General features: G+C 52.4%; 2 protein-coding genes and 2 non-coding genes across 9 annotated transcripts; 2 read left to right on the forward strand and 2 right to left on the reverse strand.

Annotated features, from left to right (window-relative positions):
• Positions 1 to 25,557: 25,557 nt before the first annotated feature.
• On the reverse strand, positions 25,558 to 29,255 carry LOC140120817 (alpha-1,6-mannosyl-glycoprotein 2-beta-N-acetylglucosaminyltransferase-like). The gene has a single exon (XM_072139769.1). The coding sequence runs from the start codon at positions 27,858 to 27,860 to the stop codon at positions 26,598 to 26,600; it is 1,263 nt and encodes a 420-aa protein (XP_071995870.1). The 5' UTR covers positions 27,861 to 29,255; the 3' UTR covers positions 25,558 to 26,597.
• Positions 29,256 to 31,983: 2,728 nt separating this feature from the next.
• On the reverse strand, positions 31,984 to 53,828 carry RNF8 (ring finger protein 8). Of its 6 annotated transcripts, none has more exons than XM_072139773.1 (9): positions 53,566 to 53,827; positions 46,896 to 47,024; positions 44,056 to 44,520; positions 43,714 to 43,983; positions 43,505 to 43,555; positions 39,835 to 39,924; positions 39,652 to 39,759; positions 39,375 to 39,579; positions 31,984 to 32,442 (listed from the first exon to the last, which is right to left on the reverse strand). In XM_072139773.1, the coding sequence occupies exons 1-9, from the start codon at positions 53,680 to 53,682 to the stop codon at positions 32,210 to 32,212; spliced, it is 1,668 nt and encodes a 555-aa protein (XP_071995874.1). In that variant the 5' UTR covers positions 53,683 to 53,827; the 3' UTR covers positions 31,984 to 32,209. The 6 variants fall into 6 exon arrangements, with proteins under 6 accessions (XP_071995874.1, XP_071995872.1, XP_071995875.1 ...); XM_072139771.1 differs by having other exon boundaries at positions 44,014 to 44,520; XM_072139774.1 differs by having other exon boundaries at positions 43,714 to 44,067; positions 44,158 to 44,520; positions 53,566 to 53,826.
• An 11,773-nt stretch (positions 53,829 to 65,601) lies between these two features.
• Positions 65,602 to 65,663, forward strand: LOC140123281 (U7 small nuclear RNA). Its single transcript, XR_011854611.1, has one exon. It is a non-coding gene; the product is annotated as a U7 small nuclear RNA (small nuclear RNA).
• A 3,339-nt stretch (positions 65,664 to 69,002) lies between these two features.
• LOC140123280 (U7 small nuclear RNA) lies at positions 69,003 to 69,064 on the forward strand. Its single transcript, XR_011854610.1, has one exon. It is a non-coding gene; the product is annotated as a U7 small nuclear RNA (small nuclear RNA).
• Positions 69,065 to 72,089: the final 3,025 nt, after the last annotated feature.

The raw sequence follows: 72,089 nt of genomic DNA on the forward strand, positions 1-72,089 counted from the left end.
ATAGAGGAGTGTACAGTATACAGGGGGATACAGGGTATATAGAGGAGTGTACAGTATACAGGGGGGATACAGGGTATATAGAGGGGTGTACAGTATACAGGGGGATACAGGGTATATAGAGGGGTGTACAGTATACAGGGGGATACAGGGTATACAGAGGAGTGTACAGTATACAGGGGGATACAGGGTATATAGAGGGGTGTACAGTATACAGGGGGATACAGGGTATATAGAGGAGTGTACAGTATACAGGGGGGATACAGGGTATATAGAGGGGTGTACAGTATACAGGGGGATACAGGGTATATAGAGGAGTGTACAGTATACAGGGGGGATACAGGGTATATAGAGGGGTGTACAGTATACAGGGGGATACAGGGTATATAGAGGAGTGTACAGTATACAGGGGGATACAGGGTATATAGAGGAGTGTACAGTATACAGGGGGGGATACAGGGTATATAGAGGGGTGTACAGTATACAGGGGGATACAGGGTATATAGAGGAGTGTACAGTATACAGGGGGATACAGGGTATATAGAGGGGTGTACAGTATACAGGGGGATACAGGGTATATAGAGGGGTGTACAGTATACAGGGTATATAGAGGAGTGTACAGTATACAGGGGGGATACAGGGTATATAGAGGGGTGTACAGTATACAGGGGGATACAGGGTATATAGAGGGGTGTACAGTATACAGGGGGATACAGGGTATATAGAGGGGTGTACAGTATACAGGGGGATACAGGGTATATAGAGGGGTGTACAGTATACAGGGGGATACAGGGTATATAGAGGGGTGTACAGTATACAGGGGGATACAGGGTATATAGAGGAGTGTACAGTATACAGGGGGGGATACAGGGTATATAGAGGAGTGTACAGTATACAGGGGGATACAGGGTATATAGAGGAGTGTACAGTATACAGGGGGATACAGGGTATATAGAGGAGTGTACAGTATACAGGGGGATACAGGGTATACAGAGGAGTGTACAGTATACAGGGGGATACAGGGTATATAGAGGAGTGTACAGTATACAGGGGGATACAGGGTATACAGAGGAGTGTACAGTATACAGGGGGATACAGGGTATATAGAGGAGTGTACAGTATACAGGGGGATACAGGGTATATAGAGGAGTGTACAGTATACAGGGGGATACAGGGTATATATAGGGGTGTACAGGATACAGGGTATATAGAGGAGTGTACAGTATACAGGGGGATACAGGGTATATAGAGGAGTGTACAGTATACAGGGGGATACAGGGTATATAGAGGGGTGTACAGTATACAGGGGGATACAGGGTATATAGAGGGGTGTACAGTATACAGGTGGGATACAGGGTATATAGAGGAGTGTACAGTATACAGGGGGGATACAGGGTATATAGAGGAGTGTACAGTATACAGGGTATATAGAGGGGTGTACAGTATACAGGGGGCAGTATACAGGGGGGGATACAGGGTATATAGAGGAGTGTACAGTATACAGGGGGGGATACAGGGTATATAGAGGAGTGTACAGTATACAGGGGGATACAGGGTATATAGAGGAGTGTACAGTATACAGGGGGATACAGGGTATACAGAGGAGTGTACAGTATACAGGGGGATACAGGGTATACAGAGGAGTGTACAGTATACAGGGGGATACAGGGTATATAGAGGAGTGTACAGTATACAGGGGGGATACAGGGTATATAGAGGAGTGTACAGTATACAGGGGGATACAGGGTTTATAGAGGGGTGTACAGTATACAGGGGGCAGTATACAGGGGGGGATACAGGGTATATAGAGGAGTGTACAGTATACAGGGGGATACAGGGTATATATAGGGGTGTACAGGATACAGGGTATATAGAGGAGTGTACAGTATACAGGGGGATACAGGGTATATAGAGGAGTGTACAGTATACAGGGGGATACAGGGTATATAGAGGGGTGTACAGTATACAGGGGGATACAGGGTATATAGAGGGGTGTACAGTATACAGGTGGGATACAGGGTATATAGAGGAGTGTACAGTATACAGGGGGGATACAGGGTATATAGAGGAGTGTACAGTATACAGGGTATATAGAGGGGTGTACAGTATACAGGGGGCAGTATACAGGGGGGGATACAGGGTATATAGAGGAGTGTACAGTATACAGGGGGGGATACAGGGTATATAGAGGAGTGTACAGTATACAGGGGGATACAGGGTATATAGAGGAGTGTACAGTATACAGGGGGATACAGGGTATACAGAGGAGTGTACAGTATACAGGGGGATACAGGGTATACAGAGGAGTGTACAGTATACAGGGGGATACAGGGTATATAGAGGAGTGTACAGTATACAGGGGGGATACAGGGTATATAGAGGAGTGTACAGTATACAGGGGGATACAGGGTTTATAGAGGGGTGTACAGTATACAGGGGGCAGTATACAGGGGGGGATACAGGGTATATAGAGGAGTGTACAGTATACAGGGGGATACAGGGTATATAGAGGGGTGTACAGTATACAGGGGGATACAGGGTATATAGAGGAGTGTACAGTATACAGGGGGGGATACAGGGTATATAGAGGGGTGTACAGTATACAGGGGGATACAGGGTATATAGAGGAGTGTACAGTATACAGGGGGATACAGGGTATATAGAGGAGTGTACAGTATACAGGGGGATACAGGGTATATAGAGGAGTGTACAGTATACAGGGGGATACAGGGTATATAGAGGAGTGTACAGTATACAGGGGGATACAGGGTATATAGATGAGTGTACAGTATACAGGGGGGATACAGGGTATATAGAGGAGTGTACAGTATACAGGGGGATACAGGGTATATAGAGGGGTGTACAGTATACAGGGGGATACAGGGTATATAGAGGAGTGTACAGTATACAGGGGGATACAGGGTATATAGAGGAGTGTACAGTATACAGGGGGATACAGGGTATATAGAGGGGTGTACAGTATACAGGGGGATACAGGGTATACAGAGGAGTGTACAGTATACAGGGGGATACAGGGTATATAGAGGAGTGTACAGTATACAGGGGGATACAGGGTATATAGAGGAGTGTACAGTATACAGGGGGATACAGGGTATATAGAGGGGTGTACAGTATACAGGGGGATACAGGGTATATAGAGGAGTGTACAGTATACAGGGGGGATACAGGGTATATAGAGGGGTGTACAGTATACAGGGGGATACAGGGTATATAGAGGAGTGTACAGTATACAGGGGGATACAGGGTATATAGAGGAGTGTACAGTATACAGGGGGGGATACAGGGTATATAGAGGAGTGTACAGTATACAGGGGGGGATACAGGGTATATAGAGGAGTGTACAGTATACAGGGGGGGATACAGGGTATATAGAGGAGTGTACAGTATACAGGGGGATACAGGGTATATAGAGGAGTGTACAGTATACAGGGGGGGATACAGGGTATATAGAGGAGTGTACAGTATACAGGGGGGGATACAGGGTATATAGAGGAGTGTACAGTATACAGGGGGGGATACAGGGTATATAGAGGAGTGTACAGTATACAGGGGGGGATACAGGGTATATAGAGGGGTGTACAGTATACAGGGGGATACAGGGTATATAGAGGGGTGTACAGTATACAGGGGGATACAGGGTATATAGAGGAGTGTACAGTATACAGGGGGATACAGGGTATACAGAGGAGTGTACAGTATACAGGGGGGATACAGGGTATATAGAGGAGTGTACAGTATACAGGTGGGGATACAGGGTATATAGAGGAGTGTACAGTATACAGGGGGGATACAGGGTATATAGAGGGGTGTACAGTATACAGGGGGATACAGGGTATATAGAGGAGTGTACAGTATACAGGGGGATACAGGGTATATAGAGGGGTGTACAGTATACAGGGGGGGATACAGGGTATATAGAGGAGTGTACAGTATACAGGGGGATACAGGGTATATAGAGGGGTGTACAGTATACAGGGGGATACAGGGTATATAGAGGAGTGTACAGTATACAGGGGGGATACAGGGTATATAGAGGAGTGTACAGTATACAGGGGGATACAGGGTATATAGAGGAGTGTACCGTATACAGGGGGATACAGGGTATATAGAGGAATGTGTACAGTATACAGGGGGATACAGGGTATATAGAGGAGTGTACAGTATACAGGGGGATACAGGGTATATAGAGGGGTGTACAGTATACAGGGGGATACAGGGTATATAGAGGAGTGTACAGTATACAGGGGGATACAGGGTATATAGAGGAGTGTACAGTATACAGGGGGATACAGGGTATATAGAGGGGTGTACAGTATACAGGGGGATACAGGGTATATAGAGGAGTGTACAGTATACAGGAGGGTACAGGGTATATAGAGGAGTGTACAGTATACAGGGGGATACAGGGTATATAGAGGAGTGTACAGTATACAGGGGGATACAGGGTATATAGAGGGGTGTACAGTATACAGGGGGATACAGGGTATATAGAGGAGTGTACAGTATACAGGGGGGATACAGGGTATATAGAGGAGTGTACAGTATACAGGGGGATACAGGGTATATAGAGGAGTGTACAGTATACAGGGGGGGATACAGGGTATATAGAGGAGTGTACCGTATACAGGGGGATACAGGGTATATAGAGGGGTGTACAGTATACAGGGGGATACAGGGTATATAGAGGGGTGTACAGTATACAGGGGGATACAGGGTATATAGAGGAGTGTACAGTATACAGGGGGGATACAGGGTATATAGAGGAGTGTACAGTATACAGGGGGATACAGGGTATATAGAGGAGTGTACAGTATACAGGGGGATACAGGGTATATAGAGGGGTGTACAGTATACAGGGGATACAGGGTATATAGAGGAGTGTACAGTATACAGGGGGATACAGGGTATATAGAGGGGTGTACAGTATACAGGGGGATACAGGGTATATAGAGGAGTGTACAGTATACAGGGGGATACAGGGTATATAGAGGAGTGTACAGTATACAGGTGGGGATACAGGGTATATAGAGGAGTGTACAGTATACAGGGGGGATACAGGGTATATAGAGGGGTGTACAGTATACAGGGGGATACAGGGTATATAGAGGAGTGTACAGTATACAGGGGGATACAGGGTATATAGAGGGGTGTACAGTATACAGGGGGATACAGGGTATATAGAGGGGTGTACAGTATACAGGGGGATACAGGGTATATAGAGGGGTGTACAGTATACAGGGGGATACAGGGTATATAGAGGGGTGTACAGTATACAGGGGGATACAGGGTATATAGAGGAGTGTACAGTATACAGGGGGATACAGGGTATATAGAGGAGTGTACAGTATACAGGGGGATACAGGGTATATAGAGGAGTGTACAGTATACAGGGGGATACAGGGTATACAGAGGAGTGTACAGTATACAGGGGGATACAGGGTATACAGAGGAGTGTACAGTATACAGGGGGATACAGGGTATATAGAGGGGTGTACAGTATACAGGGGATACAGGGTATATAGAGGAGTGTACAGTATACAGGGGGATACAGGGTATATAGAGGGGTGTACAGTATACAGGGGGATACAGGGTATATAGAGGAGTGTACAGTATACAGGGGGATACAGGGTATATAGAGGAGTGTACAGTATACAGGGGGATACAGGGTATATAGAGGGGTGTACAGTATACAGGGGGGGATACAGGGTATATAGAGGGGTGTACAGTATACAGGGGGATACAGGGTATATAGAGGAGTGTACAGTATACAGGGGGATACAGGGTATATAGAGGAGTGTACAGTATACAGGTGGGGATACAGGGTATATAGAGGAGTGTACAGTATACAGGGGGGATACAGGGTATATAGAGGGGTGTACAGTATACAGGGGGATACAGGGTATATAGAGGAGTGTACAGTATACAGGGGGGATACAGGGTATATAGAGGAGTGTACAGTATACAGGGGGATACAGGGTATATAGAGGAGTGTACAGTATACAGGGGGATACAGGGTATATAGAGGAGTGTACAGTATACAGGGGGATACAGGGTATATAGAGGAGTGTACAGTATACAGGGGGATACAGGGTATATAGAGGAGTGTACAGTATACAGGGGGATACAGGGTATATAGAGGAGTGTACAGTATACAGGGGGATACAGGGTATATAGAGGAGTGTACAGTATAAAGGGGGATACAGGGTATATAGAGGAGTGTACAGTATACAGGGGGATACAGGGTATACAGAGGAGTGTACAGTATACAGGGGGATACAGGGTATATAGAGGGGTGTACAGTATACAGGGGGATACAGGGTATATAGAGGAGTGTACAGTATACAGGGGGATACAGTGTATATAGAGGAGTGTACAGTATACAGGGGGATACAGGGTATATAGAGGGGTGTACAGTATACAGGGGGATACAGGGTATATAGAGGGGTGTACAGTATACAGGGTATATAGAGGAGTGTACAGTATACAGGGGGATACAGGGTGTATAGAGGGGTGTACAGTATACAGGGGGGGATACAGGGTATATAGAGGGGTGTACAGTGTACAGTATACAGGGGGGGATACAGGGTATATAGAGGGGTGTACAGTATACAGGGGGGGATACAGGGTATATAAAGGAGTGTACAGTATACAGGGGGATACAGGGTGTATAGAGGGGTGTACAGTATACAGGGGGATACAGTGTATATAGAGGAGTGTACAGTATACAGGGGGATACAGGGTATATAGAGGGGTGTACCGTATACAGGGGGATACAGGGTATATAGGGGAGTGTACAGTATACAGGGGGATACAGGGTATATAGAGGGGTGTACAGTATACAGGGGGATACAGGGTATATAGAGGGGTGTACAGTATACAGGGGGATACAGGGTATATAGAGGAGTGTACAGTATACAGGGGGGATACAGGGTATATAGAGGAGTGTACAGTATACAGGGGGATACAGGGTATATAGAGGAGTGTACAGTATACAGGGGGGATACAGGGTATATAGAGGAGTGTACAGTATACAGTAGGATACAGGGTATATAGAGGAGTGTACAGTATACAGGGGGATACAGGGTATATAGAGGAGTGTACAGTATACAGGGGGATACAGGGTATATAGAGGAGTGTACAGTATACAGGGGGATACAGGGTATACAGAGGAGTGTACAGTATACAGGGGGATACAGGGTATATAGAGGGGTGTACAGTATACAGGGGGATACAGGGTATATAGAGGAGTGTACAGTATACAGGGGGATACAGTGTATATAGAGGAGTGTACAGTATACAGGGGGATACAGGGTATATAGAGGGGTGTACAGTATACAGGGGGATACAGGGTATATAGAGGGGTGTACAGTATACAGGGGGATACAGGGTATATAGAGGGGTGTACAGTAAACAGGGGGATACAGGGTATATAGAGGAGTGTACCGTATACAGGGGGATACAGGGTATATAGAGGAATGTGTACAGTATACAGGGGGATACAGGGTATATAGAGGGGTGTACAGTATACAGGGGGATACAGGGTATACAGAGGAGTGTACAGTATACAGGGGGGATACAGGGTATATAGAGGAGTGTACAGTATACAGGGGGGATACAGGGTATATAGAGGGGTGTACAGTATACAGGGGGATACAGGGTATATAGAGGAGTGTACAGTATACAGGGGGATACAGGGTATATAGAGGGGTGTACAGTAAACAGGGGGATACAGGGTATATAGAGGAGTGTACCGTATACAGGGGGATACAGGGTATATAGAGGAGTGTACAGTATACAGGTGGGGATACAGGGTATATAGAGGAGTGTACAGTATACAGGGGGGATACAGGGTATATAGAGGGGTGTACAGTATACAGGGGGATACAGGGTATATAGAGGAGTGTACAGTATACAGGGGGATACAGGGTATATAGAGGGGTGTACAGTAAACAGGGGGATACAGGGTATATAGAGGAGTGTACCGTATACAGGGGGATACAGGGTATATAGAGGAGTGTACAGTATACAGGGGGATACAGGGTATATAGAGGAGTGTACAGTATACAGGGGGATACAGGGTATATAGAGGAGTGTACAGTATACAGGGGGGATACAGGGTATATAGAGGAGTGTACAGTATACAGGGTATATAGAGGAGTGTACAGTATACAGGGGGATACAGGGTATATATAGGGGTGTACAGGATACAGGGTATATAGAGGAGTGTACAGTATACAGGGGGATACAGGGTATATAGAGGGGTGTACAGTATACAGGGGGATACAGGGTATATAGAGGAGTGTACAGTATACAGGGGGATACAGGGTATATAGAGGGGTGTACAGTATACAGGGGGATACAGGGTATATAGAGGGGTGTACAGTATACAGGGGGATACAGGGTATATAGAGGGGTGTACAGTATACAGGGGGATACAGGGTATATAGCAGGAGCTGGTATATACAGACAGATGACATGGTGTTATATAAGAAGAGGTTATGAAATATTACACTGTACACAGCTGCGGCTCTTGGACGCAGATCACACGCTCAGGAATCGGTGCGTCTTCTTCTTCTCTCAGGTTTCGTTTCAGGCTGTTTACTCCTCAGATCCGGGTCCTTCCCGCCTCCCGGCATGGAGCAGTGACGTCACCCACCCGCGGGCCCGCCCCCGGCGCACAGCGATGACGTCAGAAGCTGCCTCACGCGCATGCGCCATATGAAGAGGGTGATAGAGAGAGGACGGTGTACAGAGGGGACGTCACTATATACAGGGAGAGAGCAATAGAGAGATGACGTCACTATATACAGGGAGAGGGCGATAGAGAGGGGACGTCACTATATACAGGGAGAGGGTGATAGAGAGAGGACGTCACTATATACAGGGAGAGGGTGATAGAGAGGACGTCACTATATACAGGGAGAGGGTGATAGAGAGGACGTCACTATATACAGGGAGAGGGCGATAGAGAGAGGACGTCACTATATACAGGGAGAGGGTGATAGAGAGAGGACGTCACTATATACAGGGAGAGGGTGATAGAGAGGACGTCACTATATACAGGGAGAGGGTGATAGACAGAGGACGTCACTATATACAGGGAGAGGGTGATAGAGAGAGGACGTCACTATATACAGGGAGAGGGTGATGGAGAGAGGACGTCACTATATACAGGGAGAGAGCAATAGAGAGAGGACGTCACTATGTACAGGGAGAGGGCGATAGAGAGATGACGTCACTATATACAGGGAGAGGGCGATAGAGAGAGGTCGTCACTATATACAGGGAGAGGGTGATAGAGAGAGGACGTCACTATATACAGGGAGAGGGTGATAGAGAGAGGACGTCACTATATACAGGGAGAGAGCAATAGAGAGAGGACGTCACTATGTACAGGGAGAGGGCGATAGAGAGATGACGTCACTATATACAGGGAGAGGGCGATAGAGAGAGGTCGTCACTATATACAGGGAGAGGGCGATAGTGAGAGGACGTCACTATATACAGGGAGAGGGCGATAGAGAGAGGACGTCACTATATACAGGGAGAGGGCGATAGAGAGATGACGTCACTATATACAGGGAGAGGGCGATAGAGAGAGGACGTCACTATATACAGGGAGAGGGCGATAGAGAGAGGACGTCACTATATACAGGGAGAGGGTGATAGTGAGAGGACGTCACTATATACAGGGAGAGGGTGATAGAGAGAGGACGTCACTATATACAGGGAGAGGGTGATAGAGAGAGGACGTCACTATATACAGGGAGAGGGCGATAGAGAGAGGACGTCACTATATATAGGGAGAGGGTGATAGTGAGAGGACGTCACTATATACAGGGAGAGGGTGATAGAGAGAGGACGTCACTATATACAGGGAGAGGGTGATAGAGAGAGGACGTCACTTTATACAGGGAGAGGGTGATAGAGAGAGGACGTCACTTTATACAGGGAGAGGGTGATAGAGAGAAGACGTCACTATATACAGGGAGAGGGTGATACAGAGAGGACACCACTATATACAGGGAGAGGGTGATAGACAGAGGACGTCACTATATACAGGGAGAGGGTGATAGAGGACGTCACTATATACAGAGAGAGGGTGATAGAGAGGGGACGGTGTACAGAGGGGACGTCACTATATACAGGGAGAGGGTGATAGAGAGGGGACGGTGTACAGAGGGGACGTCACTATATACAGGGAGAGAGCAATAGAGAGAGGACGTCACTATATACAGGGAGAGGGTGATAGAGAGAGGACGTCACTATATACAGGGAGAGGGTGATAGAGAGAGGACGTCACTATATACAGGGAGAGGGTGATAGAGAGGGGACGGTGTACAGAGGGGACGTCACTTTATACAAGGAGAGGGCGATAGAGGACAGTGTACAGAGGGGACGTCACTATATACGGGGAGAGGACTGTGTACAGAGGGGACGTCACTATATACGGGGAGAGGGGGATAGAGAGATGAGAGTGTACAGAGAGGACGTCACTATATGCAGGGAGAGGGTGATAATATAGGATTGCAGCTGGTTAGACAGTCTAATCTCCTCCTCCTGACTACGCTCCTGTCTGATCCCTGGCTCCTGACTACACTCCTGTCTGATCCCTTACTCCTGACTACACTCCTGTCTGATCCCCTGCTCCTGACTACACTCCTGTCTGATCCCCTGCTCCTGACTACACTCCTGTCTGATCCCCTGCTCCTGACTACACTCCTGTCTGATCCCTTGCTCCTGACTACACTCCTGTCTAATCCCCTACTCCTGACTACGCTCCTGTCTGATCCCCTGCTCCTGACTACACTCCTGTCTGATCCCCTTCTCCTGACTACACTCCTGTCTGATCCCCTTCTCCTGACTACACTCCTGTCTGATCCCCTGCTCCTGACTACACTCCTGTCTGATCCCCTGCTCCTGACTACACTCCTGTCTGATACCTTGCTCCTGACTACACTCCTGTCTGATCCCCTGCTCCTGACTACACTCCTGTCTGATCCCCTGCTCCTGACTACACTCCTGTCTGATCCCTTGCTCCTGACTACACTCCTGTCTGATCCCTTGCTCCTGACTACACTCCTGTCTGATCCCTTGCTCCTGACTACACTCCTGTCTGATCCCTTGCTCCTGACTACACTCCTGTCCGATCCCTTGCTCCTGACTACACTCCTGTCCGATCCCTTGCTCCTGACTACACTCCTGGCTGATCCCTTGCTCCTGACTGCGCTCCTGTCTGATCCCTTGCTCCTGACTACACTCCTGTCTGATTCTCTGCTCCTGACTACACTCCTGTCTGATTCTCTGCTCCTGACTACGCTCCTGTCTGATCCCCTTCTCCTGACTATGTTCCTGTCTGATCCCTTGCTCCTGACTACGCTCCTGTCTGCTCCTGACTATGTTCCTGTCTGATCCCTTGCTCCTGACTACTCTTCTGTCTGATCCCCTTCTCCTGACTATGCTCCAGTCTGATCCCCTGCTCCTGACTACACTCCTGTCTGATCCCTTGCTCCTGACTACACTCCTGTCTAATCCCCTACTCCTGACTACGCTCCTGTCTGATCCCCTGCTCCTGACTACACTCCTGTCTGATCCCCTGCTCCTGACTACACTCCTGTCTGATCCCTTGCTCCTGACTACACTCCTGTCTGATCCCTTGCTCCTGACTACACTCCTGTCTGATCCCTTGCTCCTGACTACACTCCTGTCTGATCTCTTGCTCCTGACTACACTCCTGTCTGATCCCTTGCTCCTGACTACACTCCTGTCTGATCCCTTGCTCCTGACTACACTCCTGTCTGATCCCGTGCTCCTGACTACACTCCTGTCTGATCCCCTGCTCCTGACTACACTCCTGTCTGATCCCTTGCTCCTGACTACACTCCTGGCTCATCCCTTGCTCCTGACTGCGCTCCTGTCTGATCCCTTGCTCCTGACTGCGCTCCTGTCTGATCCCCTAATCCTAACTATACTCCTGTCTGATCCCCTGCTCCTGACTACACTCCTGTCTGATCCCCTGCTCCTGACTACACTCCTGTCTGATCCCTTGCTCCTGACTACGCTCCTGTCTGATCCCCTGCTCCTGACTACACTCCTGTCTGATCCCTGGCTCCTGACTACACTCCTGTCTGATCCCCTGCTCCTGACTACACTCCTGTCTGATCCCCTGCTCCTGACTACACTCCTGTCTGATCCCCTTCTCCTGAGTACACTCCTGTCTGATCCCGTGCTCCTGACTACGCTCCTGTCTGATCCCGTGCTCCTGACTACGCTCCTGTCTGATCCCCTGCTCCTGACTACGCTCCTGTCTGATCCCTTGCTCCTGACTACACTCCTGTCTTATCCCTTGCTCCTGACTACACTCCTGTCTGATCCCTGGCTCCTGACTACACTCCTGTCTGATCCCTTGCTCCTGACTACACTCCTGTCTGATCCCCTAATCCTGACTATACTCCTGTCTGATCCCCTGCTCCTGACTACACTCCTGTCTGATCCCCTGCTCCTGACTACACTCCTGTCTGGTCCCCTGCTCCTGACTACACTCCTGTCTGATCCCTTGCTCCTGACTACACTCCTGTCTTATCCCTTGCTCCTGACTACACTCCTGTCTGATCCCTGGCTCCTGACTACACTCCTGTCTGATCCCTTGCTCCTGACTACACTCCTGTCTGATCCCCTAATCCTGACTATACTCCTGTCTGATCCGCTGCTCCTGACTACACTCCTGTCTGATCCCCTGCTCCTGACTACACTCCTGTCTGATACCCTGCTCCTGACTACACTCCTGTCTGATCCCTTGCTCCTGACTACACTCCTGTCTGATCCCCTGCTCCTGACTACGCTCCTGTCTGATCCCCTGCTCCTGACTACACTCCTGTCTGATCCCATGCTCCTGACTACACTCCTGTCTGATCCCCTTCTCCTGAGTACACTCCTGTCTGATCCCGTGCTCCTGACTACGCTCCTGTCTGATCCCTTGCTCCTGACTACACTCCTGTCTTATCCCTTGCTCCTGACTACACTCCTGTCTTATCCCTTGCTCCTGACTACACTCCTGTCTGATCCCTGGCTCCTGACTACACTCCTGTCTGATCCCCTAATCCTGACTATACTCCTGTCTGATCCCTTGCTCCTGACTACACTCCTGTCTGATCCCCTGCTCCTGACTACGCTCCTGTCTGATCCCTTTCTCCTGACTACACTCCTGTCTGATCCCATGCTCCTGACTACACTCCTGTCTGATCCCCTTCTCCTGAGTACACTCCTGTCTGATCCCGTGCTCCTGACTACGCTCCTGTCTGATCCCTTGCTCCTGACTACACTCCTGTCTTATCCCTTGCTCCTGACTACACTCCTGTCTTATCCCTTGCTCCTGACTACACTCCTGTCTGATCCCTGGCTCCTGACTACACTCCTGTCTGATCCCCTAATCCTGACTATACTCCTGTCTGATCCCCTGCTCCTGACTACACTCCTGTCTGATCCCCTGCTCCTGACTACACTCCTGTCTGATCCCTTGCTCCTGACTACACTCCTGTCTGATCCCTTGCTCCTGACTACACTCCTGTCTGATCCCTTGCTCCTGACTACACTCCTGTCTGATCCCTTGCTCCTGACTACACTCCTGTCTGATCCCCTGCTCCTGACTACACTCCTGTCTGATCCCCTGCTCCTGACTACACTCCTATCTGATCCCCTGCTCCTGACTATACTCCTGTCTGATCCCCTAATCCTGACTATACTCCTGTCTGATCCCCTGCTCCTGACTACACTCCTGTCTGATCCCCTGCTCCTGACTACACTCCTGTCTGATCCCCTGCTCCTGACTACACTCCTGTCTGATCCCCTGCTCCTGACCACACTCCTGTCTCATCCCTTGCTCCTGACTACGCTCCTGTCTGATCCCCTGCTCCTGACTACACTCCTGTCTGATCCCTTGCTCCTGACTACACTCCTGTCTGATCCCTTGCTCCTGACTACACTCCTGTCTGATCCCTTGCTCCTGACTACACTCCTGTCTGATCCCCTTCTCCTGAGTACACTCCTGTCTGATCCCGTGCTCCTGACTACGCTCCTGTCTGATCCGCTGCTCCTGACTACGCTCCTGTCTGATCCCTTGCTCCTGACTAGACTCCTGTCTTATCCCTTGCTCCTGACTACACTCCTGTCTGATCCCTGGCTCCTGACTACACTCCTGTCTGATCCCTTCCTCCTGACTACACTCCTGTCTGATCCCCTAATCCTGACTACGCTCCTGTCTGATCCCCTGCTCCTGACTACACTCCTGTCTGATGCCTGGCTCCTGACTACACTCCTGTCTGATCCCCTACTCCTGACTACACTCCTGTCTGATCCCCTGCTCCTGACTACACTCCTGTCTGATCCCTGGCTCCTGACTATACTTCTGTCTGATCCCTTGCTCCTGACTACACTCCTGTCTGATCCCTTGCTCCTGACTACACTCCTGTCTGATCCCCTAATCCTAACTATACTCCTGCCTGATCCCTTGCTCCTGACTACGCTCCTGTCTGATCTCTTGCTCCTGACTATTCTCCTTCCTGATCCCTTGCTCCTGACTACGCTCCTGTCTGATCTCTTGCTCCTGACTACACTCCTGTCTGATCCCCTGCTCCTGCCTACATTCCTGTCTGATCCCCTACTCCTGACTACACTCCTGTCTGATCCTCTGCTCCTGCCTACACTCCTGTCTGATCCCCTGCTCCTGACTACGCTCCTGTCTGCTCCCTTACTCTTGACTACACTCCTGTCTGATCCTCTGCTCCTGACTACGCTCCTGTCTGATCCCCTGCTCCTGACTACACTCCTGTCTGATCCCCTGCTCCTGACTACACTCCTGTCTGATCCCCTACTCCTGACTACACTCCTGTCTGATCCCCTGCTCCTGCCTACATTCCTGTCTGATCCCTGGCTCCTGACTACGCTCCTGTCTGATCCCCTGCTCCTGCCTACATTCCTGTCTGATCCCTGGCTCCTGACTACACTCCTGTCTGATCCTCTTCTCCTGACTACACTCCTGTCTGATCCCCTGCTCCTGACTGCAGTCCTGTCTGATCCCCTGCTCCTGACTACACTCCTGGCTCATCCCCTGCTCCTGACTACACTCCTGTCTGCTCCCTTACTCCTGACTATACTCCTGTCTGATCCTCTTCTCCTGACTACACTCCTGTCTGATCCCCTTCTCCTGACTACACTCCTGTCTGATCCCCTACTCCTGACTACACTCCTGTCTGATCCCCTGCTCCTGACTACGCTCCTGTCTGCTCCCTTACTCCTGACTACACTCCTGTCTGATCCTCTGCTCCTGACTACGCTCCTGTCTGATCCTCTGCTCCTGACTACGCTCCTGTCTGATCCTCTGCTCCTGACTACACTCCTGTCTGATCCCCTACTCCTGACTACGCTCCTGTCTGATCCCCTGCTCCTGACTACGCTCCTGGCTCATCCCTGGCTCCTGACTACACTCCTGTCTGATCCCTTGCTCCTGACTACACTCCTGTCTGATCCCCTGCTCCTGACTACACTCCTGTCTGATCCCCTGCTCCTGACTACACTTCTGTCTGATTCCTGGCTCCTGACTACACTCCTGTCTGATCCTCTTCTCCTGACTACGCTCCTTTCTGCTCCCTTACTCCTGACTACGCTCCTGTCTGATCCTCTGCTCCTGACTACACTCCTGTCTGATCCCCTTCTCCTGACTACATTTCTGTCTGATCCCCTTCTCCTGACTACACTCCTGTCTGATCCCCTTCTCCTGACTACACTCTTGTCTGATCCCTTACTCCTGACTACACTCCTGTCTGATCCCCTGCTCCTGACTACACTCCTGTCTGATCCCCTACTCCTGACTACGCTCCTGTCTGATCCCTTGCTCCTGACTACACTCCTGTCTGATCCCCTTCTCCTGACTACGCTCCTGTCTGATCCCCTGCTCCTGACTACACTCCTGTCTGATCCCTTGCTCCTGACTATACTCCTGTCTGATCCCTTGCTCCTGACTACACTCCTGTCTGATCCCCTGCTCCTGACTACACTCCTGTCTGATCCCCTTCACCTGACTACACTCCTGTCTGATCCCCTGCTCCTGACTACACTCCTGTCTGATCCCCTGCTCCTGACTACACTCCTGTCTGATCCCCTGCTCCTGACTACACTCCTGTCTGATCCCCTGCTCCTGACTACACTCCTTTCTCATCCCCTGCTCCTGACTACACTCCTGTCTGATCCCCTAATCCTGACTATACTCCTGTCTGATCCCCTTCTCCTGACTACGCTCCTGTCTGATCCCCTGCTCCTGACTACACTCCTGTCTGATCCCTTGCTCCTGACTACGCTCCTGTCTGCTCCCCTTCTCCTGACTACGCTCCTGTCTGATCCCCTGCTCCTGACTACGCTCCTGTCTGATCCCTGGCTCCTGACTACACTCCTGTCTGATCCCCTGCTCCTGACTACACTCCTGTCTGATCCCCTTCTCCTGACTTCACTCCTGTCTGATCCCTTGCTCCTGACTACACTCCTGTCTGCTCCCCTGCTCCTGACTACACTCCTGTCTGATCCCCTGCTCCTGACTACACTCCTGTCTGATCCCTTGCTCCTGACTACGCTCCTGTCTGATCCCCTGCTCCTGACTACACTCCTGTCTGATCCCTGGCTCCTGACTACACTCCTGTCTGATCCCCTGCTCCTGACTACGCTCCTGTCTGATCCTCTGCTCCTGACTACACTCCTGTCTGATCCCTTGCTCCTGACTACACTCCTGTCTGATTCCCTGCTCCTGACTACACTCCTGTCTGATCCCCTGCTCCTGACTACACTCCTGTCTGATCCCTTGCTCCTGACTACGCTCCTGTCTGATCCCCTGCTCCTGACTACACTCCTGTCTGATCCCTGGCTCCTGACTACACTCCTGTCTGATCCCCTGCTCCTGACTACACTCCTGTCTGATCCCTTGCTCCTGACTATGCTCCTGTCTACTCCTGACTACGCTCCTGTCTGATCCCCTGCTCCTGACTACACTCCTGTCTGATCCCCTGCTCCTGACTACGCTCCTGTCTGATCCTCTGCTCCTGACTACGCTCCTGTCTGATCCCTTGCTCCTGACTACACTCCTGTCTGATCCCTTGTTCCTGACTACACACCTGTCTGCTCCTGACTACGCTCCTGTCTGATCCCGTGCTCCTGACTATGTTCCTGTGTGATCCCCTTCTCCTGACTACGCTCCTGTCTGATCCCCTGCTCCTGACTACACTCCTGTCTGATTCCTTGCTCCTGACTACGCTCCTGTCTGATCCCGTGCTCCTGACTATGTTCCTGTGTGATCCCCTTCTCCTGACTACACTCCTGTCTGATCCCTTTCTCCTGACTACACTCCTGTCTGATCCCTGGCTCCTGACTACACTCCTGTCTGATCCTCTACTCCTGACTACACTCCTGGCTCATCCCCTGCTCCTGACTACACTCCTGGCTCATCCCCTGCTCCTGACTACGCTCCTGTCTGATCTTCTGTTCCGGAATATTCTCCAGTCTTAGCATTTGTAAGAGTCACTGACTCAAAATCCTTTTCCTGATTTTCCATCTATTTTTGACCGATTTTATTTTGCCCCGTGGCCTTTCCACTTGCCCCACTGGGGGAAGGTGGCTGTGGACCATCCAATCCCATAGGTTCCTTTTTGTCCTGTACATCATGGTGGGTCCTCCTGTAATCTTGGACCTAAGATCTGCCCTGTCACTGCACCCCCACACATTATCCAGGACTTTCTCTAGGGACTTCTCTTGGTCTTTAAAGGGCCCCACTAAACGAATCAGTCCGACTCCTTCCCCATTGGTCTCCAGTATTAGAAGGTCGGACCACAAGTCCCAGCACATCCCTTGGGGTTTTGGGGTAACCTTGTTTTCTGAATCTTTTGTGTTTTGTTGTAACTTTGGAGACGGAGAGTTTCTTCTTATCTGGGGAAATCTACTCCTCAGTTTCCCACACGTAAAGGGAAATCATCAGATTTTGCCCGACCTCCAATCCCCCTCAGGCCGGGCAGGAGATGTCCTTCTAGAATTCCCCTTTTTATGTGACTCTCCTTCAAAGTCACATGATAATGAGCAGAGAAGAGTCATAGGCTGCAGGGGGGGGGGGTCACACTAGACGCCCCTGTTTTCGTTTCCATGGAACCCCATGTAATCTGGTGGATGAGATTCTTAGCTTTTATGTGGCACCATGGATGTGGATGTTTCGAGGCCACTATAGAACCGGAGATATGGGGGACCATGGGAGTAAATGGGTGAAATCTCACATAAAAGACAATTCTAGAAGTACATTTTGTACCCCACCTGTGGGGGCTCCTCGTTTATTGGGGTAAAATGTGGTGATGGGTCCCCAGTAATTGGATTAGGGTAGTGGCTCCCCCTAACCAGGAGCTGTAGGTCTCCAGAATCCCACATATGCTGCATCTCCTGTGTGCTGGTTAGGACATGTGGATGGGGTGAGGTTTGCACCCATTGCGGTGCCCAGTGTTTCTGAGGTGAGGTTTGCACCCATTGCGGTGCCCAATGTTTTTGAGGTGAGGTTTGCACCCATTGCGGTGCCTAATGTTTCTGAGGTGAGGTTTGCACCCATTGCGGTGCCCAGTGTTTCTGAGGTGAGGTTTGCACCCATTGCGGTGCCCAGTGTTTCTGAGGTGAGGTTTGCACCCATTGCGGTGCCCAGTGTTTCTGAGGTGAGGTTTGCACCCATTGCGGTGCCCAGTGTTTCTGAGGTGAGGTTTGCACCCATTGCGGTGCCCAGTGTTTCTGAGGTGAGGTTTGCACCCATTGCGGTGCCCAGTGTTTCTGAGGTGAGGTTTGCACCCATTGCGGTGCCCAGTGTTTCTGAGGTGAGGTTTGCACCCATTGCGGTGCCCAGTGTTTCTGAGGTGAGGTTTGCACCCATTGCGGTGCCCAGTGTTTCTGAGGTGAGGTTTTCACCCATTGCGGTGCCCAGTGTTTCTGAGGTGAGGTTTTCACCCATTGCGGTGCCCAATGTTTTTGAGGTGAGGTTTGCACCCATTGCGGTGCCCAATGTTTTTGAGGTGAGGTTTGCACCCATTGCGGTGCCCAGTGTTTCTGACTTTGTAACTGTGTAACATTACTTTGTGATGATTATAATTTCTTCAAAACTCATTTAAGGCCTTTGTAGTTTTTAGGACAATTTCTGAATTCTAGTAGTTCACGTAGAAGGACCTGGGACCGCTCTTAGCTGAAGCCCTGAGCGTCCATCACACAGGAGGCTGAATTCTCTCCTCCTCATCAGTAAGTCCTTGTGATTGGCCGGGACCGTGCCGCGCATTCATCGCCTTTCTCACGTGGGATCGATCTGTATGGAGCCAGAGCGGCCGACAACGTCCCCGGAGACATCATCCATCATCTCTCCATCACAGATGGTCCTCAGGGTCCTCCACATACCAGCTGACGCCCTGCGTGACCCGATCTGTACCCGATACTATAGGAGGGTCCCGAAGGGGAGGGTGACCCCTCTTAGCGCATCCTTCAAAATCCAATCCTCTTCCAATGGTATCAGGCGGATCGTCATCCTGCAGAATATGGAGCCACATCTTATATGGAGATCACATGGATCTTGTCCCGGATCCAGTAGATCCCTGTATCGTTCTGTAGGGCTGTGATCCGGTGTGTTTCCAGGAATCTGCTATGGGGCAGAAGAAGGTGCCGGCTCCTTCTCCATCCTGTGACCTCTGCTTCTCCGCAGACTATGGGACATCCCTCCCTCCGGTGTCCTGAGGACCCTCATTGGTCAAATCCCGGGGACCTGCAGCCGGATGTGATTCTAGAATCCAGAACTTGTGGATCCTCGCAGGAGCCGCGGCCGGTGACGGATAATTCATTCCCAATCAACTCCTGAAATAATGGACTAGAAACTAAGGGAGACTGGTTCTCCAGGCCTCCATACTAGGGAAGGGACCCGGGACCCCGCCCTTTTCCCCGACTCAATGGGGGTCATTTACTAAGAATCCGAACTCCGCACTTTCAGCGGGTTTCGCAATTATTTCCGTTTTGCGTCGACTTGCAGTGGGATTGCCGCACGCGATCGGATTGTGTGCTGTTCCCTGATCTATCGGTACAGGAGGTGTGGTACCCGGGGCCCCCTGTGTGCTGTTCCCTGATCTATCAGTACGGGAGGTGTGGTACCCGGGGCCCCCTGTGTGCTGTTCCCTGATCTATCGGTACGGGAGGTGTGGTACCCGGGGCCCCCTGTGTGCTGTTCCCTGATGTATCAGTACGGGAGGTGTGGTACCCGGGGCCCCCTGTGTGCTGTTCCCTGATGTATCAGTACGGGAGGTGTGGTACTCGGGGCACCCTGTGTGCTGTTCCCTGATCTATCAGTACGGGAGGTGTGGTACCCGGGGCCCCCTGTGTGCTGTTCCCTGATCCATCAGTACGGGAGGTGTGGTACCCGGGGCCCCCTGTGTGCTGTTCTCTGATCCATCAGTACGGGAGGTGTGGTACCCGGGGCCCCCTGTGTGCTGTTCCCTGATCTATCGGTACGGGAGGTGTGGTACCCGGGGCCCCCTGTGTGCTGTTCCCTGATCCATCGGTACGGGAGGTGTGGTACCCGGGGCCCCCTGTGTGCTGTTCCCTGATCTATCAGCACAGGAGGTGTGGTACCCGGGGCCCCCTGTGTGCTGTTCCCTGATCTATCGGTACGGGAGGTGTGGTACCCGGGGCCCCCTGTGTGCTGTTCCCTGATCTATCAGTACGGGAGGTGTGGTACCCGGGGCCCCCTGTGTGCTGTTCCCTGATCCATCGGTACGGGAGGTGTGGTACTCGGGGGCCCCCTGTGTGCTGTTCCCTGATCTATCGGTACGGGAGGTGTGGTACCCGGGGCCCCCTGTGTGCTGTTCCCTGATCCATCGGTACGGGAGGTGTGGTACCCGGGGCCCCCTGTGTGCTGTTCTCTGATCCATCAGTACGGGAGGTGTGGTACTCGGGGCCCCCTGTGTGCTGTTCCCTGATCTATCAGTACGGGAGGTGTGGTACCCGGGGCCCCCTGTGTGCTGTTCCCTGATCCATCAGCACAGGAGGTGTGGTACCCGGGCCCCCCTGTGTGCTGTTCCCTGATCCATCGGTACGGGAGGTGTGGTACCCGGGGCCCCCTGTGTGCTGTTCCCTGATGTATCAGTACGGGAGGTGTGGTACCCGGGGCCCCCTGTGTGCTGTTCTCTGATCCATCAGTACGGGAGGTGCGGTACCCGGGGCCCCCTGTGTGCTGTTCCCTGATCCATCGGTACGGGAGGTGTGGTACCCGGGGCCCCCTGTGTGCTGTTCTCTGATCCATCGGTACGGGAGGTGTGGTACCCGGGGCCCCCTGTGTGCTGTTCCCTGATCCATCGGTACGGGAGGTGTGGTACCCGGGGCCCCCTGTGTGCTGTTCTCTGATCCATCAGTACGGGAGGTGTGGTACTCGGGGCCCCCTGTGTGCTGTTCCCTGATCTATCAGAACGGGAGGTGTGGTACCCGGGGCCCCCTGTGTGCTGTTCCCTGATCTATCAGAACGGGTGGTGTGGTACCCGGGGCCCCCTGTGTGCTGTTCCCTGATCTATCAGAACGGGAGGTGTGGTACCCGGGGCCCCCTGTGTGCTGTTCCCTGATCCATCAGTACGGGAGGTGTGGTACCCGGGGCCCCCTGTGTGCTGTTCCCTGATCCATCAGTACGGGAGGTGTGGTACCCGGGCCCCCCTGTGTGCTGTTCCCTGATCTATCGGTACGGGAGGTGTGGTACCCGGGGCCCCCTGTGTGCTGTTCTCTGATCTATCAGTACGGGAGGTGTGGTACCCGGGGCCCCCTGTGTGCTGTTCCCTGATCCATCAGTACGGGAGGTGTGGTACCCGGGGCCCCCTGTGTGCTGTTCCCTGATCTATCAGTACGGGAGGTGTGGTACCCGGGGCCCCCTGTGTGCTGTTCCCTGATCTATCGGTACGGGAGGTGTGGTACCCGGGGCCCCCTGTGTGCCGTTCCCTGATCTATCAGTACGGGAGGTGTGGTACCCGGGGCCCCCTGTGTGCTGTTCCCTGATCCATCGGTACGGGAGGTGTGGTACCCGGGGCCCCCTGTGTGCAGTTCCCTGATCTATCGGTACGGGAGGTGTGGTACCCGGGCCCCCCTGTGTGCTGTTCCCTGATCCATCAGTACGGGAGGTGTGGTACCCGGGGCCCCCTGTGTGCTGTTCCCTGATGTATCAGTACGGGAGGTGTGGTACCCGGGGCCCCCTGTGTGCTGTTCTCTGATCCATCAGTACGGGAGGTGTGGTACTCGGGGCCCCCTGTGTGCTGTTCTCTGATCTATCGGTACGGGAGGTGTGGTACCCGGGGCCCCCTGTGTGCTGTTCCCTGATCCATCAGTACGGGAGGTGTGGTACCCGGGGCCCCCTGTGTGCTGTTCCCTGATGTATCAGTACGGGAGGTGTGGTACCCGGGGCCCCCTGTGTGCTGTTCCCTGATGTATCAGTACGGGAGGTGTGGTACCCGGGGCCCCCTGTGTGCTGTTCTTTGATCTATCAGTACGGGAGGTGTGGTACTCGGGGGCCCCCTGTGTGCTGTTCCCTGATCCATCGGTACGGGAGGTGTGGTACCCGGGGCCCCCTGTGTGCTGTTCCCTGATCTATCAGTACGGGAGGTGTGGTACCCGGGGCCCCCTGTGTGCTGTTCCCTGATGTATCAGTACGGGAGGTGTGGTACCCGGGGCCCCCTGTGTGCTGTTCCCTGATGTATCAGTACGGGAGGTGTGGTACCCGGGGCCCCCTGTGTGCTGTTCCCTGATCCATCGGTACGGGAGGTGTGGTACCCGGGGCCCCCTGTGTGCTGTTCCCTGATCCATCGGTACGGGAGGTGTGGTACCCGGGGCCCCCTGTGTGCTGTTCCCTGATGTATCAGTACGGGAGGTGTGGTACCCGGGGCCCCCTGTGTGCTGTTCCCTGATCCATCGGTACGGGAGGTGTGGTACCCGGGGCCCCCTGTGTGCTGTTCCCTGATCCATCAGTACGGGAGGTGTGGTACCCGGGGCCCCCTGTGTGCTGTTCCCTGATCCATCAGTACGGGAGGTGTGGTACCCGGGGCCCCCTGTGTGCTGTTCCCTGATGTATCAGTACGGGAGGTGTGGTACCCGGGGCCCCCTGTGTGCTGTTCCCTGATCCATCAGTACGGGAGGTGTGGTACCCGGGGCCCCCTGTGTGCTGTTCTTTGATCTATCAGTACGGGAGGTGTGGTACTCGGGGGCCCCCTGTGTGCTGTTCCCTGATCCATCGGTACGGGAGGTGTGGTACCCGGGGCCCCCTGTGTGCTGTTCCCTGATCTATCAGTACGGGAGGTGTGGTACCCGGGGCCCCCTGTGTGCTGTTCCCTGATGTATCAGTACGGGAGGTGTGGTACCCGGGGCCCCCTGTGTGCTGTTCCCTGATGTATCAGTACGGGAGGTGTGGTACCCGGGGCCCCCTGTGTGCTGTTCCCTGATCCATCGGTACGGGAGGTGTGGTACCCGGGGCCCCCTGTGTGCTGTTCCCTGATCCATCGGTACGGGAGGTGTGGTACCCGGGGCCCCCTGTGTGCTGTTCCCTGATCCATCAGTACGGGAGGTGTGGTACCCGGGGCCCCCTGTGTGCTGTTCCCTGATGTATCAGTACGGGAGGTGTGGTACCCGGGGCCCCCTGTGTGCTGTTCCCTGATCCATCGGTACGGGAGGTGTGGTACTCGGGGCCCCCTGTGTGCTGTTCCCTGATCTATCAGTACGGGAGGTGTGGTACCCGGGGCCCCCTGTGTGCTGTTCCCTGATCTATCAGTACGGGAGGTGTGGTACCCGGGGCCCCCTGTGTGCTGTTCCCTGATGTATCAGTACGGGAGGTGTGGTACCCGGGGCCCCCTGTGTGCTGTTCCCTGATCCATCGGTACGGGAGGTGTGGTACCCGGGGCCCCCTGTGTGCTGTTCCCTGATCTATCAGTACGGGAGGTGTGGTACCCGGGGCCCCCTGTGTGCTGTTCCCTGATCTATCAGTACGGGAGGTGTGGTACCCGGGGCCCCCTGTGTGCTGTTCCCTGATCCATCAGTACGGGAGGTGTGGTACCCGGGGCCCCCTGTGTGCTGTTCCCTGATCTATCAGTACGGGAGGTGTGGTACCCGGGGCCCCCTGTGTGCTGTTCCCTGATCCATCAGTACGGGAGGTGTGGTACCCGGGGCCCCCTGTGTGCTGTTCCCTGATCTATCAGTACGGGAGGTGTGGTACCCGGGGCCCCCTGTGTGCTGTTCCCTGATCTATCAGTACGGGAGGTGTGGTACCCGGGGCCCCCTGTGTGCTGTTCCCTGATCTATCAGCACAGGAGGTGTGGTACCCGGGGCCCCCTGTGTGCTGTTCCCTGATCCATCGGTACGGGAGGTGTGGTACCCGGGGCCCCCTGTGTGCTGTTCCCTGATCTATCAGTACGGGAGGTGTGGTACTCGGGGGCCCCCTGTGTGCTGTTCCCTGATCTATCAGTACGGGAGGTGTGGTACCCGGGGCCCCCTGTGTGCTGTTCCCTGATCTATCAGTACGGGAGGTGTGGTACCCGGGGCCCCCTGTGTGCTGTTCCCTGATCCATCGGTACGGGAGGTGTGGTACCCGGGGCCCCCTGTGTGCTGTTCCCTGATCTATCAGTACGGGAGGTGTGGTACTCGGGGGCCCCCTGTGTGCTGTTCCCTGATCTATCAGTACGGGAGGTGTGGTACCCGGGGCCCCCTGTGTGCTGTTCTCTGATCCATCAGTACGGGAGGTGTGGTACCCGGGGCCCCCTGTGTGCTGTTCTCTGATCCATCGGTACTGGAGGTGTGGTACCCGGGGCCCCCTGTGTGCTGTTCCCTGATCTATCAGTACGGGAGGTGTGGTACCCGGGGCACCCTGTGTGCTGTTCCCTGATCTATCGGTACGGGTGGTGTGGTACTCGGGGCCCCCTGTGTGCTGTTCCCTGATCCATCAGTACGGGAGGTGTGGTACCCGGGGCCCCCTGTGTGCTGTTCCCTGATCTATCAGTACGGGAGGTGTGGTACCCGGGGCCCCCTGTGTGCTGTTCCCTGATCTATCGGTACGGGAGGTGTGGTACCCGGGGCCCCCTGTGTGCTGTTCCCTGATCCATCGGTACGGGAGGTGTGGTACCCGGGGCCCCCTGTGTGCTGTTCCCTGATCTATCGGTACGGGAGGTGTGGTACTCGGGGGCCCCCTGTGTGCTGTTCCCTGATCTATCAGTACGGGAGGTGTGGTACCCGGGGCCCCCTGTGTGCTGTTCCCTGATGTATCAGTACGGGAGGTGTGGTACCCGGGGCCCCCTGTGTGCTGTTCCCTGATGTATCAGTACGGGAGGTGTGGTACCCGGGGCCCCCTGTGTGCTGTTCCCTGATGTATCAGTACGGGAGGTGTGGTACCCGGGGCCCCCTGTGTGCTGTTCTCTGATCCATCGGTACGGGCAGTGGGGGGTGACCCTGCGCCCCGGGGGGAGACACAGACAGCAGACGGCGACATCCAAATATAAAACTTTATATCAATCACAATATATTAAATATAACATTTAATGTAAGACAAGAACGAGGTGCGAGGCACCAGACACCTCCCGACAATGATGACCACAGATACGAGGCGCCACGTGTCATCTCCACAGAGGGAGGCACGAGGCGCCACGTGTCATCTCCACAGAGGGAGGCACGAGGCGCCACGTGTCATCTCCACAGAGGGAGGCACGAGGCGCCATGTGTCATCTCCACAGAGGGAGGCACGAGGCGCCACGTGTCATCTCCACAGAGGGAGGCACGAGGCGCCACGTATCATCTTCATAGAGGGAGGCACGAGGCGCCATGTATATAAGTATCTGTGGCCACGGCTGAGATGACTGAGGCACCTCACACCTCGTGTCGGCACCTGATTGGTCAGTATTTGGTCTGTAGCTTCCGTATTATTTGGTGTGACCTGAGGCGCGAGGCACAGGACACCTCCGCCCCATATAATGGTCAGTATTTGGTTGCATCATTGTCTATAGTCACCGCTGACATGAGGCGCGAGGCACAGACTTTCATGCATTGTTGTTGTCAGCAGCAGCCAGTAAACGGTTAACGTGTGCAGTGATTATGGCTCCAGGCAGTGACTGAGGCGCCCGGGACCTCATGCCTCACCCCTGCCACCGCTAACATCTGCTCTACAGCGGCCCGACATTTACGTGGAAGGTGATGGGGGGAAGGGCTCCCGGTGTGCTGGGCCAGGGGGAGGGGCTTGGCTCTCACCAGGGTGACACGTAGAAGTTATTAAATAAATCAGTTACATTAAGAACAATCTGTTACATTGTATGAAATTCCTTCTTTACCCAGAAGCCACTTTGGTGCCTCCGGGCATCGTCAATAAGACACGTGGCATAAAAAGCAGCAACTCAGGGCACGGGGCCACAAGAGTCCAGGGGGAGGGGCATAGTCCACAGGTCCATGTCGCCTAAATGGCGCACAGCATCAATCCCTGAGTGATCTGAGGTCCGGAGGACGCAGGTTCTTTGGTCACTATTGATTATTTGGGCACTTTAGAGGCGGGCATAAGACTGGCACAGGGTGTGGTCTCTGATGTCCCCCCAGCCGCCGTTCTTCATGGGTGGGGGGTTGCGCACTTCCTGTTGCCGGTTGGTCACGGTGATGGTCTTTGGGAAGAGTTTGGCGCTGAGTTCCCACACCTTGGCCCGCAGAGCCTGGAAGGCGGCATCCATGTTGGAGCAGGGTCCGGTGCGCCCGCACATGCCGCCTTCCTCTGCTCTGGCGGGGAGGGTCAGCACGCGGGGCAGGCGGGCGGAGAGCACCTTGAGCGGGTGCGCCAGGCAGGTGGCAGAGACGTGCTGTAAGCTCCAGTCCCAGTTGTAGTCGTCGTAGGTGCAGAACTCGGCCAGGCAGCCCATCAGCTGGTAGTAAGTCTCCCTTGGCATGGCGATGGCGGCTCCGTGCCGCGAGGCCACAAAGCCACTGAGCTCCATGTGCTGCGGGTCCGGGGACGGCTCGGGGGTGCTGGTGCCGCCCAGGCTCAGCAGGTGGCAGCCCTCCTCCTGGCACTGCTTCTCCATGAGCCGCAGGATTTGGAGCCAGTCCGGGAGCAGGTAGTCGCCTTCCTCCAGGAAGAGGATGTGCCCGCTGTGCCCGCTCACCTCCCGCACCCGCTCCCACGTGAAGTGCAGCTTCCACCACCAGTGGTGCTTGTCCTGGGTGAAGGCCGCCTCCCGGTAGTGGCCGTGGCTGTCCGGGTACTCGCCGTTGGTGCAGCCTCTCAGCAGGGCCGACTCCTTGGGTAAATCCCGGGGGCAGTCGGCCGGGTCACTGCCAGGAAACTCGTCCGGGTAGAAGCTCAGGCTGAAGGGGAAGTAGAGGGGCAGCACCCGGCAGAAGTCTATGGCTGCCATGCCGGCGGCGGCCTCTGGGCACGGGCGCTCCATGCTCAGCACCAGCAGGAGGCGGCCGGTGGCACCAGGACCAGCGCTCTGCAGAGACTCGGCCAGAAGCTGCAGCCGTAAGCCACTGCCCGGGCCGCCACGCACCTGCACCACCACCACCAGCTCCGGACGCCCCGGGAACTGCTCTGCGTTGCGGATCAGCTGCCGGAGGTTGTTGCGGTAAGCGGCCAGTCTCATCTGTAGCGGGGAGCCCCCGGGCACCTGGAAGCCGGTGGTCTTATCGCTGGGCTGAAGATCTGCAGGGAGAGGCTCATCCAGGCCACGAGAGGTGAGAAGCAGCCACGTGCAGAACGCCATCCCTAGGAGCAGCAGCAGGGCGGCGATCTTCTTCTTATGTAACGTCAGACGCATGACAGGAGCAGGGGATGGGAGGGCACAGCACTGAGCACACCCCTAACTGTCACAGCAGTGACCCCACAGCCTGACTGTCACCCCGCACAGCAGTGACCCCACAGCCTGACTGTCACCCCGCACAGCACTGACCCCCACACAGCAGTGACCCCACAGCCTGACTATGACCCTGCACAGCACTGACCCCAATGTCTGACTATGAGCCTGCACAGCACTGACCCCCCCAAAGCACTGACCCCAATGCCTGACTCTGACCCTACAGCCTGACTGTGACCCCGCACAGCACTGACCCCACAGCCTGACTATGACCCTGCACAGCACTGACCCCAATGTCTGACTATGAGCCTGCACAGCACTGACCCCCCCAAAGCACTGACCCCAATGCCTGATTCTGACCCTACAGCCTGACTGTGACCCCGCACAGCACTGACCCCAATGCCTGACTCTGACCCTACAGCCTGACTGTGACCACGCACAGCACTGACCCCAATGCCTGACTCTGACCCTACAGCCTGACTGTGACCACGCACAGCACTGACCCCAATGCCTGACTCTGACCCTACAGCCTGACTGTGACCCCGCACAGCACTGACCCCACAGCCTGACTATGACCCTACAGCCTGACTGTGACCCCGCACAGCACTGACCCCACAGCCTGACTATGACCCTACAGCCTGACTGTGACCCCGCACAGCACTGACCCCAATGCCTGACTCTGACCCTACAGCCTGACTGTGACCCCGCACAGCACTGACCCCACAGCCTGACTATGACCCTACAGCCTGACTGTCACCCCGCACAGCACTGACCCCACAGCCTGACTATGACCCTACAGCCTGACTGTCACCCCGCACAGCACTGACCCCACAGCCTGACTATGACCCTACAGCCTGACTGTGACCCCGCACAGCACTGACCCCAATACCTGACTATGACCCCGCACAGCACTGACCCCACAGCCTGACCCCAATACCTGTTCCCTCTGTCTCGGTATTGTGTTCTGCCCTCGGTTCTGTGTTCTGCCCCCGGTCTTGTGCTCGGTTCTGTGTTCTGCTCTCGGTCTTGTGCTCAGTTCTGTGCCCGGCTCTCGGTCTTGTGTTCTGCCCCCGGTCTTGTGCTCGGTTCTGTGCCCGGCTCTCGGTCTTGTGTTCTGCCCCCGGTCTTGTGCTCGGTTCTGTGTTCTGCCCCCGGTCTTGTGCTCGGTTCTGTGTTCTGCCCCCGGTCTTGTGCTCGGTTCTGTGTTCTGCCCCCGGTCTTGTGCTCGGTTCTGTGTTCTGCCCCCGGTCTTGTGCTCGGTTCTGCTCTCGGTCTTGGCGCCGGCTTCTCCTTCCTCCTCCGGGCACGGAGCACCTGAAGTGTCTGCGGACTTTACCCGGCCAAGGGGGTGCATGACGTCACGTTCCGCTAGCCAATCACACAGCACTGACGACGCATTGCGCTCTAGTGCCGCCCACAGGGGAGGAGCTGCAAGAAACTTTCCACCAATGAGAGGATGAGGAGAGTGAAGGGGCGGCCATGATTACTGAGGGCAGCCCTGCCAGCACCTTCTTGGGGTAGAAGTGAGAGGGGTAACATGTGGGGCCCCGGCAGCTCAGGGTCAGAGGGGTCTCACATGCCCAACAGGAACCCAGAGAACTGAGTACATGTCGCCACTACCACCCCCATCATCGCAGCTACCAGCACAGCTGACACATCACCTGTAATGATGGGTGTGATAGTACAAGAGTACTTAAGAGTGTCAGCTCCTGTGCCGGGTGTAACGGATAATTATATGTGACTGAGACCAGTAACTCCAGGAGGACTGAGGATCTGTGACACCCAGCTTTCCAGGAACCCAGAAAGGAAATTTACATTCCCAGTGCCCCCTGTGGGTGCAGGAATAACTCTCCTCCTCACCCTTTACATGGGGCGAGGGCACCTATGGGTGCTGTACCCCCACCCACCTTACTCTTTACACGGGGTGATGTCCCCTGTGGGCGCCGCACTCTCCTCCTTACACGGGGCGATGTCTCCTGTGGGCGCCGCACTCTCCTCCTTACACGGGGCGATGTCCCCTGTGGGCGCCGCACTCTCCTCCTTACACGGGGCGATGTCTCCTGTGGGCGCCGCACTCTCCCCCTCACACGGGGCGATGTCTCCTGTGGGCCCCGCACTCTCCTCCTTACACGGGGCGATGTCTCCTGTGGGCCCCGCACTCTCCCCCTTACACGGTGCGATGTCCCCTGTGGGTGCCGCACTCTGCCCCTTACACGGTGCGATGTCCCCTGTGGGCGCCGCACTCTCCTCCTTACACGGGGCGATGTCCCTTGTGGGCCCCGCACTCTCCTCCTTACACGGGGTGATGTCTCCTGTGGGCGCCGCACTCTCCCCCTTACACGGGGCGATGTCTCCTGTGGGCCCCGCACTCTCCCCCTTACACGGGGCGATGTCTCCTGTGGGTGCCGCACTCTCCTCCTTACACGGGGCGATGTCTCCTGTGGGCCCCGCACTCTCCTCCTTACACGGTGCGATGTCCCCTGTGGTTGTCGCATTCTCCTCCTTACACGGGGCGATGTCCCCTGTGGGCCCCGCACTCTCCTCCTTACACGGGGCGATGTCCCCTGTGGGCCCCGCACTCTCCTCCTTACACGGGGCGATGTCCCCTGTGGGCGCCGCACTCTCCTCCTTACACGGGGCGATGTCTCCTGTGGGCGCCGCACTCTCCTCCTTACACGGGGCGATGTCTCCTGTGGGCGCAGCACTCTCCTCCTTACACGGGGCGATGTCCCCCGTGGGCCCCGCACTCTCCTCCTTACACGGGGCGATGTCTCCTGTGGGCGCCGCACTCTCCCCCTCACACGGGGCGATGTCTCCTGTGGGCCCCGCACTCTCCTCCTTACACGGGGCGATGTCTCCTGTGGGCCCCGCACTCTCCCCCTTACACGGTGCGATGTCCCCTGTGGGTGCCGCACTCTGCCCCTTACACGGTGCGATGTCCCCTGTGGGTGCCGCACTCTCCCCCTTACACGGGGCGATGTCTCCTGTGGGCGCCGCACTCTCCCCCTTACACGGGCGATGTCCCCTGTGGGCGCCGCACTCTCCTCCTTACACGGGGCGATGTCCCCTGTGGGCGTCGTGTCCCTCAGATTTTTCCAGCTGTTTTCCGTCTCACCACATAACACTGAGATGCCAGGATCCCCGGGCAGAGCTGGGATGAGGCGGCTCCCGCTGTCATTATACACTGATGTGCGGTGACTCCATCCATAAACACTCGGGGTGTGAGGCTGCACTCACCCTCAGCAATAAACCAGATAATCCCTTTAATGAGGCATGAATGGGAGAAGAGGAGCCTTAAAGGGATTTACCAGTACCCCCCCCCCCCTCATCCTCAGGACAGGTGTCTGGTAGTTGGGGTCTTACCACTCGGGCCCCTTTACTTGCCCCCACTACAGTCAGCTGAGTGCTCCCTCATCTCATCACTTACTGAGCCCCCTCCTCCTCCCGCAGCTCCGAGGGGTCTCCTGTCACAGCCGTGCCCCGGATCCATCACTGCTCACACAGGGTTAATCATAGACCCACCAAACCAGTAGAGCGAGGTGCAGGGAGCCGCTGCCAGAGGGGGAAGGGGACAAGATCCTATTACTGACCCAGGGGCTAGGTGACGTGATGGGGCGGAGCAAGTGACCTGTTACTGACCTGGGGACTAGGTGACACTGCTGTGCCCTGTGCTCTCAGTGTAGGGGGCGTGTCCTCACACTGCTGTGCCCTGTGCTCTCAGTGTAGGGGGCGTGTCCTCACACTGCTGTGCCCTGTGCTCTCAGTGTAGGGGGCGTGTCCTCACACTGCTGTGCCCTGTGCTCTCAGTGTAGGGGGCGTGTCCTCACACTGCTGTGCCCTCAGTGTAGGGGGCGTGTCCTCACACTGCTGTGCCCTCAGTGTAGGGGGCGTGTCCTCACACTGCTGTGCCCTGTGCTCTCAGTGTAGGGGGGCGTGTCCTCACACTGCTGTGCCCTGTGCTCTCAGTGTAGGGGGGCGTGTCCTCACACTGCTGTGCCCTGTGCTCTGTGTAGGGGGCGTGTCCTCACACTGCTGTGTTCTGTGCTCTGTGTAGGGGGTGTGGACAGGATGACTGCAGACATCTCTCTGCTACTGAACAACTGATCTTTATATTAACAGAAAGAAAAAAACAAAAAGTATTGGCCCCCGGGACCCCGCGCCGGGACCCTCCTGTACATAATACAAAATAAATACCCCTCTCCAGGAACAGAGCTCCACCCCCAATACACAGCTCCGACCACAATACACAGCTCCGCCCACAAGGCCCAGCGTATGGACATAAAGGTTTAATCTCCTCCTGCAGGGGGCGCCGATCAAAAGTCAAATGGGTGGAAGTCATAATCACTGGCGTCATCGGAGAACACCGAGCCCTCATCACCTTCCGCATCCTCATCATCCTCACCATCACCCTCATCATCCTCCTCCTCCAAGTGCCCGCTGAGGAAGTCCTCCATGTCCTCGCTGCTGCTGGACCGCAGGAAGATGTCCGAGAGGCCGTCATCACTGTCAGAGGGGATCACGATGGGGGTCACCTCCGCCACCAGATCTGGAAGGAGAGGATCAGGTTATACATAGTCATGTGACCAGACACATCACCCCCAGGGGGAGGAGCCAATCACCCTCATCATCCGCACAATGTTTACTAAGTGACTGCATCATCACATAACATCACAACGGTACCGAGACTCCGGGGTCACATCAGCGCCTGGAGAGGTGTCATACACGCTGACACAGGCCGAGAGTACAGCCTATCCATCACTAGAGAGCAGCGGCGCCATCACTGAGAATACAGCCTATCCATCACTAGAGAGCAGCGGAGCCATCACTGAGAATACAGCGTATCCATCACTAGAGAGCAGCGGCGCCATCACTGAGAATACAGCCTATCCATCACTAGAGAGCAGCGGCGCCATCACTGAGAATACAGCCTATCCATCACTAGGGAGCAGCGGCGCCATCACTGAGAATACAGCCTATCCATCACTAGAGAGCAGCGGCGCCATCACTGAGAATACAGCCTATCCATCACTAGGGAGCAGCGGCGCCATCACTGAGAATACAGCCTATCCATCACTAGAGAGCAGCGGTGCCATCACTGAGAATACAGCCTATCCATCACTAGGGAGCAGCGGCGCCATCACTGAGAATACAGCCTATCCATCACTAGAGAGCAGCGGTGCCATCACTGAGAATACAGCCTATCCATCACTAGAGAGCAGCGGTGCCATCACTGAGAATACAGCCTATCCATCACTAGAGAGCAGCGGTGCCATCACTGAGAATACAGCGTATCCATCACTAGAGAGCAGCGGCGCCATCACTGAGAATACAGCGTATCCATCACTAGAGAGCAGCGGCGCCATCACTGAGAATACAGCCTATCCATCACTAGAGAGCAGCGGTGCCATCACTGAGAATACAGCCTATCCATCACTAGAGAGCAGCGGCGCCATCACTGAGAATACAGCCTATCCCTCACTAGAGAGCAGCGGCGCCATCACTGAGAATACAGCCTATCCCTCACTAGAGAGCAGCGGTGCCATCACTGAGAATACAGCCTATCCATCACTAGAGAGCAGCTATCACTGAGAATACAGCCTATCCCTCACTAGAGAGCAGCGGTGTCATCACTGAGAATACAGCCTATCCATCACTAGAGAGCAGCGGTGCCATCACTGAGAATACAGCCTATCCATCACTAGAGAGCAGCGGCGCCATCACTGAGAATACAGCCTATCCATCACTGAGAATACAGCCTCTCCATCACTGAGAATACAGCCTATCCATCACTAGAGAGCAGCGGTGCCATCACTGAGAATACAGCCTATCCATCACTAGAGAGCAGCGGTGCCATCACTGAGAATACAGCCTATCCATCACTAGAGAGCAGCGGTGCCATCACTGAGAATACAGCGTATCCATCACTAGAGAGCAGCGGCGCCATCACTGAGAATACAGCGTATCCATCACTAGAGAGCAGCGGCGCCATCACTGAGAATACAGCCTATCCATCACTAGAGAGCAGCGGTGCCATCACTGAGAATACAGCCTATCCATCACTAGAGAGCAGCGGCGCCATCACTGAGAATACAGCCTATCCCTCACTAGAGAGCAGCGGCGCCATCACTGAGAATACAGCCTATCCCTCACTAGAGAGCAGCGGTGCCATCACTGAGAATACAGCCTATCCATCACTAGAGAGCAGCTATCACTGAGAATACAGCCTATCCCTCACTAGAGAGCAGCGGTGTCATCACTGAGAATACAGCCTATCCATCACTAGAGAGCAGCGGTGCCATCACTGAGAATACAGCCTATCCATCACTAGAGAGCAGCGGCGCCATCACTGAGAATACAGCCTATCCATCACTGAGAATACAGCCTCTCCATCACTGAGAATACAGCCTATCCATCACTAGAGAGCAGCGGTGCCATCACTGAGAATACAGCCTATCCATCACTAGAGAGCAGCGGTGCCATCACTGAGAATACAGCCTATCCATCACTAGAGAGCAGCGGTGCCATCACTGAGAATACAGCCTATCCATCACTAGAGAGCAGCGGTGCCATCACTGAGAATACAGCCTATCCATCACTAGAGAGCAGCAGTGCCATCACTGAGAATACAGCCTATCCATCACTAGAGAGAAGCGGTGCCATCACTGAGAATACAGCCTATCCATCACTAGAGAGCAGCGGTGCCATCACTGAGAATACAGCCTATCCATCACTAGAGAGCAGCGGCGCCATCACTGAGAATACAGCCTCTCCATCACTGGAGAGCAGCGGTGTCATCACTGAGAATACAGCCTATCCATCACTAGAGAGCAGCGGCGCCATCACTGAGAATACAGCCTATCCATCACTAGAGAGCAGCGGTGCCATCACTGAGAATACAGCCTATCCATCACTAGAGAGCAGCGGCGCCATCACTGAGAATACAGCCTATCCCTCACTAGAGAGCAGCGGCGCCATCACTGAGAATACAGCCTATCCCTCACTAGAGAGCAGCGGTGCCATCACTGAGAATACAGCCTATCCATCACTAGAGAGCAGCTATCACTGAGAATACAGCCTATCCCTCACTAGAGAGCAGCGGTGTCATCACTGAGAATACAGCCTATCCATCACTAGAGAGCAGCGGTGCCATCACTGAGAATACAGCCTATCCATCACTAGAGAGCAGCGGCGCCATCACTGAGAATACAGCCTATCCATCACTGAGAATACAGCCTCTCCATCACTGAGAATACAGCCTATCCATCACTAGAGAGCAGCGGTGCCATCACTGAGAATACAGCCTATCCATCACTAGAGAGCAGCGGTGCCATCACTGAGAATACAGCCTATCCATCACTAGAGAGCAGCGGTGCCATCACTGAGAATACAGCGTATCCATCACTAGAGAGCAGCGGCGCCATCACTGAGAATACAGCGTATCCATCACTAGAGAGCAGCGGCGCCATCACTGAGAATACAGCCTATCCATCACTAGAGAGCAGCGGTGCCATCACTGAGAATACAGCCTATCCATCACTAGAGAGCAGCGGCGCCATCACTGAGAATACAGCCTATCCCTCACTAGAGAGCAGCGGCGCCATCACTGAGAATACAGCCTATCCCTCACTAGAGAGCAGCGGTGCCATCACTGAGAATACAGCCTATCCATCACTAGAGAGCAGCTATCACTGAGAATACAGCCTATCCCTCACTAGAGAGCAGCGGTGTCATCACTGAGAATACAGCCTATCCATCACTAGAGAGCAGCGGTGCCATCACTGAGAATACAGCCTATCCATCACTAGAGAGCAGCGGCGCCATCACTGAGAATACAGCCTATCCATCACTGAGAATACAGCCTCTCCATCACTGAGAATACAGCCTATCCATCACTAGAGAGCAGCGGTGCCATCACTGAGAATACAGCCTATCCATCACTAGAGAGCAGCGGTGCCATCACTGAGAATACAGCCTATCCATCACTAGAGAGCAGCGGTGCCATCACTGAGAATACAGCCTATCCATCACTAGAGAGCAGCGGTGCCATCACTGAGAATACAGCCTATCCATCACTAGAGAGCAGCGGTGCCATCACTGAGAATACAGCCTATCCATCACTAGAGAGCAGCGGTGCCATCACTGAGAATACAGCCTATCCATCACTAGAGAGCAGCTATCACTGAGAATACAGCCTATCCCTCACTAGAGAGCAGCGGTGTCATCACTGAGAATACAGCCTATCCATCACTAGAGAGCAGCGGTGCCATCACTGAGAATACAGCCTATCCATCACTAGAGAGCAGCGGTGCCATCACTGAGAATACAGCCTATCCATCACTAGAGAGCAGCGGTGCCATCACTGAGAATACAGCCTATCCATCACTAGAGAGCAGCGGTGCCATCACTGAGAATACAGCCTATCCATCACTAGAGAGCAGCGGTGCCATCACTGAGAATACAGCCTATCCATCACTAGAGAGCAGCGGTGCCATCACTGAGAATACAGCCTATCCATCACTAGAGAGCAGCGGTGCCATCACTGAGAATACAGCCTATCCATCACTAGAGAGCAGCGGTGCCATCACTGAGAATACAGCCTATCCATCACTAGAGAGCAGCGGTACCATCACTGAGAATACAGCCTATCCATCACTAGAGAGCAGCGGTGTCATCACTGAGAATACAGCCTATCCATCACTAGAGAGCAGCGGCGACATCACTGAGAATACAGCCTATCCATCACTAGAGAGCAGCGGCGCCATCACTGAGAATACAGCCTATCCATCACTAGAGAGCAGCGGTGTCATCACTGAGAATACAGCCTATCCATCACTAGAGAGCAGCGGTGTCATCACTGAGAATACAGCCTATCCATCACTAGAGAGCAGCGGTGCCATCACTGAGAATACAGCCTATCCATCACTAGAGAGCAGCGGCGTCATCACTGAGAATACAGCGTATCCATCACTAGAGAGCAGCGGCGCCATCACTGAGAATACAGCCTATCCATCACTAGAGAGCAGCGGCGCCATCACTGAGAATACAGCGTATCCATCACTAGAGAGCAGCGGCGCCATCACTGAGAATACAGCCTATCCATCACTAGAGAGCAGCGGTGTCATCACTGAGAATACAACCTATCCATCACTAGAGAGCATCGGTGCCATCACTGAGAATACAGCCTATCCATCACTAGAGAGCAGCGGTGCCATCACTGAGAATACAGCCTATCCATCACTAGAGAGCAGCGGTGCCATCACTGAGAATACAGCCTATCCATCACTAGAGAGCAGCGGTGCCATCACTGAGAATACAGCCTATCCATCACTAGAGAGCAGCGGTGCCATCACTGAGAATACAGCCTATCCATCACTAGAGAGCAGCGGTGCCATCACTGAGAATACAGCCTATCCATCACTAGAGAGCAGCTATCACTGAGAATACAGCCTATCCCTCACTAGAGAGCAGCGGTGTCATCACTGAGAATACAGCCTATCCATCACTAGAGAGCAGCGGTGTCATCACTGAGAATACAGCCTATCCATCACTAGAGAGCAGCGGTGTCATCACTGAGAATACAGCCTATCCATCACTAGAGAGCAGCGGTGTCATCACTGAGAATACAGCCTATCCATCACTAGAGAGCAGCGGTGCCATCACTGAGAATACAGCCTATCCATCACTAGAGAGCAGCGGTGCCATCACTGAGAATACAGCCTATCCATCACTAGAGAGCAGCGGTGCCATCACTGAGAATACAGCCTATCCATCACTAGAGAGCAGCGGTACCATCACTGAGAATACAGCCTATCCATCACTAGAGAGCAGCGGTGCCATCACTGAGAATACAGCCTATCCATCACTAGAGAGCAGCGGTGTCATCACTGAGAATACAGCCTATCCATCACTAGAGAGCAGCGGTGCCATCACTGAGAATACAGCCTATCCATCACTAGAGAGCAGCGGTGCCATCACTGAGAATACAGCCTATCCATCACTAGAGAGCAGCGGTGCCATCACTGAGAATACAGCCTATCCATCACTAGAGAGCAGCGGTGACATCACTGAGAATACAGCCTATCCATCACTAGAGAGCAGCGGTGACATCACTGAGAATACAGCGGTGCCATCACTGAGAATACAGCCTATCCATCACTAGAGAGCAGCGGTACCATCACTGAGAATACAGCCTATCCATCACTAGAGAGCAGCGGTGCCATCACTGAGAATACAGCCTATCCATCACTAGAGAGCAGCGGTGCCATCACTGAGAATACAGCCTATCCATCATTAGAGAGCAGCGGTGCCATCACTGAGAATACAGCCTATCCATCACTAGAGAGCAGCGGCACCATCACTGAGAATACAGCCTATCCATCACTAGAGAGCAGCGGCGCCATCACTGAGAATACAGCCTATCCATCACCAGAGAGCAGCGGTGCCATCACTGAGAATACAGCCTATCCATCACTAGAGAGCAGCGGTGCCATCACTGAGAATACAGCCTATCCATCACTAGAGAGCAGCGGTGACATCACTGAGAATACAGCCTATCCATCACTAGAGAGCAGCGGTGCCATCACTGAGAATACAGCCTATCCATCACTAGAGAGCAGCGGTGCCATCACTGAGAATACAGCCTATCCATCACTAGAGAGCAGCGGTGTCATCACTGAGAATACAGCCTATCCATCACTAGAGAGCAGCGGCGCCATCACTGAGAATACAGCCTATCCATCACTAGAGAGCAGCGGTGCCATCACTGAGAATACAGCCTATCCATCACTAGAGAGCAGCGGTGTCATCACTGAGAATACAGCCTATCCATCACTAGGGAGCAGCGGCGCCATCACTGAGAATACAGCCTATCCATCACTAGAGAGCAGCGGTGCCATCACTGAGAATACAGCCTATCCATCACTAGAGAGCAGCGGTGACATCACTGAGATCACAGCCTATCCATCACTAGAGAACAGCGGCGCCATCACTGAGAATATAGCCTATCCATCACTAGAGAGCAGCGGTGCCATCACTGAGAATACAGCCTATCCATCACTAGAGAGCAGCGGTGCCATCACTGAGAAAACAGCCTATCCATCACTAGAGCAGCGGTGCCATCACTGAGAATACAGCCTATCCATCACTAGAGAGCAGCGGCGCCATCACTGAGAATACAGCCTATCCATCACTAGAGAGCAGCGGCGCCATCACTGAGAATACAGCCTCTCCATCACTGGAGAGCAGCGGTGTCATCACTGAGAATACAGCCTATCCATCACTAGAGAGCGGCGGCGCCATCACTGAGAATACAGCCTATCCATCACTAGAGAGCAGCGGTACCATCACTGAGAATACAGCCTATCCATCACTAGAGAGCAGCGGTGCCATCACTGAGAATACAGCCTATCCATCACTAGAGAGCAGCGGTGCCACCACTATAGAGAGGTTACACAATAATCTGGGTCACCCACCTCTCACCTTTGCGGTGTAATATGAGGGCGAGCCGGCGGTCTCTCATCTCGGGGCTCAGCTTGGTCACCATGCGGTCGATACAATTGTCCAGGACCAGGGATCGGGTTTGGGTGGTTATCGCCTGTCGGCACATGGGACATTCCTCCTTCCTCTTCCTCCAGGACTGGATACAGAAGGAGCAGAAGCTGTGTGCGCAGTTGAGGGTGACAGCCTGTGGGGGCGATATACACACGGTCACCCGCTGGCTGTGTGTTGCCCCCGGGGCAGCTGTGGGGGTCCTCACCTCTATGAAGTGCTCGGAGCAGATGACGCACTGCAGCTCGTTGTCCAGGACGTCGCTCATGTGGTTCAGGACCTCCTCCTTCTGCGCCTTCACCTTCTCCTTCTCCTCCTGTAAAAGGCACAAGAGTCACAACCCCCAATCCCTGAACCTCAGAGCTGGAATCCCCGGCTCCGGGGGCCGCACCTTCGTCTCCTGCAGCTCCTTATTCTTCTCTTGAATAATCTGCTCAAAGTCCCGGTGACTGCGATTCAGATCTTCCATAAGCAGCGAGTGCTGGAGGACATCAAGGGGAGAAGACTATCAGCGCTCTGTCTACCAACACTGCGCCCTCCTGCAATATTACTACAGAGCCACTGCCCCATCTATTATCACTGCGCCCTCCTGCAATATTACTACAGAGCCCACAGCCCCATCTATTATCACTGCGCCCTCCTGCAATATTACTACAGAGCCCACAGCCCCGTCTATTATCACTGCACCCTCCTGCAATATTACTACGGAGCACACAGCCCCCCATCTACGAACACTGCGCCCTCCTGCAATATTACTACAGAGCCACAGCCCCATCTGTTATCACTGCACCCTCCTGCAATATTACTACAGAGCACACAGCCCCCCATCTACCAACACTGCGCCCTCCTGCAATATTACTACAGAGCCACTGCCCCATCTATTATCACTGCACCCTCCTGCAATATTACTACAGAGCCCACAGCCCCATCTATTATCACTGCGTCCCTCCTGCAATATTACTACAGAGCCCACAGCCCCGTCTATTATCACTGCACCCTCCTGCAATATTACTACGGAGCACACAGCCCCCCATCTACGAACACTGCGCCCTCCTGCAATATTACTACAGAGCCACAGCCCCATCTGTTATCACTGCACCCTCCTGCAATATTACTACAGAGCACACAGCCCCCCATCTACGAACACTGCGCCCTCCTGCAATATTACTACAGAGCCACAGCCCCATCTATTATCACTGCACCCTCCTGCAATATTACTACAGAGCACACAGCCCCCCATCTACCAACACTGCGCCCTCCTGCAATATTACTACAGAGCCACTGCCCCATCTATTATCACTGCACCCTCCTGCAATATTACTACAGAGCCCACAGCCCCATCTATTATCACTGCGCCCTCCTGCAATATTACTACAGAGCCCACAGCCCCATCTATTATCACTGCACCCTCCTGCAATATTACTACAGAGCCCACAGCCCCATCTATTATCAATGCACCCTCCTGCAATATTACTACAGAGCCCACAGCCCCATCTATTATGACTGCACCCTCCTGCAATACTACTACAGAGCCCACTGCCCCATCTATTATCACTGCGCCCTCCTGCAATATTACTACAGAGCCCACAGCCCCATCTATTATCACTGCGCCCTCCTGCAATATTACTACAGAGACCACAGCCCCATTTATTATCACTGCGCCCTCCTGCAATATTACTAGAGCCCACAGCCCCATCTATTATCACTGCACCCTCCTGCAATATTACTACAGAGCCACTGCCCCATCTATTATCACTGCACCCTCCTGCAATATTACTAGAGCCCACAACCCCATCTATTATCACTGCACCCTCCTGCAATATTACTACAGAGCCACTGCCCCATCTATTATCACTGCACCCTCCTGCAATATTACTACAGAGCCCACAGCCCCATCTATTATCACTGCGCCCTCCTGCAATATTACTACAGAGCCCACAGCCCCGTCTATTATCACTGCACCCTCCTGCAATATTACTACGGAGCACACAGCCCCCCATCTACGAACACTGCGCCCTCCTGCAATATTACTACAGAGCCACAGCCCCATCTGTTATCACTGCACCCTCCTGCAATATTACTACAGAGCACACAGCCCCCCATCTACCAACACTGCGCCCTCCTGCAATATTACTACAGAGCCACTGCCCCATCTATTATCACTGCACCCTCCTGCAATATTACTACAGAGCCCACAGCCCCATCTATTATCACTGCGCCCTCCTGCAATATTACTACAGAGCCCACAGCCCCGTCTATTATCACTGCACCCTCCTGCAATATTACTACGGAGCACACAGCCCCCCATCTACGAACACTGCGCCCTCCTGCAATATTACTACAGAGCCACAGCCCCATCTGTTATCACTGCACCCTCCTGCAATATTACTACAGAGCACACAGCCCCCCATCTACGAACACTGCGCCCTCCTGCAATATTACTACAGAGCCACAGCCCCATCTATTATCACTGCACCCTCCTGCAATATTACTACAGAGCACACAGCCCCCCATCTACCAACACTGCGCCCTCCTGCAATATTACTACAGAGCCACTGCCCCATCTATTATCACTGCACCCTCCTGCAATATTACTACAGAGCCCACAGCCCCATCTATTATCACTGCGCCCTCCTGCAATATTACTACAGAGCCCACAGCCCCATCTATTATCACTGCACCCTCCTGCAATATTACTACAGAGCCCACAGCCCCATCTATTATCAATGCACCCTCCTGCAATATTACTAGAGCCCACAGCCCCATCTATTATGACTGCACCCTCCTGCAATACTACTACAGAGCCCACTGCCCCATCTATTATCACTGCGCCCTCCTGCAATATTACTACAGAGCCCACAGCCCCATCTATTATCACTGCGCCCTCCTGCAATATTACTACAGAGACCACAGCCCCATTTATTATCACTGCGCCCTCCTGCAATATTACTAGAGCCCACAGCCCCATCTATTATCACTGCACCCTCCTGCAATATTACTACAGAGCCACTGCCCCATCTATTATCACTGCACCCTCCTGCAATATTACTAGAGCCCACAGCCCCATCTATTATCACTGCACCCTCCTGCAATATTACTACAGAGCCACTGCCCCATCTATTATCACTGCGCCCTCCTGCAATATTACTACAGAGACCACAGCCCCATCTATTATCACTGCACCCTCCTGCAATATTACTACAGAGCCACTGCCCCATCTATTATCACTGCGCCCTCCTGCAATATTACTACAGAGCCACTGCCCCATCTATTATCACTGCACCCTCCTGCAATATTACTACAGAGACCACAGCCCCATCTATTATCACTGCGCCCTCCTGCAATATTACTAGAGCCCACAGCCCCATCTATTATCACTGCACCCTCCTGCAATATTACTACAGAGCCCACAGCACCATCTATTATCACTGCGCCCTCCTGCAATACTACTACAGAGCCCACAGCCCCATCTATTATCACTGTGCCCTCCTGCAATATTACTACAGAGCCACTGCCCCATCTATTATCACTGCACCCTCCTGCAATATTACTACAGAGCCCACAGCCCCATCTATTATCACTGCGCCCTCCTGCAATATTACTAGAGCCCACAGCCCCATCTATTATCACTGCACCCTCCTGCAATATTACTACAGAGCCACTGCCCCATCTATTATCACTGCGCCCTCCTGCAATATTACTACAGAGCCCACAGCCCCATCTATTATCACTGCACCCTCCTGCAATATTACTACAGAGCCCACAGCCCCATCTATTATCACTGCACCCTCCTGCAATATTACTACAGAGCCCACAGCCCCATCTATTATCACTGCGCCCTCCTGCAATATTACTACAGAGCCCACAGCCCCATCTATTATCACTGCACCCTCCTGCAATATTACTACAGAGACCACAGCCCCATCTATTATCACTGCACCCTCCTGCAATATTACTACAGAGCCCACAGCCCCTTTCCTGTTCCCCGGGAATCTCCTTTGCTCTGTATCTCGGTAGATTTGGATACAGTGTTATGTATCCGGAAGCCTTAGATACGTCACCTCATGCAGGGCTTGAGCCAGCTGCTCCTTCAGACGCTCCTCTGCCGAATCCTGAAATCAGAAGGAGGAAGAGCCTGTGATCCCAAGCACTGCAGGAACCTCACATACCCATGTGCTGTGGGCACTATTCTCTGTGGCATCTCAGGGGTAGCAGCAGAGATTCCATTGCATACATTAGGACCCCATTGGTCACCCCCCCCCCCTCATACCGCGCTTCCTTGCTTCTCCTGCAAGACCTTCTTCAGCTGGTCCACCTGCTGGAGATGCTCCTGGTGTCTGGTAGACAGCTCCTTCTGCAGGTCCTGCAGCTGTTCACTCCCTGCAGGTCCTCCCTGCCGCGGGTTCTTCAGCTTCTCCTGGACCTGAGTGTTTAGGTTCCTAAGTTCCACAATAGATTGTCTCATTTTGGTCAGATGGAAGGAGCTGGGGGTCTGCGTGGACATGAGCTCAGCGTCCAGAGAGCCGTCCAGCTCCACCACCTCCTCCAACGCCACTGGCCGCTCCACCAGCTCCTGCACCACCTCCTGCACCACCACTGGCCGCTCCACCACCTCCTGCACCACCTCCTGCACCACCACTGGCCGCTCCACCACCTCCTGCACCGTCACTGGCCGCTCCACCACCTCCTGCACCGTCACTGGCCGCTCCACCACCTCCTGCACCGTCACTGGCCGCTCCACCACCTCTGGCTTTTGAGACCGGGCCGCGTCCTTACTCTCTCTAGACACACGCTGGATTTTGGCCTTGGATGAGCTGGAGGGGGCTTCAGTCCCGGAGGCCTGGGGGTCTTCACAATTCATTTTACGCTTTGATCTGGACGACTTTCTCTTCCCCGACTGCGGAGGAATAAGAAGCGGCCGGATCTGCTCCAAGTCTTCCTGAACAAACTCATATTCCAGCTCCGACCCTTCTGCATTGGGTAACATCACCCCGACCTGCACCCGGCTCCCCCCAGCCAGGACGTAAGCTCTCCCAGGCTCCAGCTTCTCCTTATTCACAAAGACTCCATTCAGGCTCTGAAAGACAAGAAGATCCTGTATTATACCCCAGAGCTGCACTCACTATTCTGCTGCTGGTGCAGTCACTGTGTACATACATGACATTACTTATCCTGTACTGATCCTGAGTTACATCCTGTATTATACTCCAGAGCTGCACTCACTATTCTGCTGCTGGTGCAGTCACTGTGTACATACATGACATTACTTATCCTGTACTGACCCTGAGTTACATCCTGTATTATACCCCAGAGCTGCACTCACTATTCTGCTGCTGGTGCAGTCACTGTACATACATGACATTACTTATCCTGTACTGATCCTGAGTTACATCCTGTATTATACTCCAGAGCTGCACTCACTATTCTGCTGCTGGTGCAGTCACTGTGTACATACATGACATTACTTATCCTGTACTGATCCTGAGTTACATCCTGTATTATACTCCAGAGCTGCACTCACTATTCTGCTGCTGGTGCAGTCACTGTGTACATACATGACATTACTTATCCTGTACTGATCCTGAGTTACATCCTGTATTATACTCCAGAGCTGCACTCACTATTCTGCTGCTGGTGAAGTCACTGTGTACATACATGACATTACTTATCCTGTACTGATCCTGAGTTACATCCTGTATTATACCTCAGAGCTGCACTCACTATTCTGCTGCTGGTGCAGTCACTGTGTACATACATGACACTACTTATCCTGTACTGATCCTGAGTTACATCCTGTATTATACCCCAGAGCTGCACTCACTATTCTGCTGCTGGTGCAGTCACTGTGTACATACATGACATTACTTATCCTGTACTGATCCTGAGTTACATCCTGTATTATACCCCAGAGCTGCACTCACTATTCTGCTGCTGGTGCAGTCACTGTGTACATACATGACATTACTTATCCTGTACTGATCCTGAGTTACATCCTGTATTATACTCCAGAGCTGCACTCACTATTCTGCTGCTGGTGCAGTCACTGTGTACATACATGACATTACTTATCCTGTACTGATCCTGAGTTACATCCTGTATTATACCCCAGAGCTGCACTCACTATTCTGCTGCTGGTGCAGTCACTGTGTACATACATGACATTACTTATCCTGTACTGATCCTGAGTTACATCCTGTATTATACCCCAGAGCTGCACTCACTATTCTGCTGCTGGTGCAGTCACTGTGTACATACATGACATTACTTATCCTGTACTGATCCTGAGTTACATCCTGTATTATAATCCAGAGCTGCACTCACTATTCTGCTGCTGGTGCAGTCACTGTGTACATACATGACATTACTTATCCTGTACTGACCCTGAGTTACATCCTGTATTATACCCCAGAGCTGCACTCACTATTCTGCTGCTGGTGCAGTCACTGTACATACATGACATTACTTATCCTGTACTGACCCTGAGTTACATCCTGTATTATACCCCAGAGCTGCACTCACTATTCTGCTGCTGGTGCAGTCACTGTGTACATACATGACATTACTTATCCTGTACTGATCCTGAGTTACATCCAGTATTATACCCCAGAGCTGCACTCACTATTCTGCTGCTGGTGCAGTCACTGTGTACATACATGACATTACTTATCCTATACTGATCCTGAGTTACATCCTGTATTATACCCCAGAGCTGCACTCACTATTCTGCTGCTGGTGCAGTCACTGTGTACATACATGACATTACTTATCCTGTACTGATCCTGAGTTACATCCTGTATTATACCCCAGAGCTGCACTCACTATTCTGCTGCTGGTGCAGTCACTGTGTATATACATGACATTACTTATCCTGTACTGATCCTGAGTTACATCCTGTATTATACCCCAGAGCTGCACTCACTATTCTGCTGCTGGTGCAGTCACTGTGTACATACATGACATTACTTATCCTGTACTGATCCTGAGTTACATCCTGTATTATACTCCAGAGCTGCACTCACTATTCTGCTGCTGGTGCAGTCACTGTGTACATACATGACATTACTTATCCTGTACTGATCCTGAGTTACATCCTGTATTATACCCCAGAGCTGCACTCACTATTCTGCTGCTGGTGCAGTCACTGTGTACATACATGACATTACTTATCCTGTACTGATCCTGAGTTACATCCTGTATTATACCCCAGAGCTGCACTCACTATTCTGCTGCTGGTGCAGTTACTGTGTACATACATGACATTACTTATCCTGTACTGATCCTGAGTTACATCCTGTATTATACCCCAGAGCTGCACTCACTATTCTGCTGCTGGTGCAGTCACTGTGTACATGACATGACTTATGCTGTTAGTCAGTGAGTGTCTGTGTGTGATGGTACCGGTACCAGTGTGAGTTGCAGTGGGTCGGTGTCCTGCGCTGTTGTCAGACTTACACGGTTGTCGGTGATGGTCCACCGCCGCTGTGCGTCCTGCCGGAGGATACAGTGCACCCGGGAGACCATGAGGGGGCACAGAGGGGACTGCAGCTGGTAGGTGACATCAACCCCTCTGCCCAGAGTCACCTGAAGGAAGGACACATGAGAAGAGCAGAGGAGGACAGTGAAGGGTTAGAAGCAATATAATTATATAATAAAGGGGGTCAGTGTCACAGAGGGGGGGGGGGGGCAGGCGGTATAGTGTGCACTGTATATACATATATGTGGGGGCTGTGTATACATAGGGGTCTCCTCCCTGTGTGTGCACTGTATATACATATATGAGGGGCTGTGTATACATAGGGGTCTCCTCCCTGTGTGTACACTGTATATACATATATGAGGGGCTGTGTATACATAGGGGTCTCCTCCCTGTGTGTGCACTGTATATACATATATGAGGGGCTGTGTATACATAGGGGTCTCCTCCCTGTGTGTACACTGTATATACATATATGAGGGGCTGTGTATACATAGGGGTCTCCTCCCTGTGTGTGCACTGTATATATACATATATGAGGGGCTGTGTATACATAGGGGTCTCCTCCCTGTGTGTGCACTGTATATATACATATATGAGGGGCTGTGTATACATAGGGGTCTCCTCCCTGTGTGTGCACTGTATATACATATATGAGGGGCTGTGTATATATAGGGGTCTCCTCCCTGTGTGTACACTGTATATACATATATGAGGGGCTGTGTATACATAGGGGTCTCCTCCCTGTGTGTGCACTGTATATACATATATGAGGGGCTGTGTATACATAGGGGTCTCCTCCCTGTGTGTGCACTGTATATATACATATATGTGGGGCTGTGTATATATAGGGGTCTCCTCCCTGTGTGTGCACTGTATATACATATATGTGGGGGCTGTGTATACATAGGGGTCTCCTCCCTGTGTGTACACTGTATATATACATATATGTGGGGGCTGTGTATACATAGGGGTCTCCTCCCTGTGTGTGCACTGTATATACATATATGAGGGGCTGTGTATATATAGGGGTCTCCTCCCTGTGTGTGCACTGTATATACATATATGAGGGGCTGTGTATACATAGGGGTCTCCTCCCTGTGTGTGCACTGTATATACATATATGTGGGGGCTGTGTATACATAGGGGTCTCCTCCCTGTGTGTGCACTGTATATATACATATATGTGGGGGCTGTGTATACATAGGGGTCTCCTCCCTGTGTGTGCACTGTATATACATATATGAGGGGGCTGTGTATATATAGGGGTCTCCTCCCTGTGTGTGCACTGTATATACATATATGAGGGGCTGTGTATATATAGGGGTCTCCTCCCTGTGTGTACACTGTATATACATATATGAGGGGCTGTGTATACATAGGGGTCTCCTCCCTGTGTGTACACTGTATATATACATATATGAGGGGCTGTGTATACATAGGGGTCTCCTCCCTGTGTGTACACTGTATATACATATATGAGGGGCTGTGTATACATAGGGGTCTCCTCCCTGTGTGTGCACTGTATATACATATATGAGGGGCTGTGTATACATAGGGGTCTCCTCCCTGTGTGTGCACTGTATATACATATATGTGGGGGCTGTGTATACATAGGGGTCTCCTCCCTGTGTGTGCACTGTATATATACATATATGTGGGGGCTGTGTATACATAGGGGTCTCCTCCCTGTGTGTGCACTGTATATACATATATGAGGGGGCTGTGTATATATAGGGGTCTCCTCCCTGTGTGTACACTGTATATACATATATGAGGGGCTGTGTATACATAGGGGTCTCCTCCCTGTGTGTGCACTGTATATACATATATGAGGGGCTGTGTATACATAGGGGTCTCCTCCCTGTGTGTGCACTGTATATATACATATATGAGGGGCTGTGTATACATAGGGGTCTCCTCCCTGTGTGTGCACTGTATATATACATATATGTGGGGGCTGTGTATACATAGGGGTCTCCTCCCTGTGTGTGCACTGTATATACATATATGAGGGGCTGTGTATACATAGGGGTCTCCTCCCTGTGTGTGCACTGTATATATACATATATGAGGGGCTGTGTATACATAGGGGTCTCCTCCCTGTGTGTGCACTGTATATATACATATATGTGGGGGCTGTGTATACATAGGGGTCTCCTCCCTGTGTGTGCACTGTATATACATATATGAGGGGCTGTGTATACATAGGGGTCTCCTCCCTGTGTGTACACTGTATATATACATATGAGGGGGCTGTGTATATATAGGGGTCTCCTCCCTGTGTGTACACTGTATATACATATATGAGGGGCTGTGTATATATAGGGGTCTCCTCCCTGTGTGTACACTGTATATATACATATGAGGGGGCTGTGTATATATAGGGGTCCCCTCCCTGTGTGTGCACTGTATATACATATATGAGGGGCTGTGTATATATAGGGGTCTCCTCCCTGTGTGTACACTGTATATACATATATGAGGGGCTGTGTATACATAGGGGTCTCCTCCCTGTGTGTGCACTGTATATACATATATGAGGGGCTGTGTATATATAGGGGTCTCCTCCCTGTGTGTACACTGTATATACATATATGAGGGGCTGTGTATATATAGGGGTCTCCTCCCTGTGTGTGCACTGTATATACATATATGTGGGGCTGTGTATATATAGGGGTCTCCTCCCTGTGTGTACACTGTATATACATATATGAGGGGCTGTGTATACATAGGGGTCTCCTCCCTGTGTGTACACTGTATATATACATATGAGGGGGCTGTGTATATATAGGGGTCTCCTCCCTGTGTGTACACTGTATATACATATATGAGGGGCTGTGTATACATAGGGGTCTCCTCCCTGTGTGTACACTGTATATATACATATGTGGGGGCTGTGTATATATAGGGGTCTCCTCCCTGTGTGTACACTGTATATACATATATGAGGGGCTGTGTATATATAGGGGTCTCCTCCCTGTGTGTGCACTGTATATACATATATGAGGGGCTGTGTATATATAGGGGTCTCCTCCCTGTGTGTGCACTGTATATACATATATGAGGGGCTGTGTATACATAGGGGTCTCCTCCCTGTGTGTACACTGTATATACATATATGAGGGGCTGTGTATACATAGGGGTCTCCTCCCTGTGTGTGCACTGTATATACATATATGTGGGGGCTGTGTATACATAGGGGTCTCCTCCCTGTGTGTGCACTGTATATACATATATGAGGGGCTGTGTATATATAGGGGTCTCCTCCCTGTGTGTACACTGTATATACATATATGAGGGGCTGTGTATACATAGGGGTCTCCTCCCTGTGTGTACACTGTATATATACATATGAGGGGGCTGTGTATATATAGGGGTCTCCTCCCTGTGTGTGCACTGTATATATACATATATGAGGGGCTGTGTATATATAGGGGTCTCCTCCCTGTGTGTACACTGTATATACATATATGAGGGGCTGTGTATACATAGGGGTCTCCTCCCTGTGTGTACACTGTATATATACATATGTGGGGGCTGTGTATATATAGGGGTCTCCTCCCTGTGTGTACACTGTATATACATATATGTGGGGGCTGTGTATATATAGGGGTCTCCTCCCTGTGTGTGCACTGTATATACATATATGAGGGGCTGTGTATACATAGGGGTCTCCTCCCTGTGTGTACACTGTATATACATATATGAGGGGCTGTGTATACATAGGGGTCTCCTCCCTGTGTGTACACTGTATATACATATATGAGGGGCTGTGTATACATAGGGGTCTCCTCCCTGTGTGTGCACTGTATATACATATATGAGGGGCTGTGTATACATAGGGGTCTCCTCCCTGTGTGTACACTGTATATATACATATGAGGGGGCTGTGTATATATAGGGGTCTCCTCCCTGTGTGTACACTGTATATACATATATGAGGGGCTGTGTATACATAGGGGTCTCCTCCCTGTGTGTGCACTGTATATACATATATGAGGGGCTGTGTATACATAGGGGTCTCCTCCCTGTGTGTACACTGTATATATACATGAGGGGGCTGTGTATATATAGGGGTCTCCTCCCTGTGTGTACACTGTATATACATATATGAGGGGCTGTGTATATATAGGGGTCTCCTCCCTGTGTGTGCACTGTATATACATATATGAGGGGCTGTGTATACATAGGGGTCTCCTCCCTGTGTGTACACTGTATATACATATATGAGGGGCTGTGTATATATAGGGGTCTCCTCCCTGTGTGTGCACTGTATATACATATATGAGGGGCTGTGTATATATAGGGGTCTCCTCCCTGTGTGTACACTGTATATACATATATGAGGGGCTGTGTATATATAGGGGTCTCCTCCCTGTGTGTGCACTGTATATACATATATGTGGGGCTGTGTATATATAGGGGTCCCCTCCCTGTGTGTACACTGTATATACATATATGTGGGGGCTGTGTATATATAGGGGTCTCCTCCCTGTGTGTACACTGTATATACATATATGAGGGGCTGTGTATACATAGGGGTCTCCTCCCTGTGTGTGCACTGTATATACATATATGAGGGGCTGTGTATACATAGGGGTCTCCTCCCTGTGTGTACACTGTATATACATATATGAGGGGCTGTGTATATATAGGGGTCTCCTCCCTGTGTGTGCACTGTATATACATATATGAGGGGCTGTGTATATATAGAGGTCCCCTCCCTGTGTGTACACTGTATATACATATATGAGGGGCTGTGTATATATAGGGGTCTCCTCCCTGTGTGTACACTGTATATACATATATGAGGGGCTGTGTATATATAGGGGTCTCCTCCCTGTGTGTGCACTGTATATACATATATGTGGGGCTGTGTATATATAGGGGTCCCCTCCCTGTGTGTACACTGTATATACATATATGTGGGGGCTGTGTATATATAGGGGTCTCCTCCCTGTGTGTACACTGTATATACATATATGAGGGGCTGTGTATACATAGGGGTCTCCTCCCTGTGTGTGCACTGTATATACATATATGAGGGGCTGTGTATACATAGGGGTCTCCTCCCTGTGTGTGCACTGTATATACATATATGAGGGGCTGTGTATACATAGGGGTCTCCTCCCTGTGTGTACACTGTATATACATATATGAGGGGCTGTGTATACATAGGGGTCTCCTCCCTGTGTGTGCACTGTATATACATATATGAGGGGCTGTGTATATATAGAGGTCCCCTCCCTGTGTGTACACTGTATATACATATATGAGGGGGCTGTGTATACATAGGGGTCTCCTCCCTGTGTGTGCACTGTATATACATATATGAGGGGCTGTGTATACATAGGGGTCTCCTCCCTGTGTGTACACTGTATATACATATATGAGGGGCTGTGTATACATAGGGGTCTCCTCCCTGTGTGTACACTGTATATATACATATGAGGGGGCTGTGTATATATAGGGGTCTCCTCCCTGTGTGTACACTGTATATACATATATGAGGGGCTGTGTATATATAGGGGTCCCCTCCCTGTGTGTACACTGTATATATACATATATGTGGGGGCTGTGTATACATAGGGGTCTCCTCCCTGTGTGTGCACTGTATATACATATATGAGGGGCTGTGTATATATATAGGGGTCTCCTCCCTGTGTGTGCACTGTATATACATATATGAGGGGCTGTGTATACATAGGGGTCTCCTCCCTGTGTGTGCACTGTATATACATATATGAGGGGCTGTGTATACATAGGGGTCTCCTCCCTGTGTGTGCACTGTATATACATATATGTGGGGGCTGTGTATATATAGGGGTCTCCTCCCTGTGTGTACACTGTATATACATATATGAGGGGCTGTGTATACATAGGGGTCTCCTCCCTGTGTGTGCACTGTATATACATATATGAGGGGGCTGTGTATATATAGGGGTCTCCTCCCTGTGTGTACACTGTATATACATATATGAGGGGCTGTGTATACATAGGGGTCTCCTCCCTGTGTGTACACTGTATATATACATATGAGGGGGCTGTGTATACATAGGGGTCTCCTCCCTGTGTGTACACTGTATATACATATATGAGGGGCTGTGTATACATAGGGGTCTCCTCCCTGTGTGTACACTGTATATACATATATGAGGGGCTGTGTATACATAGGGGTCTCCTCCCTGTGTGTACACTGTATATATACATATGAGGGGGCTGTGTATACATAGGGGTCTCCTCCCTGTGTGTGCACTGTATATACATATATGTGGGGGCTGTGTATATATAGGGGTCCCCTCCCTGTGTGTGCACTGTATATATACATATATGTGGGGCTGTGTATATATAGGGGTCTCCTCCCTGTGTGTGCACTGTATATACATATATGAGGGGCTGTGTATACATAGGGGTCTCCTCCCTGTGTGTGCACTGTATATACATATATGAGGGGCTGTGTATATATAGAGGTCCCCTCCCTGTGTGTACACTGTATATACATATATGTGGGGGCTGTGTATATATAGGGGTCCCCTCCCTGTGTGTACACTGTATATACATATATGTGGGGGCTGTGTATATATAGGGGTCCCCTCCCTGTGTGTACACTGTATATACATATATGTGGGGCGCTGCTCTCCTCACCTCCTCCCCCTCGGGCAGTAATAGTACGTCCCGGCTTCCCCCCAGTCTCCGCAGACACCAGCACATTCCTCCTCCTCCGCCGCTGTGGTCGCTCCTCCCCTCCCCGGGCTCCGCCATTATCACCGGACATCCGCGGCCTACACCGAGGCAGCACCGGAGCAACCGCCAGGCGCGACCAATCACCGGCCGAGCTGATGGATGACTGCAAACTGAGGGCCCGCTCGCCGGGCCGGCCAATCAGCGGCAGCGTCTCTGGTCACGTGTCACCGGTGGTCATGTGACCTATGTAATATAGGCGGAGCTTCATGCCGCGGGCAGTGTGTGGCGGAGAACGTTATCAGAGGGCGGGTCTGTAGGGGGAGGGGTATGTGGTGTATGGGCGGGGCTAAAAGTACTGCAAGGGGGTGATGTGCCGGCTGCAGAGTGTCACATGGGAGGTGCAGGGGGTCCGCGCTGTCACATGGGAGGTGTAGGGGGTCCGCGCTGTCACATGGGAGGGGAAGGGGGTCTGCGCTGTCACATGGGAGGTGTAGGGGGTCCGCGCTGTCACATGGGAGGTGTAGGGGGTCCGCGCTGTCACATGGGAGGGGCAGGGGGTCCGCGCTGTCACATGGGAGGGGCAGGGGTCCGCGCTGTCACATGGGAGGTGTAGGGGGTCCGCGCTGTCACATGGGAGGTGTAGGGGGTCCGCGCTGTCACATGGGAGGGGCAGGGGGTCCGCGCTGTCACATGGGAGGGGCAGGGGGTCCGCGCTGTCACATGGGAGGGGCAGGGGTCCGCGCTGTCACATGGGAGGGGCCGGGGTCAGCGCTGTGACATGGGAGGGGCCGGGGTCAGCGCTGTGACATGGGAGGGGCAGGGGTCCGCGCTGTCACATGGGAGGGGCAGGGGTCCGCGCTGTAACATGGGAGGGGCAGGGGGTCCACGCTGTCACATGGGAGGGGCAGGGGTCCGCGCTGTCACATGGGAGGTGCAGGGGGTCCGCGCTGTCACATGGGAGGTGTAGGGGGTCTGCGCTGTCACATGGGAGGGGCAGGGGGTTTATGCTGTCACATGGTAGGGGCAGGGGGTCTGCGCTGTCACATGGGAGGGGAAGGGGGTCTGCGCTGTCACATGGGAGGTGTAGGGGGTCCGCGCTGTCACATGGGAGGTGCAGGGGTCCGCGCTGTCACATGGGAGGGGCAGGGGTCCGCGCTGTCACATGGGAGGTGTAGGGGGTCCGCGCTGTCACATGGGAGGTGTAGGGGGTCCGCGCTGTCACATGTGAGGTGTAGGGGGTCCGCGCTGTCACATGGGAGGGGCAGGGGTCCGCGCTGTCACATGGGAGGTGTAGGGGGTCCGCGCTGTCACATGGGAGGTGTAGGGGGTCCGCGCTGTCACATGGGAGGTGTAGGGGGTCCGCGCTGTCACATGGGAGGTGTAGGGGGTCCGCGCTGTCACATGGGAGGGGCAGGGGTCCGCGCTGTCACATGGGAGGTGTAGGGGGTCCGCGCTGTCACATGGGAGGTGTAGGGGTTCTGCGCTGTCACATGGGAGCAGACAGGGGCGCCATCACATGGGAGGGGCAGGGGGTCCGCGCTGTCACATGGGAGGGGCAGGGGGTCCGCGCTGTCACATGGGAGGGGCAGGGGTCCGCGCTGTCACATGGGAGGGGCAGGGGTCCGCGCTGTCACATGGGAGGTGTAGGGGGTCCGCGCTGTCACTTGGGAGGTGTAGGGGGTCTGCGCTGTCACATGGGAGGGGCAGGGGGTCTATGCTGTCACATGGTAGGGGCAGGGGGTCTGCGCTGTCACATGGGAGGGGAAGGGGGTCCGCGCTGTCACATGGGAGGTGCAGGGGTCCGCGCTGTCACATGGGAGGGGCAGGGGTCCGTGCTGTCACATGGGAGGGGCAGGGGGTCCGCGCTGTCACATGGGAGCAGACAGGGGCGCCGTCACATGGGAGGGGCAGGGGGTCCGCGCTGTCACATGGGAGGGGCAGGGGGTCCGCGCTGTCACATGGGAGGGTCAGGGAGTCAGCGTTGTCACATGGGAGGGGTAGAGGGTCCGCACTGTCACATGGGAGGGGCAGGGGGTCAACGCCGTCACATGGGAGGTGTAGGGGGTCTGCGCTGTCACATGGGGGGGGCAGGGGGTCAATGCCGTCACATGGGAGGGGCAGGGGGTCCGCGCTGTCACATGGGAGGGGCAGGGGGTCCGCGTTGTCACATGGGATTGGCAGAGGGTCCGCATTGTCACATGGGAGGGGCAGGGGGTCTGCGCCGTCACATGGGAGGGGCAGGGGGTCAGCGCCGTCACATGGGACGGGCAGGGGGTCCGCGCTTTTACATGGGAGGTGTAGGGGGTCCGCGCCGTCACATGGGAGGGGCAGGGGGTCCGCGCCGTCACATGGGAGGTCCAGGGGGTCCGCACTGTCACATGGGAGGTCCAGGGGGTCCACACTGTCACATGTGAGGGGCAGGGGGTCTGCGCTGTCACATGGTAGGGGCAGGGGGTCTACGCTGTCATATGGGAGGTGTAGGGGGTCCGGGCTTTCACATGGGAGGGGCAGGGGGTCTATGCTGTCACATGGGAGGGGCAGGGGGTCTATGCTGTCACATGGGAGGGGCAGGGGGTCTGCGCTGTCACATGGTAGGGGCAGGGGGTCCGTGCTGTCACATGGGAGGGGCAGGGGATCTGCGCTGTCACATGGGAGGGGCTGGGGGTCTCCACTGTCACATGGGAGGGGCAAGGGGTCTGCGCTGTCAAATGGGAGGGGCAGGGGGTCCGCGTTGTCACATGGGAGGTGTAGGGGGTCCCCTTCATCACATGGGAGGGTCAGGGGGTCAGCGTTGTCACATGGGAGGGGCAGAGGGTCCGCGCTGTCACATGGGAGGTGTAGGGGGTCCGCACTGTCACATGGGAGGGGCAGGGGGTCAACGCCGTCACATGGGAGGTGTAGGGGGTCTGCGCTGTCACATGGGAGGGGCAGGGGGTCAATGCCGTCACATGGGAGGTGCAGGGGGTCCGCGCTGTCACATGGTAGGGGCAGGGTGTCCATGCTGTCATATGGGAGGTGCAGGGGGTTCGGGCTGTCACATGTGAGGGGCAGGGGGTCTGCGCTGTCACATGGTAGGGGCAGGGGGTCTACGCTGTCATATGGGAGGTGTAGGGGGTCCGGGCTTTCACATGGGAGGGGCAGGGGGTCTATGCTGTCACATGGGAGGGGCAGGGGGTCTATGCTGTCACATGGGAGGGGCAGGGGGTCTGCGCTGTCACATGGTAGGGGCAGGGGGTCCGTGCTGTCACATGGGAGGGGCAGGGGATCTGCGCTGTCACATGGGAGGGGCTGGGGGTCTCCACTGTCACATGGGAGGGGCAGGGGGTCTGCGCTGTCAAATGGGAGGGGCAGGGGGTCCGCGTTGTCACATGGGAGGTGTAGGGGGTCCCCTTCATCACATGGGAGGGTCAGGGGGTCAGCGTTGTCACATGGGAGGGGCAGAGGGTCCGCGCTGTCACATGGGAGGGGCAGGGGGTCAACGCCGTCACATGGGAGGGGCAGGGGGTCCGCGCTGTCACATGGGAGGGGCAGGGGTCCGCGCTGTCACATGGGAGGGGCCGGGGTCAGCGCTGTGACATGGGAGGGGCCGGGGTCAGCGCTGTGACATGGGAGGGGCAGGGGTCCGCGCTGTCACATGGGAGGGGCAGGGGTCCGCGCTGTAACATGGGAGGGGCAGGGGGTCCACGCTGTCACATGGGAGGGGCAGGGGTCCGCGCTGTCACATGGGAGGTGCAGGGGGTCCGCGCTGTCACATGGGATGTGTAGGGGGTCTGCGCTGTCACATGGGAGGGGCAGGGGGTTTATGCTGTCACATGGTAGGGGCAGGGGGTCTGCGCTGTCACATGGGAGGGGAAGGGGGTCTGCGCTGTCACATGGGAGGTGTAGGGGGTCCGCGCTGTCACATGGGAGGTGCAGGGGTCCGCGCTGTCACATGGGAGGGGCAGGGGTCCGCGCTGTCACATGGGAGGTGTAGGGGGTCCGCGCTGTCACATGGGAGGTGTAGGGGGTCCGCGCTGTCACATGGGAGGTGTAGGGGGTCCGCGCTGTCACATGGGAGGGGCAGGGGTCCGCGCTGTCACATGGGAGGTGTAGGGGGTCCGCGCTGTCACATGGGAGGTGTAGGGGGTCCGCGCTGTCACATGGGAGGTGTAGGGGGTCCGCGCTGTCACATGGGAGGTGTAGGGGGTCCGCGCTGTCACATGGGAGGGGCAGGGGTCCGCGCTGTCACATGGGAGGTGTAGGGGGTCCGCGCTGTCACATGGGAGGTGTAGGGGTTCTGCGCTGTCACATGGGAGCAGACAGGGGCGCCATCACATGGGAGGGGCAGGGGGTCCGCGCTGTCACATGGGAGGGGCAGGGGGTCCGCGCTGTCACATGGGAGGGGCAGGGGTCCGCGCTGTCACATGGGAGGGGCAGGGGTCCGCGCTGTCACATGGGAGGTGTAGGGGGTCCGCGCTGTCACTTGGGAGGTGTAGGGGGTCTGCGCTGTCACATGGGAGGGGCAGGGGGTCTATGCTGTCACATGGTAGGGGCAGGGGGTCTGCGCTGTCACATGGGAGGGGAAGGGGGTCCGCGCTGTCACATGGGAGGTGCAGGGGTCCGCGCTGTCACATGGGAGGGGCAGGGGTCCGTGCTGTCACATGGGAGGGGCAGGGGGTCCGCGCTGTCACATGGGAGCAGACAGGGGCGCCGTCACATGGGAGGGGCAGGGGGTCCGCGCTGTCACATGGGAGGGGCAGGGGGTCCGCGCTGTCACATGGGAGGGTCAGGGAGTCAGCGTTGTCACATGGGAGGGGTAGAGGGTCCGCACTGTCACATGGGAGGGGCAGGGGGTCAACGCCGTCACATGGGAGGTGTAGGGGGTCTGCGCTGTCACATGGGGGGGGCAGGGGGTCAATGCCGTCACATGGGAGGGGCAGGGGGTCCGCGCTGTCACATGGGAGGGGCAGGGGGTCCGCGTTGTCACATGGGATTGGCAGAGGGTCCGCATTGTCACATGGGAGGGGCAGGGGGTCTGCGCCGTCACATGGGAGGGGCAGGGGGTCAGCGCCGTCACATGGGACGGGCAGGGGGTCCGCGCTTTTACATGGGAGGTGTAGGGGGTCCGCGCCGTCACATGGGAGGGGCAGGGGGTCCGCGCCGTCACATGGGAGGTCCAGGGGGTCCGCACTGTCACATGGGAGGTCCAGGGGGTCCACACTGTCACATGTGAGGGGCAGGGGGTCTGCGCTGTCACATGGTAGGGGCAGGGGGTCTACGCTGTCATATGGGAGGTGTAGGGGGTCCGGGCTTTCACATGGGAGGGGCAGGGGGTCTATGCTGTCACATGGGAGGGGCAGGGGGTCTATGCTGTCACATGGGAGGGGCAGGGGGTCTGCGCTGTCACATGGTAGGGGCAGGGGGTCCGTGCTGTCACATGGGAGGGGCAGGGGATCTGCGCTGTCACATGGGAGGGGCTGGGGGTCTCCACTGTCACATGGGAGGGGCAAGGGGTCTGCGCTGTCAAATGGGAGGGGCAGGGGGTCCGCGTTGTCACATGGGAGGTGTAGGGGGTCCCCTTCATCACATGGGAGGGTCAGGGGGTCAGCGTTGTCACATGGGAGGGGCAGAGGGTCCGCGCTGTCACATGGGAGGTGTAGGGGGTCCGCACTGTCACATGGGAGGGGCAGGGGGTCAACGCCGTCACATGGGAGGTGTAGGGGGTCTGCGCTGTCACATGGGAGGGGCAGGGGGTCAATGCCGTCACATGGGAGGTGCAGGGGGTCCGCGCTGTCACATGGTAGGGGCAGGGTGTCCATGCTGTCATATGGGAGGTGCAGGGGGTTCGGGCTGTCACATGTGAGGGGCAGGGGGTCTGCGCTGTCACATGGTAGGGGCAGGGGGTCTACGCTGTCATATGGGAGGTGTAGGGGGTCCGGGCTTTCACATGGGAGGGGCAGGGGGTCTATGCTGTCACATGGGAGGGGCAGGGGGTCTATGCTGTCACATGGGAGGGGCAGGGGGTCTGCGCTGTCACATGGTAGGGGCAGGGGGTCCGTGCTGTCACATGGGAGGGGCAGGGGATCTGCGCTGTCACATGGGAGGGGCTGGGGGTCTCCACTGTCACATGGGAGGGGCAGGGGGTCTGCGCTGTCAAATGGGAGGGGCAGGGGGTCCGCGTTGTCACATGGGAGGTGTAGGGGGTCCCCTTCATCACATGGGAGGGTCAGGGGGTCAGCGTTGTCACATGGGAGGGGCAGAGGGTCCGCGCTGTCACATGGGAGGGGCAGGGGGTCAACGCCGTCACATGGGAGGTGTAGGGGGTCTGCGCTGTCACATGGGAGGGGCAGGGGGTCAATGCCGTCACATGGGAGGTGCAGGTGGTCCTCGCTGTCACATGGTAGGGGCAGGGTGTCCATGCTGTCATATGGGAGGTGCAGGGGGTCCGGGCTGTCACATGGGAGGGGCAGGGGGTCCGCGCTGTCACATGGGTGGTGCAGGGGGTCCACGCCGTCACATGGGATTGGCAGAGGGTCCGCATTGTCACATGGGAGGTGTAGGGGGTCCGCACTGTCACATGGGAGGGGCAGGGGGTCAACGCCGTCACATGGGAGGTGTAGGGGGTCGGCGCTGTCACATGGGAGGGGCAGGGGGTCAATGCCGTCACATGGGAGGTGCAGGGGGTCCGCGCTGTCACATGGTAGGGGCAAGGGGTCCATGCTGTCATATGGGAGGTGCAGGGGGTCCGGGCTGTCACATGGAAGGGGCAGGGAGTCCGCGCTGTCACATGGGTGGTGCAGGGGGTCCGCGCCGTCACCTGGGTGGTGCAGGGGGTCCGCGCCGTCACATGGGAGGTGCAGGGGGTCTGCGCTGTCACATGGGAGGTGTAGGGGGTCCGCGCTGTCACATGGGTGGTGCAGGGGGGCCGCGCCGTCACATGGGTGGTGCAGGGGGTCTGCGCTGTCACATGGGAGGTGTAGGGGGTCTGTCCTGTCGCATGGGAGGTCCAGGGGGTCCGCGCTGTCACAAGGGAGGGGCCACTAATACACTTGGGACTCTAAATCCCACTGCCCAAAAGAATTCTTAGCTACAGACTCACAGCACAGATATCCGCTACTATTCATTGGTAAGGACATTCATTTTTAACCAGTGATTTTTGAATGTATTGTATGTATATTCTTTTATAACCTTTTTACCTGACAATTGTGAATTTTATGTGTGCATTGCACTTTTTATATTAAATTTTTAAAGCTCAATAAGTCTCTGATTGTAGCCTTAGAGAACCTAAGTTTCTGATTAGATTGCGCTGCTAGAATCCATTCCTTCAGTAATTGTACAGATAATTGTGTAATTGTATATTAGTAATTTAGGTTTCTAAACTGTTGAGGGGCTTATGTAGTCAGGCGCCTATTTGCCACATTAATATTAAAGGGGTGTTCCAGGAATCGGTATAAGTCATATACAAATGAGTCAGTAAAATAGAAGCTGATGTGTAATTAGTTGTTATTAAAATTTTTGCTCACCTTAGCAGAAAAATGCTGCTGACAGACCCTGTAATGAAGAAGTAAGATGTAACCGGACCTTTAATGAGTCCATTGATTTTTTCAAGCATGACAGACACAGGACAGAAGATGCCGCTGGTCACATGTCCCCATCACTTGTCCTGCAGCTCCCTGGGCAGGTCATGTGATCACCACTAGGTTTGGCTGTAGTCGGTTGGTTGCAGTGCATCCAGCATGGCCGGTGTGTGGTGAGGCATCTCTAATTTGCAGTTATAGTAGTTACACACATTATTACTATGGTAACAGAGCAGGACAGTCTGTTACATCATCACTGGGGTGGAGCATAAGAGGGAGGAGTTACTGAGAACTGAAGGATCATGGGACTTGTAGTTTCCAGTGGCGGCCATCTTGGTGATAACTCCGCCTACTTTAGAGAGGCCATAAAATTTTGTGAATCATAAAATCAAACTATTTAAGCTCCGTTATGTGACTATCGACATTGAGTTTTGTTATATTCATTTATTTGTAGTATTATAGGGGTTTTTGTATCAGACGCAGAAATGAAATGAGGAGAGTGAAGTGTCACATTTCCTGTCCGTGTCCCTGGAATTGGGACCTTTTGGTTCCTCTTATTCCAGTAATCTGCTGTACAGGGCAGGATACGTCCCCCGTGAAGGTTTTGATTTGTGGAAATGCTGGAAAATAATTGATGTTTATCTATAAAAACTCTACGAGACCCAAGAGCAGAAGATCCGACACAATTTATGTTTCTAATTTCATCATCTAATGTTACAAATTCCATAAAATGTATCAAAATGTGACCGCAGGAGAACAATAAAGGAGATTATTGCTCTTTTCATTAAATTTCATTAAATTTATTTACTTTTTGTATAAAACCAGTTTGACAAATGCTGAAACAGCAAAAACCAGGAGCATTTTCTACATTTCACGGACACAATAACAGATTTTATTATCCAATAACAGAAACAATGAGAGAATATAAACTTCCTCCCACATTATAGATCTGACAAGTAGAATAATCAGCAAATATATCATAATCCGGAGAACAAACCACCGGCTACTCACTATAGGGGTCCCCGGGGGCCTCCACATCATGGGGGAGGGGCTGGTGGCGCTAGATGGGAGGGGTCAGGTAGGATTTTTCATGATTTTTCATATTTTTGAACACAATTCTGTAGTAGTTTTCAGTTTTAGGCGGACAATTTTGTCATAAGCATCAGTCCCAATATCTAAAACTTTGTAAAAACTAACCCAGAATTGCAACTTGATGCCCCCCGCACCTCCCTGTAATTGCCCTCTGCCTGTGCCCAGGGCTTAGTTTATATAGTGAAAGCTGCTGGTGATGATCTCTAGTGTCTGTGAGAATGGACCCCGCACCTCTCGCCAGCAATAAGTGACGTAGCGGACCCCTTAAGGGTAAACAAGGACAATTAATTATTGTTTTCCTGAATGCACAGGATCCAGGGAGTAACGCAAAAAATTGGGCTACAGATACGAGAAAGGGTGTGAGTTTGTTATGTTTAATATACATTATACCATAGTCATGATTTACATGCTCAAATATTTCTATAACCCTTTCTATTGTTCATATGATTGGCTTTTTAGAACTATACACCTACAAGGGGGGGGGGGGACACAAATGGTTAGTGAGGATATCACACAGGAACATTAAAAACATGAACGACAGGGAGAGTCAAAGTATTCAATAATCTAAGGTCACATCGCAAAATTCATGGGCAATCATATTTTTAATTAATGCAAAAAATTAGCAAAAAAGTGTACCAAATGCTGACAGTATTGGCCTGGGGTGCCATTACATCCTTTTCGACACATAAAGTGCTCAGTGCATGTGCAAATGATGCAGTATTAGCATACCCGTAGTTATGTTATGCCTCCCGTCTGCCATGGGTAGATTGCCTGACATGCGTTTCCCATGAATTTTGCGATGTGACCTTAGATTATTGAATATTTTAACTCTCCCTGCCGTTCATGTTTTTAATGTTCCTGTGTGATATCCTCACTAACCGTTTGTGCCCCCCCCCTGTTGAATTAGTGATTTTACTTCAATTAATTATGTAATAAAGATTTCATATATTTTTGGCTAAAATTGGCTTAGTGTTGTGTTTGTAGGTGTATAGGATCCAGGGGGTGCAGGAAGTGCGATAGACTTGTCCACACAACCTCCGTTACGGCACAACACTCACTCACAATCCTGAACGGCTGAATGTCCCCTTTCACTAGTGAAACATATCCTTGTTAGCCCGGTAGATTTTACCATCAGCTCTTGTAAGTCTGATGTGATGCATTACAATATTATATCGGGCCAGAAGCCAGTCCAAGTAGCATAAATATAACCAAGACCCGGACATGAGAATCTATGGATTGAGATAATAGATAAAGCAGGTTACATTTACATATGTAATTGCACAATATGTACAGTTAGCAAATTGCTAATTAAAAGCGCAGTACAACAAGTCCAAACAACCAAGGAAAAGTCCAATACTTTGTGCTGCAACAATGGCCAACACCTGAAATCCCCCAGCAATGAACAATGGACATGGAGGTGACTTGGTTTCATCTGAGGTGAGGACACATTCCTCCCGCCTCTAGGTGGATCCAAACAACCTATTACTTGGACCAGACCCAGGACCTCGGGTGCGTTCTAACTACTTATCAATGCAAGGTCATATTATTAAGGTTCTGGTTCCATCACCCTAGTCTGGTTCTCCAGTATCTTATGAGATCAAAAATGACCCTCTATGAAGGTTCTAGAACCTGGTCATTAGGTAATAGGAGCTGTAGATTCTGCATGGAAAGTCAATAGTTAAATGGGTGTTAGATGTTATCCAATTTTGTGGCTGTAGGCTGGAATGTGATTGGAGAGGAGCTACCACCTACCAGGGGGAGCACATGCTCTTTACCACAAGGCCCAATCTGCACAGACAGAGAGAACAGAGACACAGAACCCAATCCCAGGACCTGAGTCAGGAGACTCTAATCCAGAGCTCCATCCCAGCATCTACATGACCACTCCAGTCTGCTGTTGACCATTTAAGCCTGTTTCCTGCAGTTGTTCGAATAAAGAACCGTGAGTTGATTTGCCACAACGTTGCCTCGGTCTGAACCCTGGATACGGCTGTTACCATTACGGGCTCCCCATCTATTACCCAGGGACCCATACTACAGACATTAGGGAGAACCAGCACATCAGCCTCTCCCCCCATATTTCTTGCACACACCACCTGCTGGAGACCTGCCAGGCTGTAGGACAGCCCTCCGGTCCCCAGACTAAGCACCATGACCCCAGCGTGCCCTAGGCCGCAACCACCAGCCACTCCGGTACCCCGGGCCCCGGCTGCCTCCAGGCCTCAAGAAAAGGCGGTGAGGGATGTTGCAGATTTCTGTAGCCAGGAGCATCATTTGTTAGTAAAGACGCCATCTTGCATAGGTGGACGAGCTTTATGTGCTCTCCAGTATACACCGTGTGGTGTAACTCTAGAGAGGGGTTTATCACTGATCTCTAATGACCCGAAGGTAATTACAAGTCACAGAGGACACAGCAGCCATAATGGATTTACATAAACAGGAAGGGTGTGTATTATGTGTATATTATGTGTGTATTGTGTGTATATTCCTTGTAACACTTGTATTCTTTATGTTTGCACTGCCTTTTGTGTATTAAACCTTTAAAACTAATTAAGTCTCTGCTTATTGCCTTAAAGAATTTAAGTGTCCAAAGGGATTGTGTTACAAATATCAGTTGCTAAGTAACTTTAGTTCCAAATTGTTGAGGGATTTCTGTAACCGGGAGCCTTATTAGCTAATAATAATAGAAGTATAAGGTGCTGGCAGTGAGGAATGAATTGAGTGAGGGCTGAGTAAAACATAGACGCCATCTTGGGCGGAGCTTTATGTGCTATTGTGCAGTCTCTAGTGTACATGATGTAACTATAGAGTGGTGATTGTCCCTGAGCTCTAATGACCCAGAGGTAATTACAAGTCACAGAGGACACAGCAGCCATAATGGATTTACATGAACAGGAAAGGGAGGAGCTTACATATGTTGATTAGAAGAAAGGGGCAGGACTATAGGTGGGGCAAAGCCTTTGCTAGAAATGAGGCCTCGGGCAGGACGTCCTCTATAATAATGTATGTTGTAATATAACATACCTTCCTGGTAATCTGCATACATTACTATGTTAGCCCCTCCCTGATAATCTGCATACAGTACTATGTTAGCCCCTCCCCTCTAATCTGCATACAGTACTATGTTAGCCCTGCCCCGCCCCTTCCTGTGTATGTAAATCCCTGTGTGACTTGTTATCACTCGGGGGACATTATATATGCGGAGGATCGGCTGATTCTTCTCCATGTCTGATCCATTATCTGGAGGAGGTTTATATCCTGTGATGAGATAATAGATCTGTTCTGTGTCGTCTCCCTGATATTCATGATGATGGGGGGAGGGGAGGGTGCAGGAGACGCTCCATGTGATTGGTGAATTTAGCTCTTTTACTATTTGTTTAAAAGCTTTTTGGCAAATGCTGAGAAGCCCCAAATCCTGGCAAAGAATAGAAATGTTTAAATACATAAACTTTATGTGTTAATGACTCTATACAGCCGCCAGGAGGGTCACCCCAGGAGGTCTCTGTGTGACCATAGATTGGGAGGAAGCCAAGTGTGAGCACTGACACCTCTGCAGCTCATCTCTAGAGGAGATGACAGAATAGTAGACCTGTGCGCTCCTTCCCTCCAAAATCCAGGACAGACAATAGAGATGTCACAGCTGTCCTATAACTGGGACATAATTCATAGTTATAGGACTGAGATGCCCTCATGGCCCGAGTATCAAAAGCCTAGCTGCAGGGGAACCCAGTCCCATTGCAGAACACCCCCAATGTTAGGCCTAGACACCTGAAGTTTGCTATGGGGTGAGAGGTAGCGAGGTGCCCTGATGATTGGAAGCAATGGCACAATTGTTCCATCGAGCTCTAATGATCCGGAGGTAATAACAAGTCACACAGGACACAGCAGCCAAAATGGATTTACATAAACTGCAAGGGGTGTCGTCTCCCTGATATTCATGATGATGGGGGGAGGGGAGGGCGCAGGAGACGCTCCATGTGATTGGTGAATTTTGCTCTTTTACTATTTGTTTAAAAGCTTTTTGGCAAATGCTGAGAAGCCCCAAATCCTGGTGAAAAACAGAATAAATGTACATATAAACTTTGGCAAATTCTTACTTATAGCATCATTCACAAAGTGGCTGGAGAACAGCTGAATGTATGATCTATGTAGTAGGGCACAATTGTTTCTGTGGTAGGGTAGCTCAATGAGAAGAGGAACCGTGATGGGTGTGGGGGTCACCCCAATAATGCAAACTGAGATGGGAAAGCATCTGATTGGTGGAGGTGACTGAGCTCTGACCAAGGCTGATAAATAGTGCGAAATTGGGGTCACTAACATGACATGAGGACTAGAGGTGGGAGACATTACACAGAATGGAGGGATAGAGATCGTGTGTATAAGGGATGATACAGCTTATAGTTTGTCTTATCCGCACATCATCATCTGATCCGGCAGCAGGACCCAGTTTCTACCACAATTTCTGTCCCATGTCCCCAGTGCAGGTGGATGCATCGCTGTCGCCTCTTATTTCTCGGTGTGGATTTGGCTCCTGGGGTTTGGACAAAGTGACGGTTTCTTCCCGGTAAGACTTTGGGTTTGTACGATTAGAATCTGGTGATGCAGTTTTTGTGATTTTTAGTTGTAGCCTCCAGAGGTCATAGCGGGATCCTACTAACTAATATTATCTTGTGTGCACAGTGTGAGTCATGGACTATGGTCAGTATGTTGTCAGCCCCAGTCCTTGCTAATAAAGCATTAGCCCCGCCCCTTCCTGCTAATCTAGATATAGTATATATATATATAGTATGTTAGGATCTAACAGCTTGTGTATATTTCATATTAGCATATGAATATCCTCCTCTCAGTGATGTCACCAGCTGAGGGCGGGAGGTAAATCCAACAACACGCAAATACCCATGCTCAGTCTTTGGGGCACCGTTCACTAAACAGGCTGGAAAAGTGCTATATCAGTAGTAAGATCTATTAGTTTTATTCCCTTTTAGTTTAACAGCTGTTTATGCATGTATTATTTATATATTCCTTGTAACTTTTTTATATTGTTATTATTTTTTACAATTGCATGTTTTATGCTTGCACTGCTCTTTTGTGAATTAAACCCTTAAAACTTAATAAGCCTCTGCTTGTGGCCTTAAAGAATCTGAAGATATTACGTTACCAGGTCCTGTATGTAGCGATTGCATGTTCCATGAGAATCATCAGTGCGTTGTCTGTGCGGCTGCGGTGCCTAAAGCTTCTTAGTACAAGTAAGTCTGGGGGAGGCCGGGAGCTGGTCTGGGTGCTGGGCACTTGGAAGTAAATTTAGCCTAAGGACGCCGCCTTATGTAAGTGGGAGGAGCTTAAGGACTAAATTCTTGGACTCCATAGAGTAGGTGCACCTTGTAGTTGGGTGTGAGAGGGGGAGGTCATCACACTAAGTAACCTGAGTGTCCAAAGTGTTGGGGGATTTGCAACACCCCTGGCAATATATAGGCAGGCTGGTAGTTGCGAATAGCGCTCTCTCCAGGTCAGGAGCTGTTAGGGGGAGTCGTGAACCCTCTATGAAGGTTCTAGAACCTGGTCATTGTGTAATAGCAGCGTAGATTCTGCCTGGAAAGTCAATAGTTAAATGGGTGTTAGATGTTATCCAATTATGTGGTTGTATTGTAAACTGGAGTGTGATTGGAGAGGTGCTACCACCTGACCAGGGGGAGCACATGGTCCAGACCTCATGGTCTTTACCACAAGGTCCAATCTGCAGAGACAGAGTGCACAGACACACAGTGATCAGTACACCTTCAGTGCTGACACAGAACCCGATCCCTGGACCTGAGTCAGGAGACTTTAACCAGAGCTGCAGCTTCCACAGTTTGGAAACAGCTCCATTCCAGCCTTTATCTACTACCAGGCTGATGTAGTATTCCTGAGGACCCCTCCCCATGAGCACTCGGGTACCAGAATCTGCTGTTGACCGTTTAGGCCCGTTGCCTAAAGTTGTTTGAATAAAGAACCGTGAGTTGATTTGCACAACGTTGCCTCCATCTGATCCCTGGATACGGCTGTTATCACCACGGGCTCCCCATCCATTACTCAGGAACTTATCTTACAGACACTCAGGGGTTGCCCCATGGAGAACCAGTACCACAGCCTCTCCCTCCATATTTCTTGCATACACCACCCGCTGGAGAGCTGCCAGGCTGTAGGACAGTCCTCCGGTCCCCATACCAAGCACCGTGACATCAGCGTGCCCTAGGCTGCAACCTCCAGCCACTCCGGTATCCCGGGCCCCCGCTGTCTCCAGGCCCCGGTGGGGGATGTTGCAGATTCTGTAGCCAGGCGCCTCATTTGTTGATAATGGTTAGTTAGGTTCAGTGAGCGAGCGGTCCGCCAGTGTGGTGTATTCATGGCATAGATGAGGATTATACTGCTGTGTGCTGTAAACACTAAGTGTGAATCTTGATTTATTGTATATCATGTTGTGTTCTGTGCTGTGACACAGTATACACTGTATGTATGTGCAAATGTATGTAATTCAATAAAGCCATCTTGTGAAGGTGGGCGGAGCTTTATGTACTAAATTCTGTAGGTGCATAACGTGACGTAACTATAGAGGGGGGGGGGTAGTCACCGAGCTCTAATGATCCGGAGGTAATAACAAGTCACACAGGACACAGCAGCCATAATGGATTTACATAAACTGCAAGGGGTGTCGTCTCCCTGATATTCATGATGATGGGGGGAGGTGAGGGCGCAGGAGACGCTCCATGTGATTGGTGAATTTTGCTCTTTTACTATTTGTTTAAAAGCTTTTTGGCAAATGCTGAGAAGCTCCAAATCCTGGTGAATAATAGAACTACATGATGATGAGTGTGAGTGTCTGCTCTGTTGGCTGAATCTAAGAAGCTCCAGTTACTAAGGTGTCCAGATAAAAGAGCCAGAAGCAGCAGACATTGAGGTCTGTATTCTAGTGATGGGAAGTTCAGCTCTTTACATTGACCTTAAATATTATATGGGAGACTCTGCTCAGGGGCGGATAGACATCTCATGTCCTGGTGAAGAATAGAATGTAACTTATAGTATCATAGATAATTATACTTGATTGTTTCATTAGTGAGTGGAGATGTTACTGTTGATGGAAGCCGAGTATGACCACCTCTAGCATAACATCATCTATGGAGGGAGGGGGATGTGATACCGGACGATGCCCAACCGGATCAAAAGGAATGGAAATTAAATAATGTCGTGTTATGTAAAACCCCTTGTGCAGGAAAATGTTGCAGACCCCTGAGGGTTCAGCAAGGCGACTCAGTTATCCGTTTATAGACACCCCCAGAACGCACATAACTTCCAGATATGGCACAACAATAAATCACAGCCCTGAATGGTTATAAGATCCTCTCACCAGCCTCAGGGAAACCGAATCTTATCAACCCTGAGAAGCTGCCACCAGTTCTCATTTAATATGAGCTCAGCCCGTACTGGGATTATATAGGGTGAGGAACCAACCCAGTAGCATGTATATAACTGAGAAACCCGGACGTGGGATTAGTGGATCGAGATAAATTTTATATTTAATTGCCTAAAGGGCAGACAAGACAATACAGTACAGCACACTATATATATACAGCAAAGAGTACAAATACACAGGTAGCACTACAAGTATCAGCAGCTCAGTAAGTTAGTTACCTTGTGTGTGGCCTAATAGAACCTGATAGTCCACACCTTAACATCTTCCTCTCCACTTGATGTTAAAATGTGTTCCTAGACAAAGACGATGTGGTCTTAGAGGTGTCTGATTATATCAGGTATAGACACACTTCTGCCCACCCCCAGGAGGGGTCATGGGTCCCTCCTACCTGGTATTACATCCAGAACCCTGTAGCAATCACAGCTTCTCAAGGAAAAGTGGTAGGGTCATGGTTCTGGTTGGGAGCCAGCCCCATCTACCCTACATTCGGTGATATCTTTTCATTTATCTTCCAGTATCTGGTATATGTATATTGCGCAGTATTCACATTGCTACATTGTTCATCTCATATACCTACAGTATCACACTGGTCACTTAGATCTGATAGGGTAGATGGGATAGCAATCCTATAGCCCATTATTTTGGCTTGCATTTGATTTCAGGGTTGCTTATAGCAACAAGCATTCATTTTTGTTGTATATTATCCTCTTGCTGCTATATAAGAGACCTAGCACCAGATGGTGCTTTTTAAGTGATTTTAATTGTTTTTGGCATACACGTTTGGTTTATATTTATGTATACTCAAATAAAGATTTTCTATTTTTTCACTTCCATCGTGTACAGTATCAGTACCTTTAACACGTCCCTTTCTCTTGGTGTATATAACTTGTATCTTTTGACGTGTGGTACGCCTATTGGCCTCAAGTTATTTTGTTACTAGTCATGGTTCTGGTATCATTGGATCCGAGTGAATTCCTCGATCACATTGATACCAAACCTGGACCCAAGGATGCTAGAGCCTCGGGGATTGGGCCACTGTGATTTCCTGACAATAACTAAACCAAAAATGCAGTTGCCCTTGGGCTGAGATGGACCATAACTCCATAACTGTCCCTAATCTACATATTGGTTTAAGAGTTTTTATGACTCTTTGTCTCCTGTTTGATAATTTAGGAAAAATCAGCTGAAGTCTCTAGAGACAATGCGGCTACAGAGATCCTTTGAAGCTCGGACACCTGCCGTGTTCCCTCTGCTAGCTCCATTAGGCTAATTATGCTGAGGCGGTCTTCTTATATGTGTTATCCACGGCCTCCCGCCTTCTAATATCAACTTATACAATTATGATAATGAGCTTATTTGTGCTGTAGCTATTACAGCCTAATATAATATTTACATATTAACAGGAAGGGGCGGAGCTAATGCTTTCTTATCAAGAAGGTGGGTCTAACAAAATAGAACTTGAAGCTTCTGGAATCTGATGGTAACATTGTGACCATTGTCCATGACTCCCACACAAGATAATATTATTTCATAGAATAAGAGGCGACAGCGATGCCGTTACCTGCACTGGAGAACATTAATCACTGCAAGAAACTGGGTCCTGCTGCCGGTTCTGGCCCAACCAAATGGTCAAGAGAAAAATAATTTCGGCAGCTGCAGATGATGATGTGCGGATAAGACAAATTACAGACTATAATCTCCCTCATACACACGATCTCTATCCCTCCGTTCTGTGTAATGTGTCCCAGAGCCTCAGATATAACAATTGTCTCCCACCTCTAGTCCTCATGTCAGTAACCCCCATATCCCACTATTAGGGGGTCACCTCCACCAATCAGATGGTTTCCCATCTCGAAATAAAAACCTCTGCATAATTGGGGTGAAGCTCGCACCCATTGCGGTTCCGATCCTCATTGGGCCACCCCACCAGTAACTGTGCCCCACTACACAGGTCACACACTCAGATGTTATCAGGTCACAGTGTGAATATTTGTCAGACTCTGATTATATTTCCATAAGTTGATCTGTAGATATGAGAGAAATCATCAGAGAAGAGTGAACAGGCGCAGCTCTTATCAGATGTAAGACGAGTCCATGACAAGATGATATTGGGCAGAAGTTACAGTGTCACATGGTATACAAGAGCCACAAGCCGGAACATGTGGGATTGTAGATTAGTAATAAACATGTCAGCTTGGATGACACAACAGAAATTGACAAGAAAAGAATTGGGAGTTTTCTGATTTTTTTTCTATTCTACACCAGGATTTGGGGCTTTATTGAATGAGCATAAGTCAGAGTTACATACATTTCAACAGACATACAGCGTATACATGACATATACAATAAATTAAGATTCACACATAGTTTTTGATTGAAAGAGCCTTTAT

This window comes from Engystomops pustulosus, chromosome 3, assembly GCF_040894005.1.
Source record: "Engystomops pustulosus chromosome 3, aEngPut4.maternal, whole genome shotgun sequence".
Taxonomy (NCBI): Eukaryota; Metazoa; Chordata; class Amphibia; order Anura; family Leptodactylidae; genus Engystomops; species Engystomops pustulosus.

Bases quoted from the DNA above. Each gene is read 5' to 3' on its own strand.
- LOC140120817 (XM_072139769.1), bottom strand. From the start codon at position 27,860: ATGCGTCTGACGTTACATAAGAAGAAGATCGCCGCCCTGCTGCTGCTC.
- RNF8 (XM_072139770.1), bottom strand. From the start codon at position 53,682: ATGGCGGAGCCCGGGGAGGGGAGGAGCGACCACAGCGGCGGAGGAGGA. The intron at 44,521-46,895 runs GTAAGTCTGACA...CTTGTCTTTCAG, and splicing joins GGACCATCACCGACAACCGT to AGCCTGAATGGAGTCTTTGT. The intron at 32,443-39,374 runs GTGAGAGGTGGG...CTCTCCTTCCAG, and splicing joins CCTCATATTACACCGCAAAG to ATCTGGTGGCGGAGGTGACC.